Genomic DNA, 72089 nt, shown 5'->3' on the forward strand with positions numbered 1-72089 from the left:
TGGTATTAGTAATGTAAAGGTTTAGGGGCTATGTCAAAACATGAGCTGAGTAAGAGACAAAACCAGAAAGCATGCGTACTATTTCTATTGTAATTTCTGGTGTTATTTGGAATTTCAGTTTTATTCATTATGACCTCCATTTTTCAGTCTGTTTTCTAGTTAGATTTGTAAGTCCCTTTGACAATCCCAGACAGAAGCTGCTGGTTCTAACTTCTGCAAGTTCCTCTTCTTTAGTAAGGGCATTTTGAGGAAGCGGTTTAGCATCGATGTCAGTGGTTTGATAGATCCAAGGACAGAGTAAAGGGCTCCAACAAGTTCCTGGAAAAAAGAGGCACTTGAGTGTGGTGTAGCAAAAAAATAGGAGAAGGAAAGAGGTTGCCTGCTCCCGTAAACACAAACCATTTTTCATGTTCTAGTTCTGTCTTTGGCTGAGAAGAACTTGTTGGTAGAAGACAAAGAGAGGACAGTCTGCCATTGCCTAAAAACCACATAGTACTTCATCAGTTTTCCCTGGTTTCCCATACACACTCTAAGAAGGTCATTTCTGCTAACCTTATAACAGGAAGTCAGGATTTATAACAAATGTAATTTTTCTAAACCAAACTTTTTTTACTCAAACTAGGGCTGCTGATTTTACACTGTACTATTTCTTCTGGGAATAAATTTCACATGGAAATGTCCCAGAAAGCAGGAAATTCTCAAGGCATTTTACTTGCAATTTTTCTCTCAATCTTTTCTTTATAATTTGTTCATAGAACTTTCAAACTCTTCTGTAGCATTGGCTGGTGCAAGGTTTCTAGTGAGACATTCCTATTTACTAAAAAATGGTTTCATGGTGTACTAGAAATCGCAGTTCTTTTGGAAATTAATGATACATGGAATTCTGTGATTCAGAACATGCAAGTCCAGAGAAATGAAAGACTTTTTTTTTAATAACAAACTAGCAACAGACAGCTAAAAGGCAGAGAAAAAAACCTGAAGCTAAAAGAAAAAAAATTATAAATGGACAATTTCATTCCCTCAGAATTTCAGCAGCTATAAATTGGCAAATGTCATTTATGGTTTAGAAATGAAATATTTAGTTAATCCAATAGGCTTTTCTCCTCAGGCCAACTGTATGAAAGAAAAGCAGAACATGCAAGCCTGATCATGTGCTTATGAACATCTTTCTGCATGATCAGGATGTGGATTTGCTAGTCATTGTTGTGCCTCCATGAGCCACACCAGTGCTGATGTCAGTGCTCCCTAGTGATATGAACTGGCTCAACCTTCTGAAAGTTGTCACACATATTGTGAGGTACAAAGACTGTTGGATACTGTGGCACTTTGCCGGCAGCTGGCTTGTTTAGAGGAACAAGTCATTGAGGAAGCTTGTAACAGGACCACATGGGATGAATATCTGGCAGTGAGGGAACAGGGGCAGTATGGGCATAGGCAGGTTCTTGATTCCACTGTCTGTTCCCTTTTAACCTGTCATCCTAAATCTCAGTACTATCTGTGTATTTAAGCATGTCCTCCAAAGCTGTGGCTTTTCAATAAGCCCATTTTTGTTGCTTTTTTTTTTACACAAGAAACAGAAGGTGGTGAACTTTTGTTGCATTTTTTCTCATGGAGACTGTGTAGTAGAAGTGATTATCTGTGAGATGGGAAAAACCCCAATGCACACTTATTGAGCTATCTCAAGTATGTTCCTTATTGAAATAACTTAGGAATCACAGTGTTTGTACTACAGGTCACGTTTATTACTACATATTGCCACAAATGATAGCAGAAACATGGTAATTCAGCCTTTTTATTGATGCCTTCTCCTGGTCTTAAAATCAAGAATCAAACATGGTTAGAAGGGAAAAAGGGATTTTACCTCTGTATTTATTTTAAGGATCCTTAGGTGCACACGTCCAGGTGGAATGTGCCGAAATGCACCCCGAAAAATGCATCCCCCAAAAGATCTGGTATAACATTATAGGTTTTACTAATTAGCATATCTATCAAAGATTCCCCAATGAGAGGCTTGAACAAGCCCCCCTCCCCAAGGAGCCTTCCCCTGGATGGTTCTATCTTAGTTTACAGAATGTGTTCTGGAGAGGACCTTGGGGTCTGGGGCACACTGATCCCCAGCTACGAAGCTTCTAAAATGTTCAGTCTCTCAGCTTGACAAACAAGTCCAAGAATGTAGGCAAAAAGCACTAAGAATACAGAAGTTATAAAAAGGTATAAAAGGGGTATAAAAGAAAAGGTAAAGAATTATCATGGCATCATTATAAAGCTTCATTCATAGTAATGAAATGTGACCTTCAAAAACCTGTCTGGCTACTTCAAATGTTTACAAGAGTAGGGAATGTTTGGTGTGCTGTTATATAGATGTTTTTAAATATTAATAGAAAGAAGGTATCTTTCAACTCTTTACCCAATCAGTTTCTTTCCTTCTAAAAGATATTGTACTTTGAAGACTAATCTGTTTGCAATGTAGTATAATAAATGTATGACAACTAGTGTTCACGAGAAAACAGAAATAACATTTGAGTATCAGTTCCTAGTTAAAAAATAAAATTGCTACACCTGCACAATAGGGTAGTCACAGCACTTAGTTTTGCAGGGTCAAAGTGAGTTTCAGCTCCAAAGACATCATGGATTCTTGAGAAAAAAACAATATGAATTCAAGCCAATAATGGTAGAAATACTTTCTATGGTGATACAGCATACAGTACCTTTGAAACAGAAGTATTTTGCCCTCACCTCCCTACCTGCAAAGGAAAATAATGTTAGTAATTGCATCTAATACTCCTAGTCTGAAACAGACTAAAAAATTCAGTACTGTGTCTATCACTGACAATAAAATTTTCATATGATGTGGTTTTTATCTTTTAGATAAAATGAAATTTCTGGGTTTCCCCTTAATGCTAAAATAAAATTAAAAGCCTTTTCAACATGATGCTGGCACATAAAACAATATTTTCTTAGAAATTAAAGGGAAATTAGAGGTATGAGAATATATAACTAATTAAGAATTTGATGTTTTTATGTGAGGAATCCTGCCTTAATAATCTCATTTACTTAGTAGTCTTTTCCAGCCTTAATAATTTTGTGATTCTATAATTTGCCTTCTGTTTTGAAAATTGTCTGCTTTTGTACAGACAAAAAGTGCTGTATCTCTGTAAATTATGCGGCAGGGTCCTCTGAGTGTAAGTTCCTTCCCTAGCCCTTCAGTCCATTTTTCCAGCTTGCCTTCTAAGCTTGGAAATGTGTTTTTTTGATATGATTTGCAAACTGTGTAATTAGGACCACCAGGGGATGCATTTGCTGCATAGTCCAGATCAGCTGAACAATTCCTGCTGATACACAGCCCAAGAAATAGGGTGAGGAAGGCAGGTACAGTAAACTCCCCAGACCTCCTTCTGGGCAGAACTGATGTTGGAGGGATACACAACCATTCAGATTATTCTAGTACATCCCAGTCTGTCATGTCTAGAGTTCCCTTAATGTAGCAGCATATCATGGCCTAGGAAGCCCTCTGATATGTTAGATACCTCCTCTCTACAACCAATTCGAGGCCAGTGTAGGACAAGCCCCTCCTTGTCTCAGAATAGGTTAGATGTGTCCTTTCTGTTCACCAAGAGTAACTCAGAAGCAATGAAAACATTGTGTGTGGTGCCCTCATGCTGCTAGCACCACTGTTTTTTTTTTTCTACCATAAACAGAAATTTCCCTTCTTTAATTGGGATGTGCACATGGAAGTAGAACCTCTGATGTTTCAGGCTGAGGCCAGCCTCACAAATGGTGTCAGGTTTCTGTGTATTTTTTGCCTTCCCTTTACACTACAGTTAGCAGTGTTATCAGTTACTCATTGTGAGATAAAAGCCTGCAGCCCATTCTTCTGTGTGTAATTTCTAAACCTCTGGATCTGGTCGTGGGAAATAGAACTGTGCAGCCACGCTCAGTGATTACAAGAGAAACCAAGAAAAGGAAAAAAAGGATAAAAGTTTATTTCTTTTTAGGAAGAAAATTCCTAGCCATACACTGTCACTGTATGGTGGATCTTTATGCCATTGCTTGCCACCATTTGACATGAGCTATTTGTTGACAGGTTAGCACTCAGACAGGTTGTGGGGTGATAGGGTGGTCTGAAAATGAGTAGTCCCAGAAGCACCATATTATAGCCCATCTAGAGGATGTTAAAAAAACAATGTGCAGAACCACAGAACAGGCCAATGTTGGAAGGGACATTGAAAAACCATCTGGTCCAACCTTTAATAGGGAATGGAGCATAGATGAGATTATCCAAATACCCTAAAACATCAAAGAGCTCTTTGTCCCAGAGGAGATGCCCCTAAGAAAGCTTTCCTGCAGCTTTCATGGATTCTTGCCCATCTCCTTATCCTTTTTTCTCTTGACTGGTACTGACACACGTTCTTCCCTCCTAAGAATTTTGACACTTCACCTCTCAGGCTGTGGACTGATCTATAGCCAGTAGGTGACAAATTTCTTTTCAAGTTCTCTCTTTAGTCATCTGATGAATGTGTTTCACCAGAATTCAAGTGAAACTTCTCCAGTACCAGTCTGATTCTCAAGAGCGGGGGAAACACTCTGGTTCTGTGTCCTCTAAGGTGATCTCAGGCTCTACAGAGTCACTTCCTTGATGGCTACTTTTACTTCACCTTCTCATCTTTGACCATCAGGCACCCTACCTCAAAGTGTAAAAAGATGAAGTTTTAAGTGCGGAAAGGTCAAATATGAAAAATAGTGTAATTTCATTTCAGCCTGGCACTAACAGAACATGAAATTAAAAACAATGCTTTACTTGATAAGGAAGAACTTATTGCATGTAGAGAGGCCGCAGTCCTCAACTATCAAATGTTCTATCTGAAACCACATCATTTAGAACAGGAAACTCAGAAAAATATGTTTCCTTCAGATCAAGTTGATGTAATGGTGTATATAAGGTAATTAATATTCTGGATTTCAAACTGGCCTAATGGAATCCTCCAAGGCAAAATGATACGAGAAAGCAAACAAAACATTTCCTTTCTTTTTCCAGAGAAAGATAAATAGGAATATCTAAGCAAGTCCTGACAAGCTTTACAATCTGATATGAAATTTGATTGTATTATATCACCTAAACAGGATGAGAGAGTTATTGAGAGTTGGTTGTTCTACTAAATAAACCTTATTTAGGAGCAAAAAAGTAACAGTTGGTGACCCGAAACTCTTTCAATCCAGAGCTAAAATGTGGTGTATCAGACTGGGAAGTTTAAAAAGCCTAACCATTTTCTAGATGTTAGAGGAAGCAAAAAAAATCATCACTCAAAGTGTTTATTGTTTGAGACATTTAGTTAGGAATCAACTCTCAGAGGCATAAAATCTGCAGGAAAATAGTAGAATGAATCTCGGGATGGTGGAGAACAATTATTTAGGTATTGCATCCAACTTTAGCTTAAAGAGCAAACAGATGTGCTTGAAGTGTATTACCCTTTCCACTGTCCTTTCCCTAATTCGATTAAGTAGATGGAGAGAAAGAGCAAGAGACAATGTGCTTTCTCTCTCCTCAGAGGGCTGGCTATTGATATGTAGCAGGCTGAAGTTGATGGTTCTTGTGACAAATTGATTAAATTTGCTCTTTCGGTATATCTACCAGCTTCTCCTAGAAGATACACTATCCTCATGGATTTTAAGTCTGTTCTTTCAAACAAAAGTGTGATTTAAGGCAAGAAGTTTGTGTTTTACCAGCTTCAAGTTCTTGCCTTTTCTTTGACCTCCAAGTTAGAGGGTGGTGCAGGATGTAAAAAAATACACTGATCTCCACTGGATTTAATGAGTACAGTTTTAAAACTAATTTTATACAAATTTATCACTCTATTTATTTTTTTGATATGTGAGTGGAATTATGTATCCAAGAAGAGATATGCAAACCCCTCAAAAGCTGCCAAAGAATACAAGTTATACAACCAAGCATGTCACAGGCTGACTTAGTGACTCACATCTTGGCAGCTGCCCTATAAACAAAGCTACTGAATTGGTTTGAATCTGTCTAATCATAGAACCTTTTATGCAGCTCACTTTCAAAGACATGCTGTAAAGAATTACTAGAGAGTGAAAATTTTATCAAAATGCATGAGTTACTAATTATTTGAAAAAATTAGAGTAGGCTTTAGAAATTCGATTATAATAGTTTTATTTCAGTCTCTCATTTTTAATCAGATATGAATTCATACTAAATCTAAACCAAAGATTTGGAAATCCAAATGCATTCTCTTAGTATTTTGTATTTCTGTTTTGGGAGTCAGCCAATCACCAATGCCAGAGCTTCTGATCACCTGAAGAACTTTTTGAATATCAGGTAAATATTGAGGATCTAGTAGTCATAGTTGCTTTACAGGTGATTAGAGTCCTGCTTATATATTCTAAGTGCTGGAATGCAAGGAAAAAAAGTAAAGTAAAAAATTAGAAACCAATAACTATGATTCTGCAGGTCAGATTTTCCTCAAAGTTGGGGTATTATGGAGGTAGCCAAGTGCCAAGACAGGGTAGTCATGCTGATTATTAGCAGTTATTTGCCAGTTTATAGACGTGTAAAATGTCTTTATACTCCAGAGCTCAATAGCAATGAGTGTTAAGCATTAATAGTTGAGGATACTTTTGCTTGATCACAAGCCCCCTTTAGAAAATCCCAATAAATACTGAAAATTTAGAATGATTACTATACTATATTGCTACAGTCTTTATAGGTAGATTTGTGCTAATCTGCACCTGTGACTGTAAAATCTCATCTTTCTCTTTTCATTTCTTCTGGAATGTATGTTTTTTGACTTTCAGAACTGAGGACACAGTCACCTCTGCCTGGAGAGGAGCGAAAAGTATTTGTGGTCAATTTGGCTAAACATTAGCATTTCATTCAGAAATTGACTAAGAATTCAGTTTATGCATATTTTCAACTACTTTTAGCAAATCTTCACAGTTTTTCACATGCTCTGGGGCAGCATTTACTGTTAGATAGTTCCTAAATCCATGTAAATTACCGATTTCTTCTGCATTTTCTCCAGAATTGTGCCGTTCAGAAGCTGTGATCCAATATATATGGGAATGAATTTTAATTTTCTGGGATAGGCCAAAAATGACTTTTAACTGAATGTTTGTTTGAATATCCAGAGATTAAGGGATACTGGAAGCAAAGAGCTAACAAACAAAGACAGCTAATGCAGCTCACTTTTATCCAGAATGTGGAGAACAATGCCTTGCAGGAGGGAGGTCTTGGAGAGAGGCAGAAAATTCCATCTTCTTTCTTTGGGGGATTCTGGCATAGTTTTCACCTTCCCTGACTACAAGGGCTGTCCAAAATTCTTAGTCTTCACAGGAAGATTTGGCAAAGAAGGAAAACTCCATCAAGACCAATTTGCAGTTAATGCAGTTAATGCCTCACTACTCTAATGTTATGCCATTATTTTTTTGTCTAGCACAGAGACTTGAACATAGATTCAGCTGACTTGTAGGCTGGTTCAGGCTCACTGAAGTTGATGACATCTTAGCATTTCCCTGAAGCTTAACATGCAAATACTGCTTTAAATACAGATGTTTTCCCAACATGACAAATATTTCAGTGCTGAAGTGTCATTTAATTTAAAAACAAAAGTATTTTGTTATAAATGCAGCACCAAGACTTGAAATTTACAGAAATTAAGCACATTTAGTTTATTTAAATGATTATGATTGCTCTGCAAGCTGTTGCTAATTGAAGATGCCAAAACCAAAGTCTAATAGTGTTTTAGTCCTTATGTCTGTTAAACAGACTCCACAGATTTCTGTTGGCACCCTGAAGTATTTTAATTTATTCTACAAATGTGTTTTCAGGGCCAAGTGTTTTAAGAAACTCTCATTGGAAATGAAGTTTGAATTTTATTCCAGTGTGTAGAGTGAGTACTGAATCATTTTTGTTCCTTAAAACGTTTAATTAATTTTTTTCCTTACAGTATGGTACAATTACAAATTGAGGGAAAAATAGTGGTCAGAAGGAAACTTGCTATCCACACTAATATTTATACAAGATCCTTGTTGTTCATAGGAATGAACCTTACTCCTTCAGCCAGAGTTTGCACCATGTACATGTTATAGACAAATATCTGTACTGCAAGATACAGCTATTTATCTTCAGTTCAGTTGAGTAGCACAAGCTTTGTACTTTATAGAAACATTTTGTTCTATGTTTGTGCTTTTTTCTTGGCTTTTTTTTTTTCTTTTTTGAATACTTGACATATTAGACATAATGACAAAGAGTAATGAGGCTACTCAGATGATACATTTGGTGATTTTTGAAGGAACACGCTCCCAGAGGTCAGCCTAGTGGCCATATTTTCGGTTTTGGCCACACTGTAGCATAATTGTTCTTTTTAAGCAGAACTCACTGTTTTATTCGATCCACAGTTCTGTTCAACAAATGAAATGGCAATGTATGTTCTTTTTATGCCTTTTTTGAGTTTTGGCCTTATTGTTTCAATTTGTTTGCCCCTTCTGCAAGTAAAAATTAATCATGCTAGCAGCTTAAACAACAAAAGAAGGAAAACCCATATGAAAAAATGTAAATTTGCCCTGCCCCAAGGTTGGACTAAATGGTGTTAAATATCGTTTCCAACCTAAGTGATTCTATGATTCTAAAGACTCTGTCATGAAATATTTGGGAATTGTCCCGTGTATAGCATCACAAACCTTACAGTGACTGTGATTATCTGTGATAAGATATAAAATAATAAGAAATTATTATAGATAAGAGCATAGATTTGCCTCAGCAGGTGGCGTTTGAAGGATACATAATATGTCAAAGATTACACATCAGCTAATGTTTGTTTTTTAAAGAGCAAATGTAATTTTCATGTATTTCAGGGGCTGAGAAGAAAAATGAAACTGCAAATTCAACTGGGTAAAACATTATCAATAAAACATAATTTATACAGATTTAATTTTATTTCATGATCTTAAGATACAAAATTTGGGAGATAAGCATCACTGAGAAATAATGCTTCACAACTTTTGTAAAAGTTATTGTCTCCAGGGACATGCATAGATAGGGAATGTTGCTCTAGAAGAAAAGATTTCTATTGTATGTGTAGATTGTGAGTGTGTTGTAGGTACATGTATGTAAAGATATATGTGTGTATATACATATATATGTATAAAAAAATGCTAGCTGCATTTTCACTAGTCTTGCATTAATATGCAACATGTATAGTAATTCTCTTAAACCAAAATAACAATTGTTTTGATAAGTGCCACCTAATTTGTAAGCATTGCTGATGGCAGTGTATTTAAACAGATTTACAAATGCAGAGAAGGTTAAAAGCTCCATAAAGCAACACTATATCGGTTTGAAGTGAAATTGCCAGAAGGATTTTGTACCAGGAATCTGTTTCATTTCTGTAAGAACTGTTCCAGGATAAGTAGTAGAGAATTCAGTATTCTCTTCCTATCTCTGGGTCTTTCTTCAGAACTGCACTGTTTGTGTGTATATGATACTAACTGCTTGTACTGTTAATTGCTGAAATAATCCTTCAAGCTCAAATGCTGTACAAGATTCTGAAGTGTTAGTCATTTAAACTAAGTAAGTCAGAATAGCTAGATGAGCTAAAATACAACTATTTTTATGAAGAGTTTTACATTCCTGTATTCCCAAAACATCTTTATTTCCTCTTTGCTTCTGTGGGTTTTGTTTGCAGTTGTGGGAAAGTGAACTGAAAGCTATCTATGTGCCTTTTTTTTTCTGAAAGCCAGCAGAAGTGTGCTTATTCTCATGTCCTATGGTAAAGAGTTCAAAGCTGTGTGACTGAGAGCCTGATTTCCTATTCTTTCTTTCCTTTCTCAAGATTGTGGTTGCTGAGAAAAGGTTCCATTGCAAAGAAAAAAAAAGCTGCTGAGATACCTTGAGCCATTTCTTTAATGTGGAGCATCATATGAACTAATAAACTGCCCTTAGAGTTTCTCTGAAATCAGTGAGATGAGTGATGTCTTAAGTGAATATGTTCTTGGTGGAACAGCTGAAGAAGAACAGCTGTGTTTTGGTGTAGCTGGAGTGTAGTTCACTTCTGAAATGCTTGTGTTTATGGTAGTCCAATGTAAAGATGCAGAGAAGGAGTTGGCAGGGTCAGGGTGACAAATAAGGGATTAGATAGATCTTTTGCATTCTTCTTGGATATCACTACAATAAGTCTTTGCTTGATGAGGCTAAATCTAGAGCCTTCAACCATTCAGATTTCCTGGACCAGATGTCAGACCTGTCACCAGATGATCATCCTGTCCTGTGTAGCCTCTTTTCTGTGTGAAAGGAGGAGGGCTAGGAACCCTCTGATGTGAAAGGAAAAGCTGAAAAAGTGCAATTCTTGTAGCAAGAAATCAATTCCACCTCTGCAGTAGTAATCTCTCTAAAGTTTGCCCAGCAGATGCCAGCAGTGAATTAATACAGAACTTGTGAAAAATAAAAGGACCTGAGTATATAACTGCTTCAAATGCTTCTCTGCTGAATGATTGCTTGAAATAGCTCAATTCTTTTCATTAAGATTTATTGTTACTGTGAAGATCCTGATTTTATCCTCTGAATCCCTGAGAGAATAGTGTGTTAGACTGTCTCTATATAAATCAGAAAACATTCAGATTTAAATTTGGGCCACAGTGCATAGTAAAGGCCTTTCACTTAAACAGTGGGGTTAAGTTACTTAAAGATGTTCCAGGTTTAGCCTCTTTGCACCTTATTTTTACCTGATCTCTTCTCTTCCTGTTTACTGTCTCCATCAGAGTAGGAGCATAACTCTTCTTGTTTACTGTCCCTTTCTGTTTTAATTTTAAATTTGACCTGACATTAAGCTGTTCCTTTCTGTACTGGAGGGGAAAAAAAAAAATCTAAGTCATATGGTATTATCCTTCACTTTCATTGCACCATCTGGATTCCTGGAGCTGGAGCTGAAAACTGTCAACGTCTCTTGACGCAAAGCAAATAGACTTAGCTAAAAGGGAAGTTCAGGCTGGAGAATCATCCTGTAGAAAGTTTAGAGCAGTTCAACACTGGAGGAAGGAAATCATCTGTCAGAAGAGCCCCATCCTGCCCAAAAGCCATAGCATTAAATATCTAATGCTGTTCCTTTAAAGATTAGTCTCGTATTCATGATTTCACTGGAAATATGGTTTTGGTTTTATTGAAGTTTATTTTTGGTTTACTGTTTGCAAAGCTTATGTTCCAATGAAGAGGAAAAGGTTTAGTCTCTCATATCTGGACTTCCTTAATTTAAGGAAAGTACAAGAAGGATTTGTTACTCCATGGTTCACCCTGTCAGTAACAAAATTGATACACACATGATTTTATGGTGCTCAGAATACAGGTTAATTCCAGGTCATTCTGAGCTCTACAGAATGCAATGAATTATCCACATAATTATGTGGATTATGTACTTCATAAGTGCCTTGAATCAAGGCATTAAAGAATACAAATAAACTAACACTGTCATGCAAAAAAGCATTTGAAATGCCTTATGATTTGGGCTTTTGTATAGGATCATAAGCACTGAGAAAAATGGAGTTCATTAGTAATATTTATTTAGTAATATTTATTCTTTAACCCTAAGAAAAATCCTATTTGAAACTCTAAGGACCCACTGAAAAGTAAACTTGTGTCACATGGGATTGAGTGTTCATTCCAAATAATGATCATTATAGGATTCTAGAATATTACTTGTTATTTTTGTGGTCTTGGCAATTAGTGTATCTCATTTAAAATATTTATTTTTCCTTTTGGCTGAGTTTCCCTACAGCACTGGAACAGTTGTCTTTAAAACGATGGTCTCTCAGGCAAAATAAATTAAGTCTTGGAAATATGTCAAGACTTTTAACTGAAGATGAAGTTTCAAAACAGTCTTTGTGCAAAAAATGAATCTCACTTTCCCCCTTCAACTCATCTTTCTAACCTACTGCTTCTCTGGTGCTTCTCTCTGTGAATCAAACATATGCTCTCTTTCTTTCTTTCTGACTGGAAGACTTCCAAAGTCTGGGGGGAAGTCTTACAGGAAACCCTTCCAAAACATATGTAGGACTTGTTCTTCCTGTGCAGATAAAATCCTCAGATGTGTTTAAATTCAAACTATCTGAAACTGGAAAACTGTAATATTTGGTTTGGGGCACTTTTTAATTAAAAGGTATAATTTTGATGGATATTTTTCACATTATGATTTGCATCAAGGATTTTGCTTCACTGTACATATTTCTTTCAGTAAGTTCCAGATGTGCTAATCATTTGAGATTTATCTTAGTTTAACTGTTTCTTTGATTCTGAGGCTTCCTTATCAGATTATCAGATGGAAATCAGTGCAATATATGCCTTTCATGAAGTTTTCTGTATGGCTTTGATTTGAAAACATCTGTCTTTTTAGTTAAAAAATTAATCCGGATGAAAAGACCTATACATATAAGATATGATTTAAATCCTTTCCCAGATACAGGCTTAGATTTTTGAGGTGTCCTGGACTCTAATTGCATGTTTTATGAATCTGATTTTTTCTTGTGTGACTATTGATATACCACATAAATGGAATCTTAGAATAATGCCAATTCATAGAATTATAATTTTATAGAAGTGCAATATTGCAAGTTAATTGAGCAATGACTAAAATGATTAGCTGTAATTAACTTTACATTTCTTTCTTGTTTTCCTCCTTCAGGGAGCATACATTGGACTCCTGGTCTTTTATTACTAACATTATTAAATGATATATTCTTTCACTGATTCCCTGGGAAAGTCAACCCAGCCTGTTTAGTGGAAATTTCTTTTGGGGTATCAAGGAGGAGAGATGAGCAAAAGCAATCGAGCCAGCAATGTATCATCAGCAATATTCCAGCCATTCTTTGAAGTGTGTTACTAAGAGAAGCTGCTAAATTACTGTCTTAGTGTGGTGTTTGGTGGTTTCATGTTTTGCACGTTCTATCATCATTATTAAACCTTCCCTCATTTCTAGGCTATGTTGGAATCCTGCTTAACAAGGAGACACTCAGAGGTAGGTGATTATCAGCATTAGGACCTAACTAACACATGCAGACTTCAAGTTTACATCACATCTTTTACACTATTCTGCCATGTATTGGGAAATGCCCTGATTTTAATGAGACAAACATAGAAACTCATACTATTAGATAGTAGTTTTTAATCCAGAGGGGTATAGAGATGCTGTCAGGGATGCTAAAGGTGTGGCTAGCATCCTGTGTGCGTTCAAAATGGGCTTTAAAAATACTGTTTAATAATAATGAATTATGATAATGTATCGGGGGAAATATTGAGGAAGATTGTGGGAAAGGGAATATTGTGGAAGATTGGCTACGTGAGAAAGGGAACATCAAACCCCTGCAGTTTGATGGCATGAATTTTGTGTAACAAATGAGGTTGCAAAAAGCTACAAGTTCTCCTGCTCAACAACAGGGCTTCCATTGAATTCTTATTGCTAAGCTAAGTGTTTTATTGTAGAGTTAGCAAGGTTGAGTTTTTGGCAGTAAAACAATAAAATACTGTGGGTTAGAAAAGACAAAGAAGAAAGAGAATTGCTGACCACAGAAGAAGAGTTAGGAGGGGTTAAGAAGTCAGCTAAGACTACGTGACCCACTTAGAATGCGCCGTTACGAATATTCATAAGCCTATTATTGATAGTATATAAGAAACTTTAGTATAATTAATAAACAGAATCCTGCTGATCCACTCATATTGAGCGTCTGGGCTTTCCCTCCGTCACGACAATAATGTATTAATTATAATTAATTATAATTAATATTATATTAATTATAATTATATAATTAATAATAATAACCTAACCAAAAATGGAGGCATTGGGAGAATGATGAGCAATTCAAAGTATGGGTTTCTGTTTATTTTCTTCTCCCCACAGACTTATTACTCCCTGACTTCCACAGAAGGTGAGTATTATTGTTTCCACTCTTTCAGTTACAATGCTATAAAAAACAACCAGTGAAATTAAAGTCAGTACTCCTAAGAAGGGTAAATATTAACTTCCCAGCTTTCCCAGGAGCTATTAAATCTTCTTATGCTATGAGCCTAATTGAATTACTATGCAAAAAATTATTTTTGTTAGGCATGTGACCCATGAAGTATGAAGATTTTTGCATAAATGTAGCTGAGGATTGACCTGGATTCAGAAGGTCCAGTAGTGCTCAGGAGGTAGGAAGCTCAATTTTTATTTTCATTGCCACTATATGACATGCTACATCTGAGAATATGTACTGTGAAAGCAAAAGGCACATGTATAAAACATGATAAAAACGAAATTATTCAGGATTGAATTGACATTTTACTCAATGAAGACAAGAAATTAAAGGTTTAGAAAATAAGATTTAATGAGCAGGCAAACATTTCAATCAATGCCAAAATATTCATCCTTGTATATACAAAGTGAGAAAATTCACATATATATTTATTTATAAAAGAAAACAAAAATATGTCTGAACTATTTTATAAATATCTAAAATCCAAGAAGTTAAAAATCTGTACTTTCTTAAATGATATACAACATATTAAGTTGCACATAATGTGAGGAATGTGAATCTTTTCTGTTCTATTTAACATTTCATAAGAAAAATTAAATTCTTAACTCCTTATGGCTGCATTTTTGATCTCGATTCCTGAACTGAATTCCTGGTCTGAAGAATTCAAGATGTAAATAAGTAGGCATGACAGTGAAAAGAATTATAACAAAGTCAGATCTGCTAAAATATGCTTCGAGTAGGTAGATCAGAACTACCAGAATGAAAAAAAAGTGGCCCCTACTCCTAAGTAATAATTAAAAAAGGCTTCAGAAGAGTGTATTTATTCTACTAAATAAATACTGTTATTAGTGCTTATAGAATCAGAATGGTGTGGTAACATCTTCCCACAACAGATTTTCTCACCTCTCTCTTTGTTATTAGGATGCAAATGTTTGAACACTGTCACTGATCTAGAAAAAACACTAACCTTTTTTCCCCCAAAATTACTCTTTTCAAAAATTTTTGTATTTAAGAAAAGCCAAAAGTAATTAGCACAAAACAATTATTTATCTCTTTGATGATTTAAAAGGTGTTTGGCCATATTGCTGAAAATGAATTCCTTGGGATACTGTGATCTTCATAACTTCTCCATTTAGAGTATCATCTTCAATTATTGTTATCAATCCCTCAGCAATTATTGATGGGCTGAAAAAAAAAGTTATTTCAGTCATGATATAAGAACAAGTAAAAACGACAAGAAACTCAATGTAAATCTATATATCTGAAAATTTAAAAAATTGGCATTTGAGCAAATTTATTTTGAGGAAAGCAGAGGTGGTATGAGTGTTTTAGGAGAGATGTTTTTTCTCCTCAGTCAGGACATACATCTAAAGTGGCTACTTTACAAATCATCATTTGTTTACTCTAGTTTCTGATAAATGCCTGTAGACATCCAGCTGCCACTGGGCTTCCTATCAAAGTTTTCTCTGACAGGCAAATGGACAGAAGTAATCCTTACACAATCTTCTGCAGCTCTTTACTGTTGAGTTATCCTGTTTCTGTAGCAGAGCTGATATACAAATTAGCATAAAGGATAATTTCACATGCAGTTTGCCGTGGTCAATAGGTGCAAAATATTTTACATAAAAAAAAGTATGGGTGAAACAACACAGACCTACAATTCCCTTTGTGCAGAAGTATCTTAGAAGCTAATTGTTAGAAACTAAGAAAATGTTAAAAAATATCACTTTATGCTTGTCATGTTCTCACAGTCTGTCCAAGCTGTCTGCTTTTGGCCTTTTTTGATGATACTGTAATGGACCAGGGGCCAGGTAACTCTTTGATCTGATCCGTGGTGGTTGCTATTGTACTCTTAATCCAGTTTTATAAGTTCTTGGCCTGATATCTATCTTGGTTCACTTGAAAATTTTGTGAAAATTCAGTGCTGATTATATACCCTGTATCTCAGAACAAGTTTAATTAAACAAATTCATGGGGGAACACCAAGGTCTATTTAAAACTAAAATCACCATATTTAACCTGCAAATTTGATTTGGACTTTGCTGGGAAATGGGAATGCATAAAGGGATATATCACTGTACAGATGGGCAGATGGTGCTCTTAAAATAGCCTTAGATAGCTGCCATTTTTCCTTTGTATACAGGATAACACAGTTGGTAGTCTTTTATCTGAGGCAGCATTTCCCTTTTATTTTAATTTTGCTGAAAGTGTGCCTTTGTTCTCCATCAGCAAAGTGCAAAACCCCCACTGTATCTAACTTGACTTACTCCATCACGCCATAGAACTGCATCATATTTTTAATCTCATCCTTATATGAATAATATTGTCCCATATTCTCTTCTTTATCTATTGACTGAAGAATTGGTGTGTTGACAAATCCTGGACAAATTGTGTTGAGTCTCACACCGTAGTTATCCATATTTGCAGCTAACTAGAAAAGAGAAAGGGTTACACATTTGTCATCAACATTTTAAGACAGTATTTTGTCAGCAAGTTTTCAAAGAATGAGATTTATCACAAAGTACTTTTCAGACTTGCTTAAGGAGATTTTGTTACTTCTGATTGTTTTAACAACTAAGTTTGAAGCACGTTTTCTCTAGTAATCATACTAGATAACTAGAAAAAACCCCACATTTCTTTTGTTAGGAGAACAATTCTACAAGAAATCAAAACTCTTTCCATGCAGCTGCTCTTTTCTAATATTTTTTGTTCTTAGTGCTCTTAGCATGTCATTAACTGTATTCTAGAGTGATGATATAACTCTTCTAACCAAAAACAAGAAAAAATTCTCCCAAATGTATGCTTCCAATCTTACAGGAGATTTTTTAATTAAAAGAAAACTCTGAAATAAATAAAATTATCTTTAAGATTCTGTGTTTAACTTCCTCACATCAACAGAAATAAAATATGTTCTCTATCCCTACAACTGTAATGCTAAACCTTTCTAGTTGCTCTGTTGTCCCTGCCAAGGTATGAATCTATCACTGAGCATCTCCACTGGAAAGTCCCCGTGAACTGATTTTTTTTCAGGAAGCAGCTCAGGAGCATGATGAAAGAAAGAAGCACAAGTTGTTTTGGGAGAGGTAGGACTCCTTGTTTGTGGTCCTACCAAAGTGTGTGTGTGTAACAAAGAAGTCTGATCAACATCCAGGTATGTGTCAAATGCTGGATGAACTTCCTTAGCAATAGCACAGAACTGATGGACTATACATGATACATCCAGGAATAACCATAAGTGTTAAACACTGTGTTCTATTTATTTTGACACTTAACAGGGCTCCTTTCAGGTATTATATAAGTCACATCATTTTCATGGTGTGGTAGCCTGCCCTTTTGATCTGGGGGAGACAAGAAACTGAAGTCCTAGATGTAAGGTGTCAGACCTGCCCAACATCAGGCTGTGCTGCCTTTTCTGGTAAATACTGTAGTTCACTATGTTTATTATTCTTTTTTTCCTGGGCATTCTTGTGTTCCTTAAAGACAGCATTTCCTCTAATCTACTTTTGCTCTTAGATGGTGATATTTATATTTATAATGAGAAAACAAAAATGTAAAACCAGGTGTCATGTTTTTGATGTGTTTAATATGGTACATGCAACACTTATCCATAGTATTCTCTTTATGTTAATCTGAAAAAGGACTTATTTGTTTGGGGATGGGGGCATAAAATGTGCATAGAGTGTTCAAAGTATAATTTCAGGTGATTAGTTCTGGAAATGTTTGGAAATCTTATGTGAATAGACTGTCTTTAAGATGAATCTGTTAAAGTGTAATCATATTTCTCCCTCTAAATTATTTTATTACCATGCTTGTTCAATTTAACTAGCAAGATTTGGAGTCAGAGACTGAGATTATAATATGATCATCTTACATGTCCCATCCTGAATGTGTCATTTTGCATTTTCAGCATATTAGGAGTTGGTAAGAATAAATAATGATGTGTTCAAGTCACTTTTGTACACCTCAGTGCCTATTTACCATTAAAAAGTCATCAACCTGACTTAGAAATAAGGAAAGCAAAATCTTAAATGACTGGGACAGGGTTCTGAAAAAATATTTTTAAAACTTGGATTAGAATTTGGCTTTGGACTCCTGCCACTGTCCTTGGATTACTTTGCAACATCTTTCTTCCGTGCTCCCCAAACCTCAAATCAGTCATAAACACACAGATGCCGTACTTATTCTATCTTTGGATTCCCTTTGTGAAAGGAGGGAACCTCCACTGCTTCACACACTTTGTTTTCTTTCAGAAAATTCGTTCCAGTTGTGTGGCTGTAGAGAAGCAGCATGAAAAGCTTAAGCATGTTCCCAAGGAGCTGCTGACACCCTTTTGGAAAATGCATACTTACTGCTATGGACCGTGTGAATCCAATTACACCATGCTTTGTAGCACAGTACACAGGCTGGAATGCAGCAGGCATGAGTCCTTTAAAATAAAAAGGTAGCTGAATGAAGATGTCAAATATTCCTAATTTATGATCACCTTAAACACACATATAGGTCTATAGTGTAAAAAGATTTCTGATAAAGGTGCAACAAAATGGATTAGTAAAAATTTGTAAATTATATTTTGTAATCTGAGATAGGCTAGGAAAAAAAATTAGATGGATAAAAATGTGCAGAAATAAGAAGAGTAATAAAAAAACATAACTTTTAAAAGGAAAAGTTGTATCTATGAAGTATGACTTAAAAGAGAGGACACAATCTGGAAGAAAACACTCAAGAATGAGACTTTTGAGGCATCATCTATGAATCAGTAAAGTATTTAAAGTATATTGAGGAGCAAAGTATTTTAGATAGGCTTTGATATCTGATGTGTGAACTGGACACCTGCAATCATTTACAGTGTGTTCAGGGGGGAAGTGTGGGAATAGGAGAAGCAAAATAAAAATTTTCTGCTAACACTGTAAACCTTTATGGTCTGAGTGAGAGAGCACAAAATTGTTATTTATAGCAGAGAAAGAAGAGAGAACAGAGGTTTTGGAAGAAAACTAAGAACTTAATTCTGGTAAGACTGAGTTAATGGCAAAACGCTAGTCAAGAATAAGTGACAGACCATGAGTGCATAATTACTTCTGCCAATTATGCCAAAAATTTCTACTATAAAATGAAAGCTGAACTGGACCACATGGATGCTGTAATTCCACCTGAAAATAAAGCCCTTATGAATAGCAAACTTCAGCCTGTCCAAAAGTTAGAGGATAAAATGTTTTCCTGGATGTGCTAATGTAAAACTCTATAGTAAATTTAATGCCTTAATGTTTGGTTCTAATGGAACTCATCCCAATAAACAACTCACATATATTTTTTTCATTTTTCATACTTCAAATCTTAAAGTGATACGTTCAAGAAGGGGTGGGATTTGTCTCATTGGAGATGAAAAATTCACTACCTAGCTCTAAGTGTGGATTTGCCAGAAAAATTATATATGCCAGACTTACATGGGCTCTTTGCTCTGGAATCTATTTTGTCTGAGGGAAAGACTTTTCCAAGACAGCACAAAGCTCTAATTACCAACCTGACAGCTTCAAGGTTTTATCTTGGTTTAAATGCTACCTTGGTAATCCTGTGAAAGAGCACTGCTCAATACTGGGAAAGGAAGAACTTAACCTATTTTCTGGTTGTTCTTTTAAAATTGTATTTATTTGCTTAGCTTGGATTAATGTGTTATGCTTCTGCTTAGGAGCTCACTTTATGAAATGGCTTTTGTACCATCTCCTGTGAGTTGTGATCACAACACAGGCTTCATAATCCTCTGTTTGTTGACTTTTGATGATCACCATTCTTCAAATTATTGGAAACATTGGAATATTGGCACATTAGAAATAATACGTTACTATTTTTAAAAAAAACTCTTGTACTTCTACATGCTTTAAATAAAGGAAATTCTATTCAGGCTGCAGCTAACAGAAATAAAACAGACAACATCTACTGGGAAACACAGAGGAAGAATTTAGAGGTAATTTTATTTTTATTTTTTAACCATAGTAAGAAAAATTACATTCTACTTGAGAGGGAAGAGAGACAAAGTCAAGAAGTAAACAAAAAGGGCACAGCTCACAGTAATGAAGTAGAATAAGGTTCAAAGACTTACTTAAATGCCAAAGACAGCAGGAATAACTAGGCAGGAAGAGAGGAACAAATAGCTTTTTTTTTTTTAAACCAGTTCTTTCCTAATTGAAATTATTATTTTTGCTGAAGTGGAGAACCAAGAAAAAGTCATCTCACTTTCAGACAAAGCATCTAAGACTAGTCCTAGCATCCCTCACATAACACAGTAACAGCCCTGTCTCACTTTTGTTCCTGAGTTCAGTGCTCAGAACCACTGTGTGGGTTTTCCAGCTCTGAGCCACTTCCCTGCCCTGGGAAGAGCTGGACCTGTTAGTGGTGTGTCCCAAGGACCCTCCTAGCAAGTATTTTATGATGAACCACTGTGTCATATTGAGTCTGCTCTGCCTGCATATTTATTCAACCAGTGAGCAGAGATGAGTTCATAATATATTAGTTAGGGCATTCATTTGTTAGAAAATCTGGATTCTATTTGTTGCTGCCATGAATATTTAATTATCTTATGTAAAGAAGAACGGCAGTGAAACAGATTAGATAACATCATGCACAAAATAATGGGGGGAAGAGGAGGAGGGTGTTCAAATGGATGGTGATGGGTCAGTGTACTTCTGGAAAGTGATACATTTGGGTTTTAATCTTAGAAGCGGGGGCAGCTATGGCTAGAGTTTTCTCTCTGTGGATGTTGCTGCATGGTGAATTGCAAATGACTTTGTGATGACTCAAGATGCTCTTTGGTTTACCAAAACCAGTTCAAGCACACCAACAATAATCCTGTGTCCCAGTGTTAACTGCTTTGGTTTATTTTTCTCAGTTCCTGGCAGGCTGAGAGAGACGGCTCTTGCCCTTATTCTCTACTCTCCTTGTTAGAGTGTCAAGATTACTCTACCATTGCAGACACGGTGTCAGGCATCTCACTACAACTCCTTGTTTATCGTGGTCAATAGTTTCAATAACAACATCTTGAGAAATTAGTACTAGATGTGGAGAATTCCATCAACAAGTTTGGATGGTATCAGTAAGTTTTGCTGAAACCAGTATTTCCTTTCATTCCACTTCGATGGAACAAAGAACTTTAAGGAAAACAGAAGTAAGCATTTTTCCCCAGTTATGCTCTCTGAACATGTTGCCCTCAAAGATTTGAGTAAGTCCCTTTCTTTGAATAAGATTTATTAGCCATTTTAGTTTTAAGTTGGACTTTGGCCTTTCTGATTTTCTCTCTGCATACTCCCATGATATCATTGTAGTCTTCCTGAGTGCCAAAACAAAGGTGAAAGAGAAATCCTAGCAAAAATTCTAAGTTGTGCCATTTCTATGATTTTTTTTTTTGCAGTGAACTGAAGTCTGAAGGGAATAGCTTCTAATTTTTTTTTACCTCATTCTGGCAGATTCTGCTCAGCATTTTTCTTTTCACAAAGGGGAGGGACCAGAAGCTCTGTCAGGATGCTGAACTGAAGGCCCCAGTTGTACAGCCACTGACACTTCTGCTCCCCCGTGTCACTGTCACAGAGTGCTTGCTCAGTGATGAAAGCATATGCCTAGTTTTGTTCTTCTAATACATACAGGAATTGATCCTAAAAAAGCTTGTTTGCTGTGACCAGGTACTTAAAGTATTTTTGTGGCTGAAGCGTTCAATGGAGGGAAGACAAACCAGCTGCTTGAAGAATCTGAGTGCTTGAAGTTGAGTGCAATCAAACCACCAATATGGCTGTACAGCAGAAAGGCTTCCAGATCCACTGCATATTGAATAGCCTCTCAAAAAAGTAGCATGATACTATGCTAAAAAATTCTAATATTTTTTAAGCCCTTTGTGAATACTTTGACTTTTTTTTGTCTGCTAGAATACAGACAGATACAATTTCAGTTTTCCAGAATACCTTCTTAAAAATACAAAAGCTGTCAAAACAAGTGTATGACTATACCTGAATTGCTTTTGCCCATTATTTGCAAAAAGTGTACATGTATCAGCCACCACAAGGTAAAAGACTGTGTTAAATTTAATGATTTAAACAGCCTCTTGAGTTAAATTTAGTTTTGTATGCTTTCTCTGTTGCCTGTAACTATTCCATTAAATGTATTAAAGGTACCATGTATAGCTTTCTACAGAAGAAATTTTAGAACATTTTGTTCCTTGAATTTGAAATTAAGTCTATTCCAATGCAAAAACCTGCAGTCATTGGAATTCTTTTTTATGGAACCAAGTTCAAAGTAAAACACATTTCTCATTATCTCAGTTTAGCGGAATTACTTCTTGGTATGAATGTACAAATCCAATAAAATTGCATTTTATTGCTTTGAGACATAGTTGAGTGCTTGCTTCGTGTGCTCACATATTTCTCTCCCTCTCTTACTTAGTCCTGTCGTGTGGAGAGACTAAAGAAAGGAAGACTCAGTACTGGATAGACAGGGTGGATGCTTTGGCTTTAATCCATCTCAATGAACGTTTTTAAGCATCCACTTCACAGAAATAATTTAAGTAGTTCTGTTGGTGTTTGGAAATATAAAACTGTAAGGCTTGATTCTGTCCCTAGTCCAAATCATTGCCAAAATTCCCATGGTGATGTTCTGGTAGCTCATTAATGTGCAAAGGAAATATTATTGAATGTTATGTAAGCACTACATACAGCTCTTCTTGTTGCTCAGAAAGACATAGGAAGATTTGCTGTCTGTATCTTACAGAGAACTTGGACAGTGAGGGATCAAAACCACTCAGAAGTTTAATGATCAACAGAAGCTAGCTCTAAGAAAACACTTGAAGGCAGTGTTAAGCAAGCCAATGGAATTTTGCCTTTCATATATGGAAAATACTGCAGGACTTAGACCTTCAGACTGGAAAGGAGAATTACAGTCACAAAGAGCAGTAAATAAATAAGCAATAAATTTAGTATTTGTTAGCTTTCAAAGTGTGTTTTTCCTTATGACCTTGGAAATAATTGCTAAATACAAGCCATGTAAAACCAAACAAAGCAAAGAAACTTTGTTTTGACAGAAATCCTCAATCACCATGGCCCAATGTTAATATTAAAAGCTTAAGTAAATAAATTCAAACTTAAATAAAATAATTAAAACAGCACTTACAAGCTCTTAACAAACTGAACAGCCAAGCTGTTAGGTCTTAAAAACAAAATCATTTTGTGTTTGTTTGAGACTAGTTAGAAAAGGCATCAAACTACTTGCTACCTCTACCCTTTCTAAGCACTGCATGGGCATCAGTGTTTCTGTGGAAATGTTTAATCTTTTACTTATGTTGATGAACTCTTGCACTGCAACAGCAGTTTCCTTCAAGTTAATTTGGACCCAATACAATGTCCATTTCAGCCTATAGGGATAAAGTTACTGGTGTCAGTAGGCAATGTGTTAGGCAGTATGACAAATTCTGACTTAAAGGTACTTGGAGTTTTTTGATAAAGAACCTCTCACCCGTTTGACAGATGTGCAGGTATTAAGTCACATCCTCAGGACCCATATGCATTATGTCAACAGGATGAACTGGACTTTTTATCACAAAAGCTAAGGTTTATATGAGAATTTAAAAATACACAGAACATCCACATCTATGCACAATCAGTTAACTATAACCACTGCTGTCTTAACTGACTTTTCATTGTTAAAACACAGCAATATCCTGGAATGAAATTACTATAATTTGGTAATCTGCAGACATAGAAAAAAAGCCCTCTGACAATCTGATTGCAAGGTAGCATATGTATTATTTTTCACAGATAGTCTGACAGTAGAGAGAACAACCTCTCCAAACAAAAAATAGAGAATGTGAGTACTTCCCCACAAAATGTTTGAGGAAGGTTGTCAGGGACTTCATTCTCCATGTACAGTTTCCCCTTCACCTGGGCTTTTTTGCTGTGAGCCCAGTCACTGCAATATTGAGTATATCTAAAGGAAATGGTGCAGAATTCTGCCTCAGAACTGGGCAGCATTACCCCCAACAGACTTAGAATCCATAGAATTCTATTTTTATACCAATAAATTGAAATACAGTTATAGCACAGATAAGTAGTGAGCAAAGAAAGCACTTGCTTAAGCTTGCTGAAATATGAATGTTAATTTTATGATTTCTCAAGTACAGGTAGATCACATCTGAAAGTTCCAAACACAGAGTGGGTGTGTGACAATCTTTGTTAATAAAGTAGTTATACTCTAGTCATAGATATTCCTACATTTGTGTTCCTCTGGAGCTGAATAGAGGAATTGATGCCAGGCTCAAGATTTTAAATACAAGACTGACACATTAGGAAAATAACTGTTTTTTCCTATCCAATTTTGTTTAAAAAAGCAAATGAAATTTGTGGTTGTTTGATATTCCTTCTGTTGCTAAGATGAAATCGAGTTCAAAATAGTTCTAAACTGGGAAGGGCCGCAAAAAGAAGAAAAAGGAAGACTGATCAGTATGATTCATTTACTTCAGAAGAAAACCCACCAGAAATTGTTTATGCAGAGAATTTTCTCACCTGCCAAGGATGACATATTAATGATTACTCCTCCATCACCTCCATTTCCTTTTCTCATGTATTCTAGGCCAAGGTAAGTTCCTCTGATCACAGATGTCTGGTATAGAGAAGAAGATTATTGAAGATACTCAAAGATTATTTGAAACTATTAAAAATATTTTACTGAATTATTGGTGGTATTAAAAATATCTATTGTGCTTCTAAAAACTGAAACTTGCTTTTATTGTGGTGCTTAGAACCTGTATTGCTTTACCAGTGATCTTATTTACACTTTGAAGATTTTAAACACAGAGACACTCCACAGTATTGCAACTCAATAACTTCAGAAGCACAATTGCAATAGGTAGAAATAATAGCAGTTTACTTATTTCTCTTAAAAATGCATAAATAAACAAACTAAAATATTGAAATGCGAAATAAAAGCTGTGAAGGAAATGAAATAAAGAATAAGTAAATAATTTATAGATGAAACACATACTTTATCTAAAAATATAAGTGGCAGACGAACTGATCTAAATCCCATCATTTTTATTGAGCCACCCTGTTCTATATTATGAAAAATATACTGACTGTATCTGAAGATAAAATTAACACTTAAAACTGCATTGGCTCAAGTCAAGAGAAATTCACACCTTTTAGGATTAAGCACCATGATATATTTCTGGTTCTGGTGTATTATTTTCTGACTAAAGTTACAGGAGTTTTACCACTCCTTTTAAATGAAGTTAGACCACACAGGCAAATACAGAGAAGGTAAAAAAAGGCATTCTAAGAGATGTGAGATGTTGTTAGCATAATATTAGCTGTGATTTTTACAAATATTTTTCTTTTTTTTTTTAAAGAAAGAATTTTGAGGAAAAAAAATTTCTGAGACTTGTATCATCTTGATTCCTTTAAAATCTGTTTTTGGACCCTACTGCAGTCAGAAATTCTGCAGAGATTCCTCTCACTGAACTTCAGACTTTTAAACTGGGATATCCAAAGACACATCTAGCCTGGGGCTACCAGCCTCCTGGGTGAATCATGAGAGAGAGTTTCTCCCAGAAAGGCACTTTACCTGAGAGGAAAACAAATAGTAAGAAAAAGACAGCACACAAGGCTCCTTGTGGAAGATAATAACTTTAGGGAAATGTTCCAGTATTACTGCATTAGTGATGAGTTTCATAATTATTTACCAACTGTTTTAGATGTCTCTGTAATAATTTCATATTTGCTTTACAATTTCTACTTAAAATGGACAAATGCATTGAGACACACTTTTAATCTTATGGAAATATTATTTCAACTTTTACATGAGAACTTTGTTTGTACTTTATGACTGTTTAGTGCTATTTATTCACCCAAAAAAATTAAGATGTTCAAAAGATGAAGTGCACATGATTATTTCACTATTTTTGACCATAGACAGTCTGCAGAATAATGGAGACAGAAATTTTCCATACAAAAATCACAACAAAAAGTCTGTATGTGCCTAAAACCTAACAGATAGTGACTAAAGAAACCGGAGGAAATAAAAGAAGAGCTTTTAAAATCAGAATGTTACCTATTTTCCTGCCACTATGTAAATTCCCAAAGCAAAATTGGAATAATCTTGAGATGGGTATTACATTTAATTTTCATTAGCTGATATTTTTAGACATGAATGTTATAAAATATAAAGTACTACTTCTAATTCAACTTCAGTTATCCTTCACACTTTTTGGTTTTAATAGGAATCAGATTTGGAAGAGTGCATGTCCTCCTTTATTAGTATCATTTGTTCATTTTTCAAGTAACGTGAGGCTGTCCATTGATGGAGATAAAACAACCTGAGACCTCATTACCAAGTTTGCTTTGGAATCTTGATAATGAATCAGCTTTTCTCATTTTCTATAGTTTCAGCACTTAATGAGGTATTTTCACTGATAATATATTTTCAGAATACCTATTTCCTGGAATAGTGTAAAACCCCCCCAAAAAGTGAGTATTTCAAAATTCTGAAATAATATTTTAAATTTTCTTAAAGAAAAAAACCCCACAAATAGATTTTTTTTGTTGTTTATTTCCTGTAAAGTCTTGTTTAAGCTAAATTTTTTTAAAAAATATTTTGATTAATTTAGAAAAGACACTGTTGATTAAATGCTTTAACAGAAGCTTTCCAAATAATTGTCTCCAGTGTCTTGACAGATACCAAACTAAATCTGATTATTCTTGCATGTCCTGGAAAGTAGCAGAGCCCTTATAAAGGTTAATCTATTGCTGTTTAATGTTGATTGTCACACGTAAGTTTAACTTATTAAAACCAAGCTTGTTAATTCCCAGTAGTTTTGCTATAAGGTATGGTTATTCTGAACATAAACTTATTGGCACCTCAACTGAAATTAGATTTGGACGTAAAAGTGGGGTGTGTTTTTTAATATATATATATATGTATGATAGGCTGTACAGGAGATATTTTAGGAAGAAAGGGATTAATGCTGTCTTTGGAGAGCAGGTGCAGGTCCTGTCATGCCCTGGAGCAGTGGCTCAGCCTGCTGAGCAGAAAAAGAGAATTCCACTTAAGATCATTAGAGAAAATAAATCAGGAAGGAAGAAGGAAGCAGCTTGGGGCTCCTTTAAGGCTTTTCTATTCCTACTAATTCAGAGATAATAGAGCTAAATGAGTCCTTGGCCAAACCACAATTATAAACCAAGAAAAAAGTGGGTAGCTTGGCTGTCCAATCAAAATTACTGTATTATTCTTTCTCTCTGGAATCCATTAACTTAGAATTTCTTCAAGTGGCTGGAGACATGTTCTCCTTTACATAAAGGTATTGTGAGAACTGGTCTTGAAGTTAAATGCAGACTTCCATTTGGATATTGCCCCTTACACCTGCTACAGCCTTGAAATCCTTACCTGTGATCCTTGCAAAAACCTCACTGAGTGTGGCTGATCTTGAGTGAAATGGCTATTTATGATGTTTGGGCTGATAAAATAAAGAATTATTCTGCAGAATAACTCTGAACCACATACCCAGGGTGAGAAGAACTTATCTGCCTGCACACTTAGCAGACGACACTTTTCATCTACAGTACTGTGTGATGGATTTCCCATTCTCTTGCAAGAATCCACCTCTCTCCAATACTCTCAAAATTTATGTGTTTTCTGAACCCAGCTTTTTTGGTTTGAGGTTATGATGAAAATGTCTGTAATTTCCTTTCAATTAAATGAAAGAAACTAAAGGTCTTTTCAGATTGTGCAGTTCCCCAATTGTACTTTTAAGACTAATAATTTTATCCCATGTTCTTAACCAACAATAATTCATAGATTATCTATTAAATAAAAATACTGGGAAAGTTAAATTTTAAATTACCTAATAAAAAAAATGTCTGACTCATGTTAAGATGAAAATACGCTGGGAGACTTTGTACAAGAAAGCATTTTAGAGTTGAATTTTTTACAGTTCCTTTGTTTACAACTGTATTTGGCTGAAGGGATGTTGTTCATAAACATGTCAAGAACAAAGAATATCAAAGTAGTCAGCTTTGTAACTAAATGTAGGTAAATCAAAAATTGGTACAGCTGACTCTTACAATTTTTTTTTTATCCTCGCTATAGAAAACTAGTATCATTAAAGTCAGGAAATAATCTAAATTACTGTCCTTCTAGATGTTGAAAAACATGTGATCTCAGTAACGCTGCTGTTTATTTTCTTATCAAAATACAGTTTTACCACAGCATATAATGAAGATGGGCCATCGAGGTGGAATGGATGTCTAAGTGTGCTCTCAAGGGAGCCAATTTTACTCTTCAACTGCCAGCAGAAAATATAGGATTCTTGAAAATAAAGTTATAGTGGTGAGTGTGGGAATATGTCCTAGCATTAGTTTGCATAAATTACAGATTTAAATTAGATGAGATCAGATATGCTGAATGAAGTACCATACAGTAATAAACCCAAAATGGTATCTGACAGTATGGTAAACATTGCAACATAATTGTGCAAATACTCAAAATATTTGCAGTTGCTTTTGAGAATAACATATCAGTAATCAGTAACTAATGTAATGATTTCTTAAATGGCAACTTAGTGTCAAAAGCAGAAATATAACAGAAAATTTTTGATTCGTCACATTTCTATGTGTCCTTTGACTGTATAACTTTAGTTCTATCATTCTAAAAGAAATCATATCTTGAAACTCTGATTCTAATTAGACTCAGAGTCTTCAGTAGAGCACTAATTAATATTTTTCCACCTTTAGGAACCAATGTCAGCCAATGTGTATAATGTCCTTGTATTCCAACTTTACACCTGTAAGTCAGTTTTCATACTTTGTGTTTCATTTTAGATTTATCTATTAGAAAAAAAAAAAAAAAAGTGTTTTTTGGTGATGGTGCCCAGGACATCATTAATCATCATCCTTTTTAAGTGAGAATTGCTTTGAAAGTAACTTAGTACACGGTGCTTTTTTTCTAGTGTTTCAGGCAGCTGTTCCAACCAACATAGTTTCTCACACCTATTTTAAAAGGTTTCCCTTTGCCAGCTCTTGTCTGATACATCTGGTACTTCATGCTGAGAAAACAGCTCAGCATCTTCAGTGCTGAAGACGAGCACTATGTTGCTATCAAGGTGACATGGTAATACGAATTCCTTTGAGAAAACAAAATAGTAATCAGTCCTAATATTTTATGTAGGTTCCTGAACTAATATAGTTCAGGGATTGGGATACTGAACAAAAAGGAAAGAGTCACTGACTTGTGGTTTCATAAAGCAGGTTAGCACAGAGCTGGAATTTGACCCAAGATCATTTGCCTTTCATACAGTGATGTTATAAATTGATGGCTATCTATAAGGAAACATTTAAAAGTACTTTGTGAACTGTGTAAGATGAACTTCAAAAGTCTGAAACTAAGTGCTGCTTGTGTTATCCATGGAAAATTTTAGCATTTTGCTGTTGGACAGGAAGGTGGGACTAATTTTTTTTAATGTAGATTTTCTAGGACGTAGACAAGTTAGAGCAAGTGTGCAAGTCCCACGGCATTCCTATGTATAGGTTAGTTTGATTGCTGTATGAAATGAAATTGAAGGCTCTTGAGGATGAATTTCCAGCTCAAACTGTGGAAAACAAGAAGTCTAGAGAGGAAGAGGCAGAAAGGAGAAAGGAATATATAGCAGGATTTGATAATTTGCTTCAAGTCAGTAGCTTTTTTACAAGGTGGGAATGAAACACTGTGTTTCAGATTTTTATGGTGCAGTTTTCTTTACTTCCCTCCTCCCCTTCCATGCACCTCCACAATCCCGAAAGACACAGGTATGGTATTCCATTTTAAATGGCTGGTCTTACATTCTTAGTTCAAAACCTTTGCTTTTCATTATACTTCAACATTGGTTACTGTAAACATACATTAAAACCATAAGCTAAAAAATTAATTGACTTACTGTGCTATTAAGGTGACTGTGTCCTTCCTAGTACAATATAAACAGCAAAAATAATTATACCTATAAGCTTCTTTATGTATTTAGCAGTTTGATCCTTGTGCTACTAATTTCAAGGTAAATGTCACTTCTCACTTTTTGGCCACATCTCTCCCTAGACACTTGGTCCTCTGACATCAAGATATGCTGAAGAAAAGGCAAGGAAGGCATTGAGGCAGCCACTGGTTGTCAGTAAACCAGTTGGCTGTGCCATTTAACTACTACAGATAGTACTGTTTGTTTTGGTTTGTTTCTCTGTTGGTGGCACTGAGAAACGATGCTTGCCTCTGTCTGTATTTCCAGCTGCTGAATCCAGCTATGTGTCCAGGTCACATTACTTTGGGATCAAAGTTCAGTCCTTGTCATTTCTCCTAGTACACTAGGAAAGGCTAGCAAGGTGCATGGACCAGAAGAAGGTTGCAGCATACTCTCTTTTATGGCTTGCACAGTGGAACAGCCTTGTGATGAAGTCTTCATCACAAAAACAAATTCAATTAATCACTTCTGATGTTTCCTGAGTTACCCTTCTGGTTTCTGCTGAAATATTAATTGGCCTTTTGAGGAACAGATCCTTACTGATAAGCAAACACTGATTTTGCAAGGTTTGCTAGTTGCTGGAACATGAGCTATATTGAAAGAAGTCACACATAAATATACAGTGGTGCATTATCTTCTCTGTACTCCCAATCTAAGTATTTTGCAGGGACAAACCATGATGTTGGTAGACCTCATTTTAGTAAAGGACTTTTCTAAATTCATGGAAATCTGTTACTTCTGTCACTTATGAAAATAAATTGCTCAAACTCATGAAAAATGTAAAAACTTGGAATTTTTGCATATTTTTACATTTTGCCTAGTAATGAAGAATAAAGGCTGTCATGCATGCACCTGAACAAACTTATGTGTACATTTGAATTCTAATTACTTCTGGGCAATGCTTAAATAATTGAATCCCATATGACTGGGGTGTTTTGATGTGCCCAGGTTCTGGCCTGCAATTTAAAGTTTTGCCAGAATGTGTTAAAATGTGCAAAATCATCACATAAACAGGAGATAGTTGTGATTTTGCTTTCAAATGTTTTCATAATTTCATTTGGGGAATTGGTTTAGATATATATACAGAGTTAACTTTTGCCATAATAAAAATAGTAAGTTGGTCAAAATGTCACATAAAATACATCTAAAATTTTGATTCAGGTAATATTTAAAATGTAAGCGTAGGTGATACCAGTACTGCTACATTTAACTGTATACTGCAACCTATGTCAGTTTTCAGAAACCTCTGATATGAACATAAAAACAGAACCTGCATATAATTTGGGGGATTGTCTTTAGTATGAAATGCGCTAAGTGCGTTTGTAAAGACAAAAGATACTGTAATTATAGTGGCCACTCTAATTACAGTGGTTTCAGAAAGCCCCATCAACACAAGATAAAATTATTGAAGCTTCTTAGAACACCCAGTTGTGTTTAAATAACATACATGTTCAAGGCTCATAAAGATGTGTGCCCTTTTCTTGCTTTAGGGATTTGATGAAAAAAAAAAATTCAGATTATAAAATTTTGGGATCCCTTAGGCAAAAATTTGTATGAATGCAATAAACACTGTCATGCTGGAGGACTGTAGGTAGGACCCTTAATAAGAATGTATGTGTCATACACCCTTGTGCTATTCTGTGCATGAGTATGTGTGCGTGACAGACTGCTGAAACTACACTGGTAATACCTCTTTAAAATGGAATTCTTGTATGGTTGCCAAGTTCATTTTTTTATGTGCCATAATAACAACAGTATACCCTTCTATGAGTATCACTAGTTGAAGCTGCTGCTGATCAAGCTAACATCAATCAAGTCAACACCACGACATTTGGAGTTTTGAAGTGAGGAATAGATATTCCAGGCATTGCTGGAATACTTAACTAAAAAGAGTAATAGAAATACTAACAAAGTAATTAAAAGGTGGATGTCTAGCACAAAATGTAGCAAAATGGTGGAAAGCACTTTAATGGAAATATCATTTTAGCAGTCAGTACTCCTTCTTACACCCCCTCCCCAGCTGTATCAAGTTGTCTTTTCTTGCTCTCAGGAAACTGTAATGGATACAAGTAAGAACTGTGGTTTACTCCCTCTATTTTCCTTCCAAATTAAGCCTGACTTTTGGAACTTTTTTCTTCATGATTTCTCAAGCAGTACAATCACAGAACTTCCTTGCACTCCTTTAAAAACGTTCCTGAAGACCAACCGGTTCTGTGAACTGTTTTAGCCATAAAGAACACACCCCAGATGTGTTTGTTCTGATTTATCTTGCTCTGTACTGCTCTACTTCTGTACTTTGTACTTTAAACTGGGGCAGGGAATATTTGTTGTATCAATATATAAATGATATCACTAAGACAACGACTGGCATGTAGACGGTTTTTTCCTCTTTTAAAATAAAAAATATGTGTATAATGTGTATCACACTGTGTGGCTCTAGCAACTATTTCTGTTCTTAGCAATAATACAAAGAATACTTAAACTACCCTACAGAGGGAAATTAAGACATTTTAAACCCATGTATTCCACATATATTTTTCTCCTTTCTACGAGAAAAAAAAAATTATAGAACCAACTCATAGAAGCTATTACCTGCATCAGCTATTTTTCTTCCATTGTTATAATTAAAAAAGCAAAAAGTACAAAGTGTTATCTCTTGTTTTACAGAAATTACAGTAACTAGATAGAAATGCTTATGGAAATAAGCTGGTTAGTTGACTTTGTGTTAGACAGGGAAAGAATAATCAAAGCAATAGGTGAGTGGAGCTATTTGGATCTTAGAGTGGCTCTGATTTAACCCACATAACTGTACTTCTACTCTGATTATTTTAGATGTTCTTCCAGTCACCATCGTGTATTTATGAAATTTTTCAATGTTCAGCTGTGTATGAGGTTATTAGGACATTTATGGTAAGCTTATACAATAATATATAAACTATATAAAATTCCCATTTTAAAAAAAAAATAGGGCAGTAGCTTGATAGTTAAGCATGTAGCTTGCTAAGACTTGGATTTCAGATTTTCTGCTCATTGAGACCACTCACAGTCTGCTTCTGCTCAATTACTTGTAAAAACAACAACAAAAAAAAATCAATAGAATCATTGAATTGTTTTGATTGGAAAAGATCTTTAAAATCATCAAATCCAGCTGTTAACTCAACACTGCCAAGTCCGCCACTGAACCATGACCCCAAGCACTACATCTATAGGCCTTTTAAATACCTCCAGGGATGGTGACTCAACTGCTTTCCTAGGCAGCCTGTTCCAATGCTGGACAACCCTTTTGGTGAAAAAACATTTTCTAAGATCCAATCTAAACCTCCCCCAGCACAATTTCTGACCACTTCCTCTTGTGCTATCACTTGTTACCTTGAAGAGGAGACTGACCCCCACCTCATAACAACCTCCTTTCAGGTGATTGTAGAGAATGATAAAACTCCTCTGAGCCTCTTTTTCTCCAGGCTAAATACCCCCGGCTCCCTCAGCTGCTCTTCATAAGACCCTTCACTGGCTTTGTTGCCGTCTTCTAGGCATGGTCCAGCACCTTAATGTCTTTCTTGTAGTGAGGGGCTCAAACTGAACATGGGCTTTGAGGTGCAGCCTCACCAATGCTGAGTACAGAGGGACAGTCACTGCCCTGCTCCCGCTGGCTGCACTATTGCTGATACAAGACAGGATCCCATTGCCTTCTTGACCATCTGGGCACAGCTGGTTCTTGTTCAGCTGCTGTCGACCAGCACCTCCAGGTCCTTTTCTAATGGGCATCTTTCCAGCCACTCCACCCTAAGCCTGTAGTGCTGCATGGGGTCGTTGTGACAAAAGTGCAGGACTCAGCACTTCACCTTATTGCAGCTCAGACAATTCACCTCGCCCCATCAATCCAGCCTGTTCTGATCTACAGAGCCTTTACAGAGCCTTCTGACCCTTCAGCAGATCAACCCCCACCCCAACTTGGTGTCATCTGCAATATAATAGAAGGAGATTCTCAACATCTTCTGTTTGAAGCTCTTGGCATTGAAAAATTATTAGGAAATCACTCTAAGTTAGGATATTTACCTTGACAATACATCTCCCAGTCAAACATATTTCTCACACGGACTTGAGTTTTTCCAGTGATGACTACTTATCTGTGCTTGCAAATCTGACAGGGGGTGGCTGCCTACAGTAACTTATATCCTGTGTTAAAACCAGGCACAAAAGTAAAGAGAAATAAGTAATCTAGAATGCAGCCTTGTTTCAAATTCAAGGGAGCTCTACTAATAGATACTGATGTTGCATACCGCTGAGGGTGACAAACTACTGTTACTTCACAATATGAAGTTTCCTGATGTTTAATTTTTCAGAACATTTTAGAAATGAAATAAAGAGGAAGAAATATAAGTAGTTAAATCTTGAAGAACATGTAAAGTACAGATAGATATAAAAAAATCAAGAGAAAGGCGTTACGAAACTTAAATTCTTTTTTTTTTCCAAATGCCTAGTTTCTCATTAATTTTTCTGTAACTTGTTTCATATACAGCTTGTTACTTGTGTTACTTGTCCTGGAGTTATTCTGTTTGCTTGTTTTTTTGTTTGTTTTCAAGGATGGGTACCTTTAAAATTTTTGACAAAAACATACCTAATTTTAATATTCGGAGCTTTCTTGTTGCACAACAAATTTCAAATAAGAAAACTCAAACTTTTTTTTTTTTTTTTTACTTTCTTTGCTGTAAGTATGGTCATGAGGTGACTTGTTGAATCACCATTGAACCAGGACTTCACAGCTGGTAGACTACAAGGTGAATTTTATTAACCTAGAAATTTTATTAATGCTAGAGAGGTCATTCCTTGTAGCTTAGATGTCCTAGAGGAGTACTCTAAATTTAAAAAAAATCAGCTGAGAAACAGATATTGTTGTTTGATCTGATGAGATACCAGATAATATCAAAAAAGTGGTAATAGTTTGAAAAATAGTATTTTGGGCTTGTTGAATGTACAGGATTTTAGCAAGTAAGTGCCCTTAAGTAGTGTTCTCCTACCAGTGATGATGGTGAAGTGGCCTATATTAAAAACTCACATTTTATGCTGGCATGGTTGGTAAATAAAATGTGGAGCTCTTGGTTGAATGAGTTTTCTTGTAGTAACAACAAATGGCAACTTCTTCTCTAATGCAGGCCAGCTGAGCTTCACAAGCAACTAAAATGTTCTAAAACATTTGTATAAACAGACTGGCCTACTGTAGATGCACCTCTACTGCCCTGGGCAGTCAATTCTTACACCTATTTGGGATTTCATTGGATTTTATAGAAAGAGAATGTTGCCTGGTGATTGATAGCCAGAGTTAACCTCTACACAGTGCTGTATGTCTTGGACAGACAACTTTAGGGAGCCTCCACACACTCAGTTATGTGGTGATTGTTTCAATAGCTGTACTTACCAATCCAATAATTAACGTTCTGTCATCTGGCACAATCTGTATAAGCCACAGGCTGTTAACTGTATTCCAACATTAAATACTGAAATATAGACGTGTGAAAGGAGATAATGCTTACCAAGTTAGTTTGTATAGTGCTTTCCCAGTCCTTCTCATTGTTCACTCCAGCATTATTAACCACTATATCCAGCCTTCCAAAATGTTCAATTACTTTTTTGAAAGCACCTATAGTAAGATCCAAGAGTGACATTTCTTAGAACTCTGGGAAGTAAGATATAAAATATGATGAATACATAAAAATGAATGGTTTATTAGTCTACCAAAATGTCATTATTATTTTCTTAACCATTAGTGAGCAACATGCTCACTAGATTAGATCTTTATCTAATGTGCACAAATATTACATGTATTTGGGGAAACTGTAAGGATTAAGGTACCATGACTGTCTTTTCATTCAGTTTTATAATGTCTGATAACAGGAGGTAATGAAAGAAAGTTCTTAGCACCTATACATTTTGTATCAGATAGGATGTTTGGCACCCCAATTATATAAATTAAGCATTTATATCTTGATTTGTAACAGTTTGATATAGCTAGGGAAGTCAAGATTTGACACCATCTATTTTGAATGAAAAATAAAAGCTTCATGTATTCAGAACAATTTTCTTCATTCAGTCCAAATTTAATCTAAGAATGCAATTTGTATTTAATGAATAACTGATATGAATATTTCAACTACAAATAATTAATCATGACTCTTGTTTAGATGTATCTATTTATGGATAAGTTGTTATTTATCTTACTTGTCAGGTAACTTTAATAATGTGTTTCTCAAATTCAAATCTTTTTTGTTTCTGAAGATAAAAATAGTGACCTGTCTTCCAAAGAATTTCAAAATAAGAAGTGGGAAAGTTCCACAATGACATTGTGTTCTCCCAGGTGACAGTGTTAGAACTGAGATAAAAGATGTGTATGGAAAAACATGATGATGTCATAATGAGGAGCAAACTCATCAAGCCTGGCTCTGCTTTGACAAGACAGTTGGATGAGATGACTTCCAGATGTTCATTCCAGACTAAGATATTCCATGACTGAGGACATTATCTGACACGTATATATAGATAGCTTGCTTTTTTTCCCCCTCCAAATACTGTTCCTTGTCACTAAATATTTACTATTATGTGAACCAAGACACCACCCTCCCAATATTGTTTTACAAAACATTGTTTGGCGTGTGATTCAAAATCTACAGTATTTCAGGTATACTGAAATTATGCTTGACAGGCCTTAATGAAATCACTTCACTGAAAGGTGATCCCAGGAGCATCATCCTTCTCTGATCTTTAGAGCTTGGCTATTCATGTCAATCAGGTGCATGGTATCAGCTTTCAGACATGTACCTTCTTCTGCAGCAGTTGCAGGGGTTTACAAAGCCTTTCTTGCACTAGCCTTTTCTTTGCCTCAAGGCTTCAGGTCCCTCATAGCCATCATCTTGTGATCAAAACAAGAGCTAGGCAGCTGATGGGACAAGTTTTCTTTGTCCAACTGCCCTTTATTGTACAGATTTTTCTAATATTCTTCTTCCATACTAGAATATTGTAATATTACTAAATCCTCTAGTTTGGTCTGTCTACCTTTTTTGCTTTTCTTATGTTTGTTGCCAATTCATTCTCTGATTTCTCAACTCTTCAGTCACTTATCTTTCCAACTCTGCATCAGCAAGGGCAAATGAACACCTTTGGCTTTATTAGGAGCCAAAGTATTATATTAAGTAAGTATTTAACTTATTTCCAATGAGTAAAATAAATACAGTTTGGGTCCTCACTTAGCTTCCAAATTTTGGAAGGTGGCTGATTCGCTTTTAAGACTTCTCTAAATAATATCTTTTGTCAACCTAATTCTTAATAGAATCTCCAAAAACCACTATGGATAATAGTAATTTTGCCAATGATTTTTAAATTAAATTTAACAGTCTTGTCTAATTGTAGTTTTCTATTTTATATATTGAGAAAAGACCAAATGCTTTTGCATATCTGTGTTTGGAATATTTCAGGTAAAAGTTTATCTGCCTACAGTAATCCCATCTATTACCTATCCACAAAAAGAAGAATCTCATTGTAAATTCTTAGTGAAGTTGTCACCTATACATCAGTATAAGCTGATTTATCCTTCCCTTTTCAAATGTAGAATAATTCTGTGTTTGCATTGCACACTAGTTAGTGATTATGGAACCATTAAAAGCAGATGATGGTATGAAATATTGAGTGGGGAAGGAAAAATTAAGAGGAGGATCCATTTTAAAGGAAGGGTAAGAAAAACAATGCAAATTAAGCAAAAACATCAGTTATATGTGAGCTTTCTAAATGTTTCTGGAAGGCAAAAGTAAATGTATGGTGATTTTTCAAAAGTGGGGTGATATAGGAGATTTTTGTGGGGGATTATGTGAAAGAACCACCAGAAAAAAGTAAAGGCAAGACTTGAAAATAGATTAAACAGATGATTTCTTGCCTATAAGTCTCATGAACTTACAAATACTAGTTCTAGTACTTCCTACTGTAACAACTGCTTCCTACTGTAAGGGCTAAAGTTAAAAAAAAGAGGAACTTCATTCACGCACATGACCTTAACATGAAGTACAGGACTTGATTCATCCGATAAGACCTTTAAACACTAAATGTGAAATTAATCTGAATTTGTTAAGTAGTAGTTTACAATTGCAAGTGGGAAATATGAAAATAAAGCATTTAATAGCAAACAAACAACACCAAAACCCAGCTCAGAATCCCCCAAGGATTGTGAGAAATGATTGCAAATTTATGGTAAGAAACCTGCAGCAGGATTAATGCAATGATTGGAGAGGCATAAGCAGCAGCAGCCGCCTCTTCTTGCTCTTTCTCTTTGTGAGAACCACTTCCAATTCTACTGTGAGTGCTCTTTTCCTAGTAACTTGGTCCAAAAACTCCCTTGCTGACCTGTCCTACTCACTCCAACTTCCCGGTTCACACCCTGTTGGTCCTGAACTCTGCTGGTACTAAAGAGAGGAGGAGTTGTGGGAGAGAAGGCACACAGGGATAACACCCATGCAGCAGCACATGTTATTCCTACCCCTAGGATGCTTTTTCTTGCTCCTTACTCCTCCCACTTGAAGAAAAAGTCAATAATCAACCTAGCTGATAAAAACTTTGCTAATTAGAGCAGATCCCAGATTTAAAGTCTAGCATCTCTCTTACAAACAATGTAAAGCTATAGAATTAGGAATAATTATGCTAGCTTGGAACAGTGGACAATACTGCTGGATTCTGGAATAGCAGCAATGTCTTTAAAAGAGGAATGGATATGCTCAATGATCACTGAGAAAATGAAAAGTGAAACATAGTGAATGAAAACAGAACAAAATTGTTCACATTGAGCCTGGCAGAAATTGCTCTGGGGAAAGGGCACTGACAAAAGAGATGTCAAAATCTGAATCTGAGTCACTACCTATGAATGTATCATTCAATAATGAAACTTTGATGAAGTGATGTGCCTGTTATGAAATATTGTGAAGGTACATCAATGTTATATGATACTCTAAGAACTCAGTAGGGAACACTTTATCCACTAAGTGAAAACAGAAATTCAAATCCTTCATGAGGGAAGTTGCTTTCATTCCATGTTTCTGCAAAATATGGGTGAAGTGTTATCACCCTATAGTTAACCCTGTGATAAAGTAGCGTGCCACTTTTTACCAGTTCTGCTTTCAGCCTATGGCAGCACACAATGAAAGTTAAGTGTGCTGTATGGAAAGAGCACTGCAACCCAGTACAGAATTTATTACTCCTGTGATGAGGGAATGCAGCTTGGAATCTGCACTGAAACCTCATAAAAAGCAAGTCTGAGCTTTAAAGTTTATATATGTTACTCATAAAATAGCAATTATCTTCTACAGAGGCTTTCATGCAAAAATATCACACACAACACTCAATGGAAACGACTTCTTTGGCTTTTCTTTCCGATGTGCCAAGGAACAAAGGGAAACTGTGGTAGTAGTAATATTTCACATCTGCAGGTTCAGGAACAAATCGTTTTTGAGTCATTGCCAGAAGCGCTCGGGAGCAGGCTGTCCTCCAGAAGGCTGCGCTGAGCGCTTACCGGTGCTGCAGCCGGGCGCGCTCCGCTCGCTGCGCCTCACGCCGGAGCGCAGCGCTGAGCGCTTCTGCCTACCTTTCAGCTGCTCCTGATCCGTCACGTCGCACTGGATGAACAGCGTCCTCTGAGCTTCAAACTGCTCGTCCAGGGCCGCCTTGCTCTCCTGTCCCGCCTCGGAGTTGAAGTCCAGCAGGGCTACCTAAGAGGGGCGGGAGGAAAATGAGTGGCGGGCGGGCGGATGGACAGACGGACAGGTCCCCCGCCGAGTCGAGCCGAGCCCCGGGGGCTGCCACCACCCCCCCGCCTGCGGGTGCCGGCTGGAGGCAGAGGGGAGGGAAAGGGAGGACGCACTGCCCGGGGCTTACCTTGGCGCCCTTGCCCAGCAGCGCCTGGACGAAAGCCCGGCCGATGCCCTGCGCCCCGCCGGTGACCAGAGCCACCTTCCCATTGACGTGCATGGCCGCCGCGCTCCTGCCGCCCGCTCCACGCCCGCCGAGCCAGAGCAACCCAGCGCAGTGTCACCTGCCCGGTTTCCTTTCTCCCTCCTTCGTACCCTCCCTCCTTCCCTCCCTCCTTCCCTCCTCCTCCTCCTGCTGCTGCTAGCGCCGCAGCTGCGGCTCATTCCCCCCCACTCCCCACTCGTGTGACCGAGAGCCTCTCGGAGCTGCCTGGGCGGGGGGAGCAGGGGCGGAGCAGGTCATTAAATCGTCCTCCCGAGTGTCTGGATGAACCCCGGAGAGTAAGAGCCAGAGAGTAAACCAGCTTCATCCCCTCTTCCCACCCTCAGGTTTTCCGGAGGGGACAGCCTTGTGGCGTCCCCCGGAGAAAGGGTCCCAGGGCAGCTACAGCTCCACTCGGTGGAGAGGGGGATTTGTGCGTGTGTGTTTTTGTGTATGTAAATCGCGTGAGAAGCTGCTCCGAGCTCTGATAAGGGCTGTTGGCAGCTCCTGAGGCTGTGTGAGTTTTGGTTGGCCCAAGTTGCATGAGGAGCAGGGGGAGGACAGCCTCGAAAAAAATAAACATAGGGCACTTCTCACTTCAAAACAACCCACCAGCCTTCTCCCTCTCTGGTTGTGAGCAGAATCTACTTGCAAAGAGAGCAACCATTAAATGTTGCAGATGTTAGATGTGTCAAGATAAGTGCTTTCGAGAAATTTTCAGGTCTGTGGTTAATGTAGCTTATACCTTAAAGCGTTTAACTGCTTTTACAGCTTATAAGCCAAATTCTGTCTGCTACATTAGTGTGAACTGTATGCAAATAAAATTTCTCAATACAAATGTATGAGACCATGCAGTTGAAATAAGAGCACCCTTAATGATTGAAAAGCTGCAATACATGCTCTCGTGCATTAGCTTGTTACAAGATTCATGAATGTTATCCCATAGAAAATGCAATGTTGTGGAGTGTTGGGTAGGCAGGAAAAATCCATCATTTCAGTCCTAAGCTGTCTAAACATGTACATCACACAAGTGTGTGTGTGTGTGTTAACACACACACTTGTCTTTTATGTTCTCTGTGTTTCTTCTGCCTGGTGTATCAGGTTTAAACATTTTACTTCTGCTTTCAAGGCTGTAAAGTACTCTGACTCGACTGCATCTCTATCATTAATGTCTTGTAATTTCTTCTTGTTTCTCAGTAATGGTGTGCCTGTTTCGCTCTCTCTCTCTTTTCTTTTCTACTAGTCTGCCTTTATCTATGGAATTCCCTTCTTTTTTATTACCTAGAAGAAAGAAACTACATCGCTCCTAACACCCAGCAAACTGTTACAGAACCATTAAGGTAACTATGTTACCTAACTGAGTAACACAAGATCTCGCTATTATAACCTTTGTCCTTAAAAAAGTGAACTAATATAATCCAGCTGCTAAATTGGATCACAGCCATTAAGTTTTCCTAAAGATCATGATTCACCGTTTATAAGAGCAATCAAAGATGGCCTCTGGGATTAGTGATTTGTTAGAATATGATACCTGTGTTTCTGGGAGGACTCCAGTTTGCTTTGGAGCTGTGAAATTTATGCCACCTAAAGTCCCATGCCTAATGAGTTCTGTCCCAACCAGCTGAGCCAGCTTCCCTAATCTGTTGGGACACAAGTACAGTGCTAGGTTAAAGTCACATCATGAGAGCAGTATTACCACATAGAGACCTAACAATAGCACTGCAATGGAGTCTTTCACCCTCAATTTAACCCTGATACCGCCCCTCCCCTCTTTCCTCTCCTATGGCAATGATTAGCATTTTTCAGGGTCTTTATTTCCCCAATGTAATATTTTTTAAAAGACCTATGCAAAGGAAAAGATCAATAAACCCCACTGTATTTCAAACAGCTGTACTTGGAATGACCTTTGGCAACAGTTTTCTAAATTGTTGATAATTTGGCATGAATGTTAAGAACAATTTGGACTCTTCAGAGATGCTGGAATGCTTTCAGATCCAAGTGCACACACTGTTTCCATAAAACAAAGCTTATAAGTCTGTGTCCAATGATCAGCTTGGTTGAATACAGTCTTGGGTATCATAGGTTGAAATTATTTAGAAGTATTCTGATAAACTAACCCAGGGTTTCTAACCTGTTTTTGTTGGCTGAACAGACTCTTGCCATTATTCCATTCAAGAATCTAAATGACACATCTTCCAAGATGGCAAAAAAAGGATCCACACTGATACCCATAACCTTGGAAAAATATATTTGGTATAAGAGAGAGTGTTCCTAACTAGAACAGGATGTAACAATCCTCCAAATGCAGGAGGAAGTAATAGAAAGATGGAGCCAGCAGAGATCATTTGGCTGTAAGGGATATGTGTGCTTTGCTCTTTTAAACTACAATGGATTTGTTGCCAACTCACTACAGGTACTCTTAAGAAATTTGTTGCCACATAGTCCTTTACCACCACAAGTTTTTAATTTGACCAACTGCATGAAAGATAAAATATTGCCCATAGGAAGAAGCTCCTTGTAGATATCTGCTAGAAATCCAGAGTTAGCATCTCAATCTTCTTCGTGAAACTTGGGGGGTAGGGAGTAGTTATGAAATATTTTTCCTCTCTGATTCATAAATTGACAGTTTTTGAACCTTTCCTTCAATTTAAAAGAAAACTTTCATAGAAACATGAGGCCTTCCATTGCCAGTTTTTCAATGGTCCACCTTTTCAAATAACCCAACCTCAAGAAAAAAAATACCCAACTTCGCATAAAAAGTTGGAAGAGCTGGCACAACAGGCAGAAGCATACCATAAATGATCTGTCTTCCTAAGTGGCCAGTTTACAGAAGACTGAGTATATGCCTTGGGTACCTTAATTCTGTGTATACTGATATGCTGATTTAAGCTGGTATGCTGATTTAAGGAAATGTGAGACAGTTAATAAGGGTGCATTATTCAGTGGTCAGGAGTCAAACCAAATCTTATCATATTTGTGGTTTTTTTTCACCAAAATGAAATTTGCACTAATCCTTGCCCTAAGGATTTTTTACCTAATACATTAGCTAGACTCAAAAGTATCACTATTATCAACCATTACCAAAAACTAACTGTTATCTGAAATCACAGGCATGAAAAGATACTAAATGAATCCATGAATATTTGATTTTGGTGCTTTGAGAGACAAGTAATTCCATGCTTTTTCTGTTCAAAGTTAAGGAATAATAATACTGCTAAGTAACGTCTTAGATGCTGAAACTGTTCAGGTTAAATCTTCCACACAAACTCCTGCACAAGGGTGCACTGTTGAATGCTTATTAACACCTACAGGTTATATGTGCACAGGATGTAATTTCATTTTTTGCTTTCTAGTAGACCTCTTAGCTAGCAACATGTCTTTTTCTGCTTTCCTTTTATGACTGTGGCTTCTCTTCCATTTCCCCCCATTTACTAAGTCCGTGCCTTATGCTGCACTGTTCCTCAGACCACAGTGGCATCAGTGTGAAGGAACTCCAGGTAGTTTTAATCTGGTTTTGTAAAGAAGACAGAAATATGACCTCTCAGAAATATGACACATTCATTTTTTGTTACCATCTTTTCGTTCTCTGCCAGGTGTTATCCAATTTGCTATGAAAACTAAGTGGCATCACACCTGTGAATGGTGTCGGCCAATGCATGTAGCAGGGCATAAAAACACAGCTGAGCAGCCTGTGTGCTCTGGTAGGCAGCTTAGTGCATTTCCCCAACTTCTACTAAGAAGAACGGGTGGAAAACAAAACTAGAGAAATGCCACAAATGTCCAGCTTTGCATGAGGTAATTAGAAGACAGATTTCAGGCCACATACTTAATGTGGTATGTGTGTTTTCCTTAACAAGAAACTTAAGTGTTCTGCAAGTATGAAGGAGTTTTCCATGTCCAAGAGGCTTATTCACAATGCTGTTTCTGTATTATCTCTCTGCATGTATTAAGTTGAAAGGCATCAACAACTGCATGAGGAGATGAGCTTATGCAGCTATGATACATTTCAGATATTACAACTATCTCTGTATACAAAAGAATTCAAGACCTAGACTGGCTGCCAGAAACATCTAACTAACTAACTCAGAGGACAAGAAAAGGAATGAATAACAGGCTCAGAGATTTGCCAAAATGCGTTTTTAGAGCACATCGTATCAGCTCACGGTAGTTGAGTGGCTAGATTATTTTGCTCATCGTTTTCATAGTGATCATGCTATATGTTCAGGGTGTCATGAGTTTCATGATGAGATTTGGAGTAAGACACTAAAACAAACAGTCCTGTCATCTGTCTTTTCAAAAATAGCAGGAAGGATAGGAGACCATAATGTGGGGTTTTTGAAAATACAAGTAATTGAGGTTAGTTGTATTGTCATAATAGAAATGGCAGTTGATGAGAATAAAAAGTCTTTGTTTATTAGCTTAAGGAGGATCATACAGTGAAGACTAGATTACTTTGCTTTATAAAATAGAAAAAGGAAATCACTGGAGATGATTACAAAGAGAAACTTGTACAGCGCAATTTCCTGATTCTTAAGAATGTCTAGAAAGTATACAATTTTTGTGAAAAGATTTGTCAGAGCATGTGGGAGGATGTTACAGTAAATGAGATGCAAGAGAGACAATGACTGTTTTTAGACTGCCTTTAACTGACAGTAGAGAAGGAATGATGAGAGAGAGAGCTTCCTGTCATTTTGGAAGCATCTACTACTGAAAGAAAAGTTTTGAAGTGCCTAGAGAAGAGGTGAAGAAAGTAGCTTCCTAGGAAACGAAGGACAAAAGATTTAGAAATCCTCTCCTGAGTGCCTACTCAGAGAGGTTTTCTAGCTCTCCAGCATGTCTTTCCTTGATCAAATTCCTTCTGCCACGCTCAACATAAATTCAGTCTGTATCTCAGGCATCACAGTGGTAAATATTTCAATCCGTTGTCCTGCATATAGGCCAGATAACAGGGGAACACTTAGCTGCTCATGTTTCCCCTTAGATACTTAATTCTGTTAAAGACAATAAAAAAAGCTTAAGGCAATTAAGGTAACACAATGTTCAATGAGAATAGAAGTATTATTTCACTTTAAAAAAGTTACTAGATAAGGGAATTTGGGGTTAATGCCATGCCTGAAAATCAATAATACATTTAAAAAATATATTGTCTGCTGGAAGAATGAGAACATGAGCATGAGGCCTTGCTAGGAAGGCAGTTCTGCAAGGTGTTAAACTTCTGAAGGCTCAAGACAGGCTCTAAATGAATAAGGAAGGATTCAGTGCTAAAGCATGCCCTGCCCTTTCTCTATCTGATATAATTATAGGAGAACCTTTAAAACCCTGTATTTGGCACTGTCTTTAAACAGCACAGCAGTACGGCAGCTGGCAGCAAAACCAAAACAAAAGTATGTGAACCGCTCCCATGCCTCTTGCAAGTTTGGCAACACACTCTATGCAGGACTGACTGTCTTCCCTATTAATTTGATTATCAACCCATCAAGCACTGCAAATATGTGTTTGCAAAGAAAATGTTGTAGGCTTACACTCAAATTGTAAAGGGCTTCTGAATAGCTAGGGTGAACAATCAAAATCACACTAGCCACCCAGTACAGTAACTCGAGTTTCTTAGAACTGTAATTCTAGAGCAAGTGACTTCTCATCTATTTCTTTAAAGGATTATAACCACAGAGTTATATGGATTTTGATATTTGTTGAATCCTGGAGTCTTATTAAGTATCTTATTTGATACATACTACTAATGTGCTTTCTTTGAGTAATATCCAGTTGAGGAGAGAAGAATTGTTTTGATTATGTTTTAACCTTTAAAAGTAAGAACCTAAAGAAAAAAGAAAAAAAGAGAGAAACCCCAGAAAACCTTCATTCCAAATCTGAAAAATAAGGAGTTGGCAGGAAACCATGAAACCAATGAATCCTCCTTACTGTGCTCTCCAGTTTTATGCATGGTCTGATGGTGGTAGTTGTCTTTCAAGATATTGTTTTGGCTCCCCCCTTTTTTTTCTGTACACATAGTCACTGTCTAGGTGCATCAGTTTCTGGATGTCCTGTTTTAAGAAAAAACTGTCACATACAGAGTTTTTTCTGATCTGGGGCAGATTATTTTGTGCTGCAGCGTAGTTGTGATATATATATTTTAGGGAACATCTACTACTACTGAAAGAAAAGTTTTGGAGTAAAGAAAACAAAGTGCAAACAGCTTGGAAGTGCTACAGAAAACTTGTAGTATGCTATAGATTAACAACTGGTCAGAAAAATGACATAGTCACATCCAGAATTAATAAGAAAAAGTGAACCAAAACTCAAAGAAAAGATATGAAAAGGGAAGTAAAAAATTGATGAGTGAAATTACGCTTATTACATTAAATGAAATTAAGAAATGAGTCAAGAATCTCAAATGTCAACATCATGGCACTTTTTCTTATAGGAAGTTCATTCTTTTAAATTAAAGAATGTCATATGCAAAGGGAAATCATGCTGAAACAATTTCTGGCAGAACAGTAACTGATATACTGTTTTCATATATTCCTATTAGTAGTTACAGTACAGAATTAAAACCACTCAACAGTTTTTGGATTAATTCTATCCTGAGGTAAATCAGGCAGAAGTGGGCAGCAAAGATAGTTTAACCTTATTTCATCTCATATATGCACATCCATAGAAAAATTGTTTGAAAGGATTGTCCCATGTGTCTTTGAACTAGAGAAAATAAAAAATATTTACAGGAAATATTTCATTTTGTTCACACACTGAATTTACTGCAGTGTAAAAACCATTTTCTTAACATGTCATGTTTAAAAATTTTTTTTTAAATTTTCACAATTAAAGATCTTCATGAAAGAAAACATAAAGTATTTTCCTGAAATTTATGAGGTCCCCTATAAGCAGAGTTGCTAGCACAACCCAAGAAGCTGTCTCACTTTTCTCATTAGAATTTGTCTACTTAAAATTCTTAGTAGTTCTACCACATCAAAATCAAGATATTTTCATATCAGATGTTTTCTTCAAATTGGAAAACTACAGGTAAAGACAAGTTAAGACTTGAGACCCCCTCAGATGTACATCTCATGTACTTGGGCTCTGTCATGCAGAGCTACATCTGCAAAAGGTTTCCAGTAGTTTTCAAAAACGTGCTCAGCCACAGCACTCGCAGGACATTTTTGCTTTCACAGGAAAACTGTCTCACTCACTGTTAATGTGTAAAGTGTAAACTTTGTGTTAATCTTTGTCTAGCAAATCTTCAGCCTTGTGACTGGTCCCATATGATGTGATGGGAGAAGTGAGCACAGATACCGATTTGGGGTTTGTCTAATACCATGGCAAGGCCTCTCTCCCTAGATTACATTGTTGTGCAACTCTTACTTTTCAAAATAATTCCATGGAAAAATAATTGCCTAGTCTTCAGCTCTTTTCTTTTTCCAGTCAGGGAGAAGGGAAGATTCAAATCCACATTTCTATATTTTGAGAGGTGTCATTTTCCTACATAAATTAAAGCTGCTTTAGGATTTAAGTGCTTCTAGCATTGTTTTGGTACAGGATAATGATGAAATTTCTTTAGGCTAGGTACAAAGTGAAATATAAAGGCAAAGACACAACAAATACCTTCCTCTTATTTTTTCCTACTTACTGCCTTTGAAATTATTTAGAAATATGTACAATGCATTAATTAACAATTTTGTGTAAAGATAGGCCCACTGTTTATTGGAATACTTAATTTGTCTCCTAAATTTTATAATGCACTGCTGTTGATGGAGTTAACAGGTCCATAGAATTGAAATAGATATATAACTACTGTGATACTGACATCTTTTTATGGATCTAGTCCTTCCTCATCCTATGACTGAATTTCATTTCTTGGAATGAAGAGTGTCAATACCTTTGCACTATACTATTAAATAGTATATATATATATATATATATATATATATATTATATATATATATATATATATATAAAATTTTCTGAAATGACTTTTCAATTAGGGGAGAAATATTGCTCCTATTTGAATTATTTCATGTCCTGTAACAGTACTGGGTAACAATATAATGTTTGAGATGTTAAGAATTACTTAGACTTTTCAAAAGAAAAAAAAAATCCTGACAACTGAAAAGTTTAAAATCCAAAGTAAAGATGTGAGACTAAACATAGGGATGAACATGAAAATGAATATAGTCTGCCAAAAATCTGTGAACCGTGTAAAACCAGAATGAACCCTAATAACAGCCTAAGTATTGTTGCTAATGTGAAGTGAATCAGATTGGACCATTCCAGCTTTCTAGCTCCCTATACCACACCATCTTTCAAGTCCCTGTTCCCTGTAAGTAGGGATGTTGTGTTGCAGTATTAAGGAAGCACAATCTCTTATAGAACCACATTTATTTAAACAAGTTTCAAATAAAAAATCATTAGAATGAGACTGTTCTTATTTCCTCAGTAATGATAATATTTCTTTTGGCAAAATTAATTTTATTCTTAATTTGTTTTGTTATTGTAGATTTGGGCTTTTATATTTTATTAGTTGTGTTATGCCATAATGCAGTTTCTGTTATATATAATATTTTTTGATGTGTTTCATTTTTTAAGCAGTTCTTTTTCCCCAAAAGTTTCTAATTTCATATTCCATGAATAATTTCCTGACTATGAATTCCTTTGTAGTGATAAATGTAGTTGTGAAATGTGAGAATTTTCCATAACATTGAACTTCAAAGTCTCAGCCACTCTAGTTAGGGGTTTTTAAGGCTTATTAGACATATTTAGACAGATTGTCTTCCTGGAAAACAAATAAGGATTATACTGCTAGATTGCATTCCCATGATTGAAACCAGCTATTCAAGACTGCCATATTTTTATTGTCTCTCAATTATTGCCCTTTTTTTTTGCTTTAGATCATGAAGCTCCCACAAGATACTCAAGTGTATGCTGTACAAAAATTTATTAGATATACCAGGATATGACAAAAATCTTCCCAGTTTTGGAGGAAAGTTTTGTGTTGGTTTGAGAATCTCAGCCTGAGTGTAAAAAATTATGTAATCCATTTCTAAGCAGCTGACACAACAAAATTGGTAAGGCAGATTTACAGCAGAAGTATTGCAGCAGAAGTCTACAACTGATTTTAATTAAAGTGCTCTGGTGATCTGAAGATATTCACAATCCAACACTAAATTTATAAAAGTCCACATCAACAGAACATTTTCTCAGGCTTACGGTGACAATTGGCCTTGTTACACATATCTATCTATCTATCTATCTATCTATCTATCTATCTATCTATCTATCTATCTATCTATCTATCTCTCATGTATTAATCTACAGTTAATGACCATTGCTCAATCACCTCCAAGTAAGAGAAGCAATGCCAAGCTATGAGGCACCTGGTCCCAGCTGCTTGACTCACATAACTCAGCTGAGGCGTTCTATATGTAAGCTTTTGATACAGTTCATTGAGAGAATGAGGTGTGTGATTGAAATTGGAAACTTTTCTGCTGAGCTGCTTAGAGCTTGTGAGTAAGAATGTTAAAAATTGCGTAGGGCTTATGAACAAGCCTTGTGCTTCGGGTGTCTGTTCATTTGGCTTCTCAACATCAGTGTATAACTAAAAACTAATATTTGGCTATTTAAAAGACAGATACAAGTGGTGGCAGAATCATTACAGCATGCACAGTGTGGTTAGACTGTGAAATCTATTGCCATAATTTTAAATGAGTTCAAAAAATTATCAACGAAATTTACAGAATCACAGAATAAGCTGAGTTGGTAGGGACCCACAAGGATCATCACATCCAACTCACAGCCCTGCACAGTACCATTCCCAAGAGTCACAGCATGTGCCTGAGCATTGTCCAAATGCTTCTTGAACTCTGTCAGGCTGGTGCTGTGACCACTTCCCTGGGGAGCCTGTTCCAGTGCCCAGCCACCCTCTGGGTCAAGAACTTTTTTCTGATATCCAACTCAGCTCTCCCTTGGCACAACTGCAGGCCATTCCCTCAGGTCCTGTCACTGGTCACCAAAAGAAGACATCAGTGCATGTCCCTCCTCTTCCCCTCACAAGGAAGTTGCAGACTGCAATGAGGTCTCCCCTCAGTCTCTTTTTCTCCAGGCTTAACAGATCAAGTGATCTCAGCTGCTCCTCATATAGCTTCCTCTCAAGGCCCTTCACCATCTTTGCTGCTCTCCTTTGGATGCTCTCTAGTAGTTTAATATCTTATGTTGTCATGTTCAAAACTGCACACAATATTCAAGGTGAGGCTGCTCCAGAGCAGGAGAATCCCCTCCCTTGCCCAACTGGCGATGCTGTGCTGATGCTCCCCGGGACACTGTTGGCCCTCCTGCCTGCCAGGGCAATGCTGACAACAGATTAGGATGGAGCCCTGCAGAACCCCAGGAGTGACAGGTTGCCAGTCTGATGTCACCCCATTCACTGCAACCCTTTGTGCCCCACCCCTGAGCCTGTTGCTCAACCATCACACAGTGTGTTTATCCAGCTGTGCGCTGGACATTTTGTCCAGAAGGATCGTGTAAGAAACAGTATTGAAAGCTTTACTGAAATGCAAAATGATCACATCAACTAGCTTCCCTTGATCAACCAGGTGGGTTACCTTGTCATAAAAGGAATCAGGTTTGATTAGCAGGACTTTGCCCTGATGAAGTCATGCTGGCTCTGACCAGTGACTGTGTTGTCTTTCAGGTGTTTTACAATACCTCCCAAAATAATCCTCTCCATAACTTTACCAGTCACTGAAGTGAGACTGACAAGCCTGTTGTTTCCAGGGTCTTCCTTCTAGATCTTCTTGAAAACTGGGACAATGTTCACCAGCTTCTGCTCAGCTGGGACCTCTCTGGATTCCCAAGAATGCTCAAAATCATCAAGATAGGTTTTGCAATGAATTCAGCCAGGTCTTTGAAGATTCTTGGCTGAATCCCATCAGGCCCAATAGATTTGTAGAGATCCATCTGGAGCAGCAGATCCTGCACAGTTTCAGGGTTGACTGGGACTTGATCATTCTTGCAGTCATGGTCCTTCAGCTCAGGACACTGAGAGCTCCTTGGCCCATCATCTGTGTTGAAGGTGGAGGCAAAGAATGTTTTAAACACCTCTCTCTTGTCCCTGTTCCCGTTTGGGAGGTAACCATCCTCATCCTGTCATAGGCTAATGTTATTTCTACACTGCTTATTGCCTTTAATAGATTTGAAAAACTCTTTTTATTGTCCCCCACATTTCTGGCCAGCTTCAACTCCAGTTGAGCTTTGTCCACATGAATTTTCTCCCTGCAGTGGCAAGCAGCATCTCTCTATTCTTCCTGTGTCACCTGACCTTGCTTTCACTGTACATATGCCTTCCTTTTTTGCCTTATTTCCAAAGAAGATTCCTGTTCAGCAAAGTGGGCCTTCTGCCTCTCTTGTTTGACTTCCAACATTTGGGAATTGCATGCTCCTGTGCCCTTAGACACAAAACTGCCATCACTGAAGGTGAGATAGCAAAATGTGGAAGACTTACAATGTACATGTATATATATGTATGTTCTCATATGTTCTGGTGACAGTCAAAGACAGGATTTTAAAATATGTGGGTCTTTGTTCAGAATGAGTACAATCATTTTTGTGTTCCACACATTTTTTTTTCAGAACACTTTTTCCAGATAAAACATTATTTTTTAAGAATGTTTGAATTTTTTTAATCTAATTTAGGTATATTTTGTTCTGTCCTCTCTATATCAATATGCATTCAATAATCAAAGTACATTTGTGTGTGTTTATGGAAATATACCTAGCTTGCATACCTCTATATCTAGGAAATAGGCTGGTTCTCCATTTCACTAATTTCTATCTGAAAGATAAATTAGCCCATTATGAAATACCCAAACTGGTACAAGCTGGCAGAAGAGCAACAGCATTTACAGAGTGAGTTTATGTTTTCTTTTCTGGCTTAGGTGACCTTAGGTGGGGCTGACAGAGCTCAGTGCCAAGAAAAGCATATGTATGTGCATCTAAAAGAGCATTTTGATGAACTAATCTGATTCCATACCTTAAAAAATTATGCTTGTTTAAATGAGAAAAAAGAAATTTCAATGTGTGATATTTTTAACTTATACAGTAAGAGTTTTTGTTTTTTTCTCCTCCTGGATTTCATAAGATTAAGGTCAAGCCCATAAGTGCAGTTTCTGTGTGATTCTAAATAAATTTCAGGCAAGCTGCAGGTGTTTAGTGGCTCTTATGAGAATCTGATATGATCAGATTCCACAACCTAAAGACAATTTAACCATAGAGTTTATAATACAGCTTTAAACAACAGAAGACCTGTATTTTATAGGAAATGAAGGAAAAGAACAGCATTGGGTTAAACAGACTTTCATAAATGTGTTATTTTCACAAATTATAGAGCTACAAGATGTTAAAAAATACACTTAAAAGTTTTCTGTGCCTCCGTAAAGCTGATTGACTTACTTGAATTCTGTAAAAAAGTGAGTATTCTTCATAAAGAAGAAGAGTACCATGACTCTTACTATCATGCCTGTTATTATCAATACATTCCTGAATATATATATATATATTTTTTTTTTTTTTGACTTTTTGCTTTTACAAGTAAATACAATTGTTTATTTGATTCATGCATATCTTCTGTAAGGTAGAAATATGTTCTTTTCAAGTCAGTTACATAGGGGCTTCCCAGGAATAAGACACAAGTAAATCTATACATGTTGAATCGTAGGTGTCTAATAAGTACAAAGTGTACTGCTAGGCTGAAGCCTTCTGGTTTCCTTTTTGCAACTTTTCTAAGGCCATTTTTTTCACAGTGTTAAGCATGTAGATGGAACATTTGTTTGTTTAAAGTTTTCAGTGTACCTTCTATGCATGAAAAGTGAGGGTGGATTTTGGCACCACTGTATGTTCTTTTTCCATATCTGTTTTGCCCTTTTTCTTTTTAGTTTCTGGGCTCTGACTCAAACTTACTAACCACATCTGGCATCTGGAGCAGATAAAATTCAAGGCAGGATGTCTCAACAGCCAGCAAAGATGTCCAAAAGATTTAGAGAGTAACTGTGTGCAAATTCAAAAATCATACACTAGGAATCTCGGAACCAAGAATCAAATGTTTCATGACTAAATGTAATCCAGTGAAGCTAAGACACACATGAACTATTTTATGCTGATTCACTTAGGTCTATGACTAATCAGGCAGAATTAACACAGTAGCAAACTCAAAAGGGAATGAGAGCTGGAGAAAACAGCAAACTTTGCAAAAAATATCAGTATCTGGGAAAACACTTTACTTAACACTTAATTTATTGCACAAATTCATTGCATAGCTTCCTTCTGTTGCTCTGAGAACAAATAATCAGCCTAAACAATCAGAGATGTGTCTATACTAGCCTTTTGCTCTGCATCTTTCAACCACTAGTATTAGCAAGGAAGCAGTCCTCATGGTAGCTGGTACAGTACTACTTGCACCAATAGCTCCTGGCATGCCTGACTGCAGATAACTTGGAGGTCAAAGACAGTAGCAGCTTTCCCATAGCAGATCTCTACAGTTTCTCATAGTACTATTCTAGTTCAAATCAAGGCTCAGAGGGTTTCAGGCCAAGATCCACAAAAATATTATAGAGCCAAAAGTTGGTCTGTAGAAGGTTTGAGCTTCTAAGTCCAAGACTGATTTTTAAAAGCCCTGCTGAACCATGTTAGGGACTGTATTTTTGGCAGTCAAACTCCTTTAATGCAAAAGATTCTACTATTTTCAGTGGCTGCCATCTTGCTAGGATTAAGACTGGTAGCTGTTTGAAACTTAAATGTAATCAGTAGTCTGAAAAAAAGGAGTTTTTCTGTACAAGTATTTACCCATTCAGCTTCACATTAACTTCAATAAAAATATGGATGTTTTGAACACTTTTATAAATTTAAAAAAAAGGTGGTAGAGATGATCTCTCTTCTGTTTTGTGGAATACCTGAATGATTAAAGAATTGACATAGAATATGTGAATGGAGCTAAGGGGTTCAAGACTTTCCACAAAATGAAATCCATATCTCCCTAGAAATTGTTTTAACCACAAGGCTGTGAGGCTGAACAGTGATACTGGTTTTGATGTCAGAGAATGCCCTTCTTTTGAAACTAGGACACTTTAAGTAGTCCTTCAGTAGTTCCTGAAGTATGCCTGTGTATTTTAAACTAAATGATCATTTTATGAAACTGCAGAAACATCCAGGCTTATGTGAGATATTTTTGTTGCTTATTTGTTTTTAAGCATACCAACGTGATTAATTTAAATTCTAGAAAATATAATTTCTTGCAAAGAATCCTGTCTCACCCTGTGGGCTTAAAAAAAAAAATCCTGCAATTATTAACTCCAAATAGAAATGGAAAGTTCCAATAGAAAAGTCATTTTATTGTAACTGCAGATTATTTTTTGCATCTAGATACTGCAAAAATAGTCTTCAAGAAAAGCAAAGATGAAATAATAGATACAGAAGTAAAGCAGAAAGATCTGTGTGTCTATCGAATTCTTACATGAGATAGTTTCTGGTCTTTTAACCTAGAAGTTGTACCAGCAGGAGATGTCATTTATCTTGACATTAACTAGTTGTGACTAGTATGTAAAAAGGGATATTTTTGCAAAAAAAATTAGGTAAATAAATACAGCTGAGTAACAGCCTGCTTTAAGACAGCTGTTCTCTTTGTTTTTCTGGCATCAGGCAGCATTTTTTGGTCACAGAATCTAAATGAATTTTCAATGCTGTGATTATGAAAGGCATATGTAGTCAGAATTAAAGTAAAACAAGAAAACCAGAACTAAAGAGAGAGAGAGAGACTGAAAATGAGAAGAGTAAATAAACACACAGTATGTGGTAACTATAGTTTAGTATACCATAAATGTGAAATACAGATGGAGTATCTTGTGATAGGGAAGGTGCAACTAAACATCTGCTTCTTCCAAATTTCCAAAGAAAAATCGATTCACAAATTACGTCCAAATGCTTAAGAAACGAGTATACAAACATGTCAGAAAATGTCAGATTCAAATTCAAATTTTAACATCTTAGTTTGTATGTTTATAGACTGTCTTTAGTGCAGTCACTGTCCAATAAACAATAGTCAATAAAAATGCAGATTTACACCACATGATTATTTTTTTCCTTTAGATCTGTCCCAAGAGAAATTACCTCACAGACTGTCTACATGTACTAATAAAGAAGGCAAATATCCTGACTTTTGAGCAGTGGCTATTATGGCTATCTTCTGTTTCCTAAGAATTATTCACAGAAAGCTTCAAAATAGTTATGGCTCAAAGCTAAAGTATGGAACCAAATCTTTGAGGTGCACTGTATTCTGTAAGACATCTTTTACCTCAGTTTAGAGACCATAGTGGGAAGGATTCCATGGCTTAAACATTGGCATCCACATAATTTTATATGCTTTAAGGAGTAGTAGACACCCACTGGTAGATTTGACATAGGGCATTTAAGAAACACGGATTTTCTGGAGCAACAGTGAAAATATAACCATGCACATAACCCTGAAACCCAAGTCTGCCCTATGCAACAAGTGGAGATTTCCTATAAGTGAGTTTCTCTGAGACATAAAAACTGTCATATCCTGTTGATAGTCTTTACAATCCTGAGATCCAAGAATTATGCTGAGGTGACTGAGCATATAGGAGCATGTGTATGTGTGTCATACATATATATAGGTGGAGACAATAAATTAATGGGTTCATGGTAGCATGAAATGTTTGAGATCACATAAATGATTAGCTCTTAATCCATTGTGAAATAATTTTAGATTAAGCCTGGTGTTCTCTCACCTCAGAGCAACTCATTCTAAAGGCATCCTAGCCATGGAACAATATAAGACATTATAAATAAATAAAAAAGAATCTTAATATTTTTTTGTCATACCAGGATGTTTACAGCCAAAGGAGTATGAAATGAATTATTACTTTAGGATGACTCCAGGAAGATGGTATAATTGTATTTGGAAGATGGAAGGTTTAAAAAAAAAAATGTTGCCTCTGGCACATGAGAGTCTGTTTTTCATTTCAGTTTACTTAATGGATTCATAGTGTTTAATTTAGCTGTGGTGACTATATGCTAATAGTTGCCATATAGATTCTTTGCTGCACAAGTACACTTATGTGACAATTATGTGTCTTTAGCAAGATTTTAGCTCCTCAGTTTGTTCCTAAATGTTAAGACCTTTGTATCACCACCAAATAAAGAATAGATTTTGCAATCAAAGAATACTTTGAAGATCAGATATCTGAAGTTTTATGAATCTATTCTGCACTTTGCAAGTAGTTTTCACTAAAGTTGGTCCAAATTTTTCATGAATAGCATTTTTTCCACAGAAAATACTGGTAAACCAAAGCCACATAATTTGTATTTGCTTCAGAAAAATTTCCAGTAGCATGCTCAAGCTAATTGAAAAATATGTTGCCTATTTGGTATCATTGTGGTTTTACTGTTTAATTCTGATTTGACTTCAGGAAGTTCTACTTTTCTTGCATGCTATTGCATGTGTCTGTTGACTTTGTGAGTACACACTGATGATGCTCATGGCTCACTGTAGCAAACTGTTCAGCCTGGAGAGGAGGAGATTGAGAGGGGATCTTATGAATGTACTTAAGTGTCTGAACAGATGGTGTCAAGAAGCAGTCCCTTCTTGGTAGTGCCAAGCAATAGGACAAGAGGCCACAGGCAGAAACTGGAACACAGTTTTTCACATGAACATGAGGAAGAACTTCTTTGCTGTTTGTGCATAAGAGCACTGGAACAAATAGCCCAATGAGGTTGTGGAGTCTCCCTGGAGATATTCAAAAGCTGTTTAGACACATTCTGAGTAACATGCTCTAGAGAATCCTGCTTGAGCAGGGAGGCTGGACTAGATGACCTCCAGTGTCCCTTACCCATTCTGCAATTCTATGAAACTGCCATAACACTTGAAGTCTGCCCCTTATTGTAGTTGTAAGATTTTCCATTTAAAACTGTGTCTATTTACAGCGGTGAAGGGAAGGGACTGCCCAGAGGAGAAGAAGCAGCAGTCACTGTAAATGATGCTCTAGAAAAACAGATTGATTGCATAGATAATTATACTTTTTGAATGATGAAAAGGAGGATGGGGTTTTACTAATTTCTCTAGTCTCAAGAAAGAAAGGGATCTACCTCTGATAATGCAATATTTCTGGCAACTTCACAATTCCCAAAGCCACAAATTGTGTTTATGGTTCTAAGAACAGCAGTACAGGCTGTTCACAGCATTCCTCTGACCTTTACTTCAGAAGGAGAAGCAGAAAGAAGTCCTCTACTTCTGGAACATTGCTAAGTGGAACAGTTAATCTGGAAGTATTGCAACATGAATCCCAAGAATCAGTGATTGTGAATTGCCTAAGCCACACTCTGACGTAGACGTACAGCCCTTCATTTTGAGAATGTTAATGATGTGGAAGAAGACCATCTGTAATCAAGCTAGGATCACCTGAGAAAACTTCTTCAAAGTCTCAAAAGTTGCCAGCCTTTTCCCAGAGATTGTCAGTTAAATCTGTAATTGTGGTCGACTTTCAATTACAGAAAGAATATTGTTGAATTTTTTCACAGCACCAGGGTAGACACACTCCCTATTAGGAGATCAAGTGACATACTAATTGGTAGAGAGCATCTCCACTTGTAATATTTGTAACCCAAAACAATTGAGTGACCTTTTTATGGCCATGCAGATGTTTGACTGTGATCTGAAAAGGGTGGGGACATCAGGCATGATTAAACAAATTAAAAACAATCACAGGAAAAATTATGCCCCAGAAGGTTACTTCAGGTGAAAAGGAGTCAAGCACTGTGTCTGCTGGCAATCTCAATACAACGTTTAACTGTTTCTTCTCATGATTTCATCAGTTCATTCCAGCAGCATGGCTCAACACACTTGAGCAAGTCTTTTCAGAGGCAGCAAAAATATCATTGCAAACACCCTGGAGCCATGAACTTCAACAGGTAATGTGTGGGGATGCAGACCACAGTTATGCTTTGCTCTAGGGAGTAGCAGAGACATTATTTGCTTTGTTGCTGCTCCTGCCTTCACTGACAGGTTCCCTGTAGTGTTAAAAAGGGCATTTGCCAGGCTCTGTAGTGCCATGAGAAGAGCACTTCTGTACAGAGGTGATGTTGGGAGAGTACAACTGATCATCTACCTTGTCCACAAGTGTCTGTAGGATGGCACTGCCTCATGGATCAAACAAATAAAAACATAAGGAGGACACATCCAAAAAGGGCAGCTCACCAGGTGGTGCATTTTCTAACAGGTGAAGAATGAAATGCTCCCAATGGTGTCTATGAAAAAGCACAGCATCGTGAATGAGTGATCCTAGAAGCTTCTGCTGAGTTTTTGGAACATCACAATAAAACTTCACAGGCAGCAAAAATGATAACTTTCAGCACGAAAAATTAGAAGTTCTTAAAATGTATGTAGACCTATTTTCCAGGTGGATGATGTTTTTTTAAACCCCAAAATATTATTTACTCTTCCAGCAAACTGGTATTTCTATGCATTCAGGACCCAGAACAATGATGCATCAGTTGTCACTTCCTTTCTTTCATCAGGAAGCAGCAATGCAAGGGAAAAAGACGTCCAGAAAAACCTGACAGACTTCATGGAAATCTGTGTTCAAGACAATGTCCTCATCAGAATGAATCAGCCTTTAAAGTTTTCCTCAAAACTGCTAATGAATTTTTTTGGTTGTATTTTGAGTAACATATCCCTCTTTTTAATCCTGTGGATGGAACCATTGAAATAGCCTAAGTAGATGTGTTCCTCTAAGTCTTTTAACCTAATAGCTCTTTTTCTGATTTTGATACAGTCACAAGCACTACTGTATGCACTGCATACGTAATTGTGTGCTGTCAAAGTACATTCATGCACAACCCCTTAATTGTGAAAAAGAAAATAACAGCCACAATTATAAAAATGTTTCAGGAAACAGAGATACTGAATAGACCAAATTATCATTTAAAACCAACTACAAATTCACTTCTGAATGGTGTAATTAAAAGCAATTCTTCATGCTTACACTATCCTTATACACATCATATGAATTATATGGTCTGAAAAAACTAATCTTGTGAAACATTCCTTACAGTATTTAAAATTTCTTTTAATGCAAATTTAGTTACTACTTTGAAAGGCTGTCAGACACTGAAAATAGTCATGCTCAAACATTGATATAAAGTTCTGCTCATTATAAAGAAGCTACAACCAAAGAAGCTTCCCTGAAGAGTGGGACTTTGGACTGAAAGTCAAGTTGCTGATTAGATAAAGGGCAACCCATTGTTCAGTCACCTCAGGCTGAGGGAAAGGTATGCATCCACAAAAGGCCAAAGCCACCAGCTGCAACTATCCCGGGCTGAGTGTGGGGTGGGGGAGAGCCCAGCTCACAGAAGCCAGGTTTACACAGACGCCCCCCAGCTGAGGGGGGAGGAGGAGGTTTCGGGTGCATGGTGCAACCTCTGGTGAGAGGCAATAAACACCCATCCTCCATTACACAAACCGGCCCAGCTGTGGAACCCCCAACCCCACAGGCCACATCCACAGGACTTCCATGTGAGAGGCTGGGCCCCACAGGGCTGCACAGTCTGCTGTGAGAGACTGCCCCCCACACCTCCAGGGGGCCATGCCCAGACACACCCACCCAGCCTGAGCATGTATATCCACCAGACTCTGTGCCTTTTGGGGGGACTTCACCACCAAGAGACCAGCTGGAGAGGATCAACGGAGTGGTGAGATTTCCCTTATTCGTTCCCTGTCACTCTTTCTGTCCCCCCCACCTATCTTCTTTCTCTCTCTTTCTCTCTTTTTCTCTCTTTCTCTCTCTCTCTCTTTCTCTCTCTTTCTTTTTCTTTCTTTTTCTTTCTTTCTCTGTCTCTTGCTCTCATATTTATCATCAAATAAAACCCTTACTATTGTCACTGGAATATGGTCTTGTCTGCACCTTAATTTGGGCAGAGGCATTTCTAAGAACCTTAAAACTGGATCATAACACAAGCTAACATTATTCTGTTGAGAATCAGAACTAATGTGCAATGTATACGCATTTAAAAATCAAAAATATACCCCATGTTCTTAAAGCAGGCTGATCTGACTTCAGTTTTACATCTCTAGCTAAATCTACTTGCTTACCAAAGCACATTCTCTCAGCTAGAACAAAGGACAGATAACCTTCAAGACCTTGCAGAACTGTACAGAAAATAACAGGAACTAAACTGTCTAAAATTGAAAACAAAGGTCTTGCTGCTTGAGTAAATGTTCATAATGAACGTTTCAAAAAAGAAAGTAGTGACACTCTTTGAGGAAGTTAGGAATGTGTTTCTTTGGAGGATGTCTGGTGCCAGAAGATATCTTTTGGGTGGAAGGCATCCCAGAACACAAGCAAATGGACTGGAAAGTTGCATTTTAAAGAAGCCAGATGCGTTGATGTGACAGCTCTGAACAAAATGGCCATTTTGCACAAAAAGCCATACTGAACACAGAAGGTGTGGTATTGTAAATGCAGATTGTTTCTTCAGTGATGTGAAAAAAATGAAGAAAAGATCTAGGATTTGATGTGTGAGACTAAAGTGTAAACTTGTAGTATAAACTGTCAAAAGCAGTCGTCCTTATGTGGTATATATTTTGGCCTTAAATTTGCATGAATGCACAAGCAAACACAGTCTTGTTTTGAAATCGGTGTTGTTGCGCAAATTCTAGCTGATCATCTGCAGTTTTAGAAAGAGCTGAAGTCAGCGCCTGAGGCACAACTCCCTAATAAGTAATAGCATAATAACAAAATTCTGTAAAGAATCAGATCAAAAGGCCAATATTCCCCAGTGGTAGCAATAAACATTTTGATATAAGAAACGAGGCATAGCAGAAGAGTTTCCCTTTTATACACACAATGATCTAAAAAATAAGGGAAAGCTTAGTTCAGTTCCCCTTTAAAAAGCATTATGTGTTCCCATGCCTCAGACAGTGCTTCCAAGTGAGAGAGTCATTCCTCAGCTATTGGGCAGATCTGGAAGTATCTGTCAAAGTGTCAAAATATGCAGCTGCAAGACTTTGCAATGACTAAGATATGAAAAAGGAAGCAAAAAATAAGTTCTCTGTTTTGGCTTCTTGACCAGAAAATTAAAAGAAAAAATATTTTCTATTAAATGGATATGTTTTGTTGTTTGCTGTACTGAAATAAGCTTGATCCTTACTTTAATTCACCACTTCTTAGCAAAACTTTTTTTTCAAAAGGAATGCTTTCCAGGTTTTGTCAGAAAAGCAAAAGGTGGGAGTGTATTCACAAACCCAGTGAAATGTCGCCTTTACTTTTGACGAGAGGCTGGGATAATCAGACATGGAATATGGAGTCTGGCATTCTCCATGAGAGATTTTTGAAATTTGAAATCATGTCCTTTACCTCCTGAAAGAGCATTCTATAACTTCCTGGTTGTGCTATGGCTCTCTTAACTGTTACTGTTGCAGTCTGTCTTATGGAAACTGCATAAAGAAAAGAGTGAGACACTAAAAACTGGAACGAGAAGAGTGACTCTCTTTGGTCATTGGGACATTCACTACAGAAATAGGTGTCTGGATTCCCATTTCACTGCAATACTATTGCTTGCAAGGATAGGTTGGGAAAACCTTCCACTACTAAAGAAAGTTCATTTAAGAGGTAGGAGGTGCAAATAGTCAGCAAGTTATGAAATGATTTTTTACAACTTTAATCTCAAACAGACTTTTCTACACAAGCTGGTGCTTGCTATTTATATGGTCAAATTTTGGGAAGTAAAAATTGTGTTTCATTTTACTCTTTCCTTATTTCTGAGGTAAGAAAGCATGCAGAATTTTTTACTAAGTTCACTGTATTTGGCGTTTTGGTGTTTAACAAAAACTTTACCAAACTTAAAAACATTTTATCAGAAAAAAAGAATCTAACCACTGTGTATTGATTTACAATATTTGTTTATATTTCTCTGTACTTGGATGCTGCCAAGTTTGGCTTTTCTCTCCCTCTAAATGCTTATTATTGTATGAGCAAGCATTAAGCTTAATCCTGTTGTGGTTAAATGAGAAGGAAGGTTTAGCAATTTCATTCCATGTCTTCAACTGTTCTTAGCCATGCGTGCATGTCTCTTGCTACTGTTTGATCTGCTCAGAAGAGATTTGGTTCAGAATGTCATCTATATGGAATTTCAGCATAGTTACGAACACATGATTTGGGAGCTGATAACAAAGATATTTGCTGTAAGATTGTATCTTCTTAGTTGCAAGCAGTTAAGGAAGACAACTATAAAGCATTTTTGATGGTCATGGCATGGGTGTAAATTGCTCAAGGGATGGAGCCATGAAAAAAGACAAATGAGACTGAAAAATTCCCCACCAGGATAATTTCAGGGGAGCCGGTGAGCAGGACAATGGTGCTGCAGTCATCTGGAATAGTTAAAACTCCAGTCACAGATATGCAAAATTAAAACTGAAACTAGCTCATATGCAGAGTGTCACTAGGGTGACAGCAGGAATGGAGAACGTAAGTAATGAGAGATAGTGGAAGGGTGTGATTTATTTAACTGTGCAAAAGGAAGGCTGAGAGGGGCTAAGATTGTTCTCCTCGGGGATAAACACCATGAGGGAACAGATCTGTTTAAGTTAAAGAACAATGCTGGCACAAGAACAAATATGTATAGAGTGACCCTGAAAAATCTTGGATTGGATATTAAAAGAATATCACTAACAATAAAATGTTCTTCAAGCGCTCACAGCCATACTGCAGGATGACCAGTGTACGCCTGCAGGAGAAGCTAAGAGATTTACCTTTACATCTCTGAGTGAGAATGCATAGTCCAGAGGCTGAAACCGTAGCCCTGTAGGTGTATTTCTCTAGTAGCACCAGTGTTTTTCTCTTTAAATTTGGTTTGCCAAATGAGTCTGATATTTTTATTACCATGGGTCTGGGTGTAAATGCTCTCTTCCAAGCTCTCTTTCCATCATGTATTCCCAGCACATGCTTCCAATGATTTCTTAAAATTTAACTGGTAGAAGTTCAATTCTTCTTTACTGTGATATAATTCACTTCAAGAGCAAGTTACTGACTTAACGCAGCACTTGCTTGCTGATCTGCTATCTGCCATATCTATCTGGTCATAACAAATGATCATGACCATACCTTCTAGGATTAAAGCCCACTAATATGTGGATGACCTGACCATGGGTTCACTGGGGATCAGGGTTTCATTGGTTTTTACAGATAACAAGCACATTTTTTTTAAACAGCAAATTATTTTTGCCAACAGGGATTTTGAGGTGTCAGCTGTAAAAGCTGCTATCAAGTGTTATGACATTGCAAAGAGAGGGTAAAGGGGCTTTGAAAATTACATCATTTACAATAGATTATTTACTTTTGGCTGTCAGTAATGAAAGATTTAGAGCCTAGCTGAAGTTTTATTGGAGAACAACATTAGGGGTTACAAACTTAAAAGCACCCGTTTTTTTTATGTATTAGACTAATATGACATTTGCTCTCATATGCTGTAATATTTTCCTTGCAGGTAAAGCCTTTGTTCCACTGTCAGCATTTTACTGAGGAAAAATAAATCCAGCTATTGAAGACTTTATCTAAAATATCTTCTCTTTTGTAGGAAACATAGGCATAGGAGCAAACACCTGGCATAAAAAATGATAAGATCTATTGAGAAAAGTATAGTTAGATAGAAGAAAAAAAAAATTTCTAGAAGAAACCAAAAGTCTTTTAGTTACTAGCTTTTTAAAATTAACATATCACTTAGATCTTAGTAATTTTTTTTCTTGTTACATAGAGTTGAGTAGCACTTTGACGATAAAATGAAAACTGTGCTCCTAAAATGGGACAAGGAAGGATATTCAGGTTAGGAAGGAAATCCAATGGAACTTGAGGTAAACACAGTCTTAAGAAGAAGGATCAACTTGTCCAGACTAATTCTTGTTCCCTTCTTTCAAGAGGAGGTGAAATACCTAGCACATATTTTGATGCTTCCTGTCTTTTATTCTTGAATGTGCCATTGAAGTAGTGGGTTTCTGGAAATCAGTTTTTGGTCTCTAGAAGAAAATTTTCAGAGTATCCAGGTTGACTCATAGACAATATTTTGTCTGTCTTTTGCTTGTCTGTGTGTGTCTGTCCTTAAAAATACTTAGCAACAATAAGAAAGAGTAAGGAGAGTATTGGATATTTGCAGTTCTGTTGCAATATATGGCCAGTCCTCAGGGAAGAACTCTGAGGGATTTCATGCTTCCTCACATGGGAACTGAGAATCTTCATAGGAGAACTAAATGATAGAATTCAGATGAAAAGCATCAGGACTGAGTTCTGGCATGCAGATATTTCTCTGGGACATGCTCATTATGTAGGCTGAAAATTATCTTTGGTTAACTCGATAAAAAGTAGGCTTCCACTTTAAAGTCTATCCCAAGTATCCTGATTCATAAGATAATTTACTGCTAGAAGTCATGCTGAAAGGTGTTTACTGGCAGAGGTGAATACAAAACAAATATAGAACAAATGTGCTAATAAGGGAAATGTTAGAGAGACAAACTTTTAAGAGCTTCCTGTTCTCCCCTGAGATCTGGAAGAACAAGCTGTAACTCCAGCACCTGCCCTACGCTCTGTGTATCATCAAACATGCCATCTACTAAGCCCTGACACAGAGAAAAAGCTTTCTTCAGGGCTGCAACAACATTTAAAGGGCTGCTTAGTAGCTCCCTATTTCAAGCAGATATTTAAAAGGCAGATTGGTGCAGAATGTACTGTTCAGAGTAGTGGAAAGGTATATAAAACACTTTTTGATTTCTCAATAATCTTAGTATCAGTAATTTTTCAGTTTAGAGTAGGTTGGACAGATCAGTGGTGATATTCAGACAAAAAAATCCCACAAGCCTAAGTGGCCACCATCAGGTGGATTACCTGCTGCTAGAACTTCTCTGAGACTCTGTGAAATGGCTCTCACATCACCACCCCGACCACTGGATGTTGTGGGAATAACAAGGAATGGGACTAACACCAATATTACTTTAAAATTAAAAAAAAAAAAATAGTTTTCAAGATAGGAAACACTTTTTGTAACTGTCTTGTTGCTTCTGTGTGCTTTTGTAGGATATCCATCCCTGTCTCATGCTGCTTTCCTGCTGAAGGGCTGTGTGTGTATGTTATCTGGCCAGGGGCCTTCACCCCTTCTCAGCCCCTGTGACACTGGGGCTAAGCATGAGGATGGCTCTTCTGGCTAAACATGAGGATTCCTCTCTTTGGGAGTGTCTCGCCCCTGCCTGTGTGTTCAGTGTGTTTCAACATCTGTGGATCCCACAGGCCACCTCACACAGCCCTATCCCACCAGGTGGCATGGGGACAGGTGCTTTCAAGTGGCCCACAGCAGGGTCTTGGGAGCCACTTGGGGCTGGTGCATGTCACAGGCCCAGCTTGAGCGATTCACAGCCATGGTGCACATCTGTAGGTCTGGGATTTGGGCTGCCTCCCTGCCACCAGGCCCTTCCCAATGCCCGGCTGGGGTGGCGGGACAGTCCCAGTTCTGATGGATGCTGGGGGAGATCCCGAGGCTGTCACCTGACACGCAGAAATTGAGTCTGAAAGAGGGAAGGATATCTGTTCTTCACATGCACAAGCAGAGTGTGGTATTTTCCTGAGTAAGTATTTGCATTTAGTAATCCATGCCTTTTTAAAGTTCTGATCTTTGAAAAGAAGTGCTCAGAGAACCCACACATTCAGGGAACTTCTGCAAGGGGAAAGGAGGGGGTAGGTACTGACAGCAGTGTGTCTGTGGTCACAGGGAGTGTGAGCCGTGGAAGCTGGGGAGGAGGGAGGTTGAAGTGGAAGGGGGAGACTAGAAGAAAACATGGGCCAATGGATTCCAGGAAGGAAAAGCAGCAGGCTGTTGCAGACCAGAGGCAACAGGAAAAATGCTCTGCTCTAACATTTTACGTATGATATTGAGACTTATGTTTAATCCACATGGCTGCTGAACTGCACTGGATTTTAGTGGGTAACCTGGAAGTTTTAGATGGACAAATATGGTAATTGTGTGTGATCTATCTGTCCTTGCACCCAAGAACAGGAGCCTGGAAAAATGTTGTGAAAACTGTATACCTCCCTCAGATGCTTTAGGCACTTTCAAACTTGGTGTAAAGGGTTTCCTATAATTTCAAGTTTTCCTGTTATTCCTTATTAGAATATTTGTTGTATTTACTACTGTGTTCTGGTACCAAAAGTTCATAGACAACCCTATGCAGCTGACATACCCAGCTAATTTTCTGGGAACACACCCTTTCACTGATGAAATCACCCATATTTGCCCCATCCTCAACCCCCCTCCCAAAAAAAACCCCCACAAATATTGCCAAGGTAAGGAATATTTCTTTCTTTTGTAGCCACACCCAGCATACTGTAACCATGACTCAGTCTTGTGTTCATCCTACGTGGCAAAACTATCAGCCTCATTTGGCAAGGGTTGGAATAAATAACCATAGTTTTTCCAGCTGACAGCAAAACAGGTATAAATATTTCCTTCCAGAGGAAAACTATATAAAAATAATTTGTCAAATATCCTACTCTTAAAAATTTCTGTTAATGACTAAAATGTGAAGCCAAACTCTACTCTTATTTGCAGCCATTTAAATCTGGATCTTATCCATTGACTTCAATAAAGAGATTCCAGATTTATGTTTCTTTTGGCAGAACCTGCCTTAAGTTCTTATGGATGACAATTTTTCACAGGATTGCAACCTTTAAAATTCATGTAATACAATAAATTTTGAAAGAAAACTTATGCTCTTATGTGAAATTCTTCTAAAACAGCCATTACCTATGCCAAAAATACTATGAGAATATCAGGGGCCTATAGAGTTTCATTGCTTCTTTTATCTCCAAATCTCGAATAACTTTGAAATCATTCTCATTTATAAACTAGAAAATTTTGACAGGTCACAGCCTTTTTTACCTCAGGGACAAAGCCAAGAGATCTTCTTAATATATAGCTAGTATACAAAGCTATTCCTCTTCTAAAGAAATCTTCTAAAGATCAGACCTTGCAAAAATTTAGACGTGATTAAACTTAAGTAGGTAAGCAGCTTCAATTCAATGGAACTTACTCATTTAATGTTTACTTGTAAATGTAAGTATTTTGAGAATATATATGTATGTACATATATATACAAAGCCATTATTTGCAATCATTGTATCTGAACACCATTTTCATAAGCATATGCTGATCTGTGACTAATTTACCCTTATGCATAATAGTGATGATGATGAAGAAAATACAGGAGCATGATCTAAACCTCTACAGAATATGCAATGAGACATAAACTAGTATGAAGTTAAAATATGGAGATGAACTTGCAGGGGAATGTTTTGATATATGATATGAGGACAGAAAAGATGTGAAAAAGGGATTAAAAAGCTATGAATGATAATAAAATTGCCTAAGTTAATTGATATAAATAGCTTTTCTTGGAATTAGCAGTTATTCATTGTTAGATAAGACTGAATTTCCTGTACTCTTGATACATCAGAAATCATTTACTAGATATTGGAATGGTCATGATCCTCTCAAGAAAGCTGTCACAAGCACCACTGAGGAAGAGACACGTTGATCTCTGTTTACAATTTCTTGTTAATGCAGGTTATGGAATTGGCACCAACTAAATACAAACTCAATCAATACACTTCACTAGTTTTCCTGAATATATTTTTTGAAATCTTACTAAAGCCAATGTGGTGTTTGACAGTTTTATTTCAAAGTATAGACCTTCAGTTCACTTCAGTGGTTAAAAATGTATTTATGTCTCATGTTGGGATTTATTAAATTTGTGTCACTGAAGGAAAAATATAGATGTACAAATAGTATGCCTTTATTCCTTATGAATAATATGTGAAAATGGAATAAAACAATATGTAGGACAAAGAAATAATAGGGGTATTTATTATTTTGAATAGTTAACCTCAGCTGTGTATGCATGTTTAAATAAATATATAGCCAAACTATTCTTATAATTTGTTTTTTATTTAGATAATGTGTATATTTGTCTTTCATTATGTTTATTTAATATTTGTATCTCCCATTAGTCTCTTAAAAGCAAATATTCTAGAAGCTCTGTTAATTCTTTAAAATAACTGTACAGTCTCTTGCTTTAAAATAGAACTATTTTGTTTAGCCTAAGACAGCTGTGAAAGCATGAAAAAATGAAAACACAGCATAAATATTAGCATTCCACTTTGTCTCAGCTTACTGACAGAAAATCATGTGAATTTTATGTTAGGAAGACTATCACAGCTCATTTAAGATCCATGTTATTTCTGTATAGAGTATATTTTAATGAAAATTCTAGCTGATGTCACAATTTTATCTGAGATGGAGAAATTAAACCTGTTTCAGACAGGTGGACTCAGGTAAAATAAACTAATGCATTAGGCATATAAATCACAAATATTCTTTCAATGTTAGATAAAAAGGTGTTCTCTTGGCATGCAAAATTTCCAGTTCTCAGTAAGACCAAGGAAGCAGCTTGTTTCCTGAGATGCAAAACAGTGCTTATTCATCTACTCTTCTTCCCTTTTCTTAAAGAAAGAAAAGCATTAAAGGCATAAAGTACAATTATCTTCTTTCTCCCTATCAATTACAGATCAATTACAAAGTAGCTATGTCAAATTTGTGTTTCCTCAAAATAAACCCCAGATCATTGCAAACTAGAATACGCAGCAATGAGATCATATAGGACCATTACGGTTATCTTATTTACACCACTGTTCTTTCACTGTCAGAAGTAATTGTGAAGGGAGGGCACGACAAATTTGTCACTTTTCTGATCCTAAGCAGCAGTCATGCAGAGGAACAGCTCTTCATTGTGATGTCACTTTACATCTTAGCCTTGAATAAGTATTGCTGTGGATTGCTTTTGATTTATACCTGCTGCCATTTGAGCTGTCATGACTTGCTCCTTAGTCTGTCCTCTGAATTTTGTAATTCATCTTCATGGGATTCATCATCAAATTAGGATGTGATCCACTGGTTTCCATATTTTCTGATTTCTCTTCCTAACTGTTGCACCACCAAATGTAGAGTGAGACCAAGAACACAGCATTCCAGACAGAACTCTGTGAGCTAATGAGATTTTGGCTGACAATGGCTGACACTGATGTGCCAGTCTCACAGATTCTGAGCCTCACATATGAGACCTCTCCCTAATGGAAGTTTTCTGATAATTATTTCTGACTAATTTGAAAAGGTAGTATCACAATACACTCCCTCTGCCATTTCCCATTAAAAATATCTCAGACAAATACTGTCCTCATAATTAGGCCTGAGGCATACTGATAATCTGCTGATTATACCTGTGTAGGTTAGAGATTGCTAACACTTAACTCATCTGAGCTCAGTCTTTATCACCAGCTCAGTCTGGTTGTGAATACGTGCCTAAGACTGTCATACAGGTCTTTGTATTGTGTGGTCTAAACCATGTGGCTGCTTCTTTTGGCATAGTACTCTCTTTATAGCTTTGAATACTCTACTGCAAATTTACTGAGACCTTGCAAAGCACAGCAGCTTGTGCTACATAGAAAAAGTCATATTTCATGTCCTACTTGTGAACAGCTTTTCAGAAAAGCAATAAATACTTGCCAGGGATGCAGTCCTCTCCAAAAACATCTATATTGTGTATCCATCTCAAGAAGCATTGGCTTTTCTCATCTGATCAGTTTTTGTGAAATGGTTATTACCCTTTTAGCATCCTGTACAGTACTCCATTAGATGCCACTCATGGCAGGGTAACAACAAAACATCTCTCTGTCTCATCTGTTCCATTTTCTGCTGTTGAAGCTTTGTGTGCCGTAGTTCCTACTGGAAAATATGGCAGCCAGGTTTCCCTTCTCAATTTCTATAAAATTTCACTCTGCTTCAGTCAGAGTTCACTTTACTTCTACTGTAGAAATTTCTAAGCTATCTTTGCATGCTGAAATGATGGTTGGGCTAGGGAGATTAATCTAGAAAAGTATACAGTGCCTGAGAAACAATGTGGTGTTTGTAAGGTCAGACAATAGGAGAGTTAAAGCTATGAATTTATGTCCATCTGTTGGACAGCAAGGACTACCCACATAACAGAATATTGTATCTAGTTGCTGTAGAGCTCCATCACGTTTCTCTGAGCACTGCCAAGTTATCCTGTTGTCTCAGCAAAGCTGTCTTCCCTTGGGTACCCTCTGTGGTTACTCTAATTATCTGTAGAATCTCTTGTACAGCTTCCTGTACTATAAAATTTTCATTTTCACTTCCGCTAAAGTCATCTTTGCTGTCATCTGTCTAAATTCCTTTTGTATTTACCATCTTTTAGTCTTCACTTGAATTAAATTAGTATTTTCTACTTGGATCTTTGCCTTCCCTTTCATCTGTTTCTGATCATGTTCCACCTTGATTGACATTGTAATTATCATGTCCCCAGTTATTACGTGGATGTCTGTAGTAACTCCATATGTTTCACTGTTGCTTTGTTGAAATAATTTCCTCATTGCCCTTGTTGTAAAAGCTAGATGTTATCTATTTTGTAGCTGCCTCAGGAATTCCATAGTCTTGAGGATTCCTCATTTAAACAGACTTGCCAATATTGGTCTCTTTTTTTTGTGTCAAGTGGAGTAAATATGTTTTCACCAAGTAGTCTCTGCTGAACATCTGTTCATGAAAAAATGCTTAGCAAAGACCTATTAAAATGTCTGGGATTAAGATTAATTATGACTTTTTCAGCTGTGACTAAATTATAAACCTTTTTTATTATGTTCATTTCGGCCTTGACTTTGGTTTATGAGATATTTGGGTACAATTTTGAATCTCTCTCATGCAAAGAGGCATAATAATAGAGACTGACTGATATATGTACTCTGCTGTTTACACACCTGCAAGGGCTTGAAAAGTACAGTCAGGGTTTTTGATTGTGTGTGCATGTTGGATGCCTTAAAATTCGACACTTGTATTAAGATAATCTGGTTTCTCAGTCTGACATGAAAGACAAAGAGCTGGAGACTTTACCTTAAATGGTGTTCAAGTCACTCAGTTTGGAATTGCCATCTCTTACAGGTGGAACACCAAAGTAGGTGGTATTTATTGCCACCTGGCATCTAACTCAAAAGTTGAACTGAGGAAAACTTAAGTTCAGGCCAAGTATCACTCTTGATTATTAAAATGTGGAAAACACATTTGCTGCACTTTTTCAACTGCTTTTCCTGCTCAGCATTGATCTGTTTTGGGTGCAGGTTTAAGCAGAGTATATTCCATGCATAAATTTTAAGTATAACCATAAGCTAAACTTAATTCTACTCTGCATATGGAATCATAATAATTCCATTTTATAAATTTTGCAGTATGTTCCTCTGAAGGTCAAGCAAAACAGTACTTGGATGCTATAGCACACATTCACTGTTCCTCTGTGTGAGCTATTGATGTCCCTTTTATTCTGGCTATGTCTGCCTTAGCTGGTAGCAAGTTGATGAGGACATCCATGGAATGTGTTTGCAGTGGGGAGAGATTACTTCAGGTTAGCTCTTGCCTTGCATGAACTGAATGTCTGTTTCCAGCTGAAGTGTTATCAGGTGTCAGTGAAGCCTTGCACTGAATATCAGTCTCACCCAAAAGAATATCAATTAATGCACTCTGAGACTGCCCTGCAGTGCAAACAAGCACGCAGTAACTGGAGGCAGCTGGGGGACTTTCTTCATGAAGCCGCTTTTGGCCTGAAATAAAAGGCTACTTTAGAGGTAACCACTGACTCAAATATTGTGAAATTCTCTAGGATCCTTTGAAATGACAAGAATTGTACAGGTGGGACAAGATTTCTATTTTTATGTCTATGTCTTGGAAGATACTGTCTTTTCAAAAGTCTCCTGTTCCTGTTCCTGCTCCACCCTGACTACATCTCTTTTGGTATTACCAAATATATAATTTCTTGCCTCTCACCTCTGTTATATCAGAAAATTTTAGTGGTTTTTTTCATAAATGTAGAAATTGATTGTCTGTAACTATTTTGAAGACTTTATCAGAATCAAAGCATATTCATAACCATTACACACAATGAAAGGCTATT

General features: G+C 36.8%; 1 protein-coding gene and 1 long non-coding RNA gene across 4 annotated transcripts; one reads left to right on the top strand and one right to left on the bottom strand.

Annotated features, from left to right (window-relative positions):
• Positions 1–12975: 12975 nt before the first annotated feature.
• Positions 12976–18353, top strand: LOC138109762 (uncharacterized). Its single transcript, XR_011150705.1, has 4 exons — positions 12976–13016; positions 13896–13923; positions 14100–14185; positions 17041–18353. It is a non-coding gene; the product is annotated as an uncharacterized lncRNA (long non-coding RNA).
• HPGD (15-hydroxyprostaglandin dehydrogenase) lies at positions 14337–40119 on the bottom strand. 3 transcript variants are annotated; one of them, XM_069013748.1, is made up of 7 exons: positions 39920–40112; positions 39630–39753; positions 35545–35651; positions 24543–24639; positions 18360–18436; positions 16278–16441; positions 14337–15195 (listed from the first exon to the last, which is right to left on the bottom strand). In XM_069013748.1, the coding sequence occupies exons 1-7, from the start codon at positions 40010–40012 to the stop codon at positions 15057–15059; spliced, it is 801 nt and encodes a 266-aa protein (XP_068869849.1). In that variant the 5' UTR covers positions 40013–40112; the 3' UTR covers positions 14337–15056. The 3 variants fall into 3 exon arrangements, with proteins under 3 accessions (XP_068869849.1, XP_068869851.1, XP_068869852.1); XM_069013750.1 differs by lacking the exons at positions 14337–15195; positions 16278–16441; positions 18360–18436 and adding an exon at positions 18443–23967 and having other exon boundaries at positions 39920–40119; XM_069013751.1 differs by lacking the exons at positions 14337–15195; positions 16278–16441; positions 18360–18436 and adding an exon at positions 23983–24438 and having other exon boundaries at positions 39920–40116.
• Between the last annotated feature and the right edge of the window lie 31970 nt (positions 40120–72089).

This window comes from Aphelocoma coerulescens, chromosome 4, assembly GCF_041296385.1.
Source record: "Aphelocoma coerulescens isolate FSJ_1873_10779 chromosome 4, UR_Acoe_1.0, whole genome shotgun sequence".
Classification (NCBI taxonomy): Eukaryota; Metazoa; Chordata; class Aves; order Passeriformes; family Corvidae; genus Aphelocoma; species Aphelocoma coerulescens.

Bases quoted from the DNA above. Each gene is read 5' to 3' on its own strand.
- HPGD (XM_069013748.1), bottom strand. From the start codon at position 40,012: ATGCACGTCAATGGGAAGGTGGCTCTGGTCACCGGCGGGGCGCAGGGC. The intron at 35,652-39,629 runs GTAGGCAGAAGC...ATCTTACTATAG, and splicing joins GGATCAGGAGCAGCTGAAAG to GTGCTTTCAAAAAAGTAATT. The intron at 18,437-24,542 runs GTGAGAAAATTC...TTTATTTTAAAG, and splicing joins TAATATGTCATCCTTGGCAG to GACTCATGCCTGCTGCATTC.